Source organism: Pygocentrus nattereri, chromosome 12 (assembly GCF_015220715.1).
Source record: "Pygocentrus nattereri isolate fPygNat1 chromosome 12, fPygNat1.pri, whole genome shotgun sequence".
Lineage (NCBI taxonomy): Eukaryota > Metazoa > Chordata > Actinopteri > Characiformes > Serrasalmidae > Pygocentrus > Pygocentrus nattereri.
Genome location: NC_051222.1, coordinates 37,678,406 through 37,750,494, shown reverse-complemented (window position 1 = coordinate 37,750,494; position 72,089 = coordinate 37,678,406). Strand labels below are relative to the sequence as shown.

The following is a 72,089-nucleotide window of genomic DNA, read 5'->3' as shown; positions in this document are numbered from 1 at the left end:
ACAGAAGCATTTGCACAGACACTCGAATAGATGCACAGGGAAGCACCACACGAGTACAGGCATCAGCTATGGTGGTGATGGTGGTGGTGGGGGGGATGGGGGTTTTGGTTCCAAATTCGGCTCCAAATGGTATGAAAATGCTATGCAAAACTGCCCAGAACAGCCTGAAATGGTGCTATAGTGAAACAGTATATATTTTAAATAGGTAGGGAAGCCTTAACCTATGAGAAGTAGCCTGATATTCCCAGATAGGATATCATGGCAGAGGCTACGAAGAGCCTGAAGAAGACATTGTCAGAGGAAGCGAGGAAGAGAAAGAGAGAGAGAGAGAGAGAGAGACCAAGCAAAAGCCCGGATAACAGTACATCTCAGACTGGCTTTTACTCATTGGTGAGAGATAAAGGAATGCAGGACTTTCTCAGGCAGAATGTTTCAGGCTAGTAAAAGAAATAGAAATAAATTCATCTCACACCACAAAAGTTTGGTAGGTCTTTGCCAATCTCGCGCCAATAAAGCCTTGAAAGTTTGTGACCTCTGGTAATAAAATCCTGTACTGTGACTCTACCTTGTTAGCTGACATGGTGCTTTCTCTTCTAATGTTCTCTTTGCCGGTGTTGTGTACAAAAACATGCACCTAGCCATGCCGTCTGCCTTTACAGACATTTGTGAAAGAAAAGGTCTAAAGAGCTCACTGAATTTAAGCATGGTGCTGTAATAGGAGACCACCGACCACCAACAAGTCAGGTCATGATATGTCTTCCCTCCTAGATATTCCACAATCAACTGTGAGTGGTAGTATTGAAAAGTGGAAGTATTTAGGAACCACAGGAGTTCAGCCATGAAGTGTCAGACTACATAAAGTAACAGAGCATGTCGCTGAGTGCTGAGGAACATAGAGCATGAAATCGCCAAGGCTTTATTTCAAACTTCCTCCAGCATTAAAATTAGCACAAAAACTGTGCCGGAAGCTTCATGGCATGAGTTTCCATGGCCAAGCAGCTGAGCCCAAGCCCTACATCGCCAAGCTCAATGGCAAGCGGATACAGTGGTGTAAAGCGTCGCCACTGGACTCTGGAGCAGTGGAAACGAATTCTGTGAAGTAACAAATCAGCTTCTTCGTCTGGCAATCTGATGGACGAGTCCAGGTTTGGTGAATGGCAGGAGAACGTAACTTGCCTGACTGCACTGTTCCAGCCATAAAGTTTGGTGGAGGAGGGATAATTATATGGGGTTGTTTTTCAGGGGCTGGTCTGGAATCCTTAGTTCCAGTGAAGGGAATCTTAATGCTTCAGTAGAGCCAAGACATTTTAGACAACTGTGTGCTTTTAAAGTTTGTGGGAACAGTTTAGGGAAGAACCTTTCCTGCTCCAGCAAGACTGAGCCCCAGTGCACAAAGCAAGGTCCATAAAGGCAGCGCTGGGTGAGTTTGGTGCGGAAGAGCTATATATACTTAACCCATGAGTGTCTGTTAATTAGATTAGGACATCGGTTTAAATAAATCTCTTTTTGTGATAAGCACTGAACCTCTGTATTATCTCTCACATCTGGAAGCAAACAGCTCCAGTGCTTCTGTTACTGACTAAAGGGTCTGGGAAGAGTTAGTGATAGTTACACAGATTCAGTTCAGTTCAGGTTCAGTAAATCTAATCAGTCAGTCAGTCAGACTTGAACGAGGTTACAACGTGAAAATTACAATTATTCCTTATCCAAGTGAAACCCAAACCTGGTCCAGTTGGATCCCCAGCCCTGCACACTTTCGCTTTCCTGTCAAAACACTGACATTAATAATTCGTTACAGTTCTAATATTAACTGAGTGCTAGTTTTGGTCTCCATCAGTAATTTTGATTAGGATTTGTATTTGTCATTGTTGTGTCTATGGGAATATGTGTTGCACACAAGTCCTGCATTTTCCATCTTTCCATTGTGTCTCTCCAGGTTCTTCTAACACCATCACTGTGTGTGCCTGTGTGGCTCTGCTGCTGCTGCTGATCGGAGGATTAGCACTGATCTTTCTCAGATGCATCCAGGCAAAAGGTTCAGTTCATTTGCACACACATTCTGGGTTAACTGCATCGATTCACCTTGATATGAATGAAGTTCATGTATATTTTAAAAGACCTATCAATGTTAAAAAAAACCCGATAACATAAACCCCATTACATGACATAAAAACTACATCTAATCTATCCTGATAGTCTGACCTTCATCATTCATGTAAAACAAATGTCATTAGTAAATAATAAGACTATAAGTCATATTTTGAAACTAATTTGACACACCGGCGGCATCAACCGGAATCAGGCTTCAACTTTTCAGCTTTAGGGCCGAAATGTCTCTTTACACGGTGCTCCAGGTCAAATGCGGCCTCATTATAAAGAGAGCTAAGGCTAGCTGTTCTCAATATTCTGATACATAATATGTGGGTGTCCCACATATTGTATGGGTACCCTTAAGGATGGGTACCCTTGGTTCTTCTCTTGGTTCCTCTTAGGGGCTCTTCACTCTTAGGGAAATCTTCCTTGCCACTGTCACCACTGGGGGCTTGGACCCATATTTTTCTGTGCAGCTGCTTTGTGGCGACACCTGTTGTAAAAAGCACTATGTAAATCAGCTTTGACATGATTTTGTCTTTCCATAGGCTCTTCATCAAACAGCAGAGAGGAAGGAATCAATTCAGAAGTGAGTACCTGAATGTGTGTGCTGTAGTGTCTCTGGGCTAAAGAATGAATTAAGCTCTATTTCACCTCCTCTTGCCAGATTCATGTTGCGCACTCCAGTTTTGAATTCTGTTGTTTTATATTACTTTAAATCAGGACTGTCCACAGTGTGGGTCATGGGCCTAACTTAGCCAGTGAAGACGTCTGATTGGGCCCTTTACCTGTCTTCTTTATTTGTTCTGTTTTGTCTTTTTTGCCCTGGACTCACCACAAATATTGCAGTTTGGACCTCCAAAGATAAAAACTTTGGGCACCCCTGATCTAATTCCAGTGCTATATTACATCTGATCGATAATTTGTCTTGCATCATTGAATATTTGAGTAGAAAACAGTGTTACAAACTCTTCCTTTCCATTCCAAATCAGACCAGTGTATGTATTTCCATAACAGATGTCTCCTGCTGTGTGTGTCTATGAAGAGATTCAAGACTTCAGACCACAATCAGACTCTGAAGATACACCACTTTACGCTATTATTCAACCACCTATACATCCCTCTGATCCTCTAAACTCTGTATACACCACTGCCCAACTAACCAAAATGCCCTCTCATCCCCCTGAGACTGTATATGTAACTGCACAGTTACCCACAATCCCCTCTGATCATCCCAACGAAGTGTATGCTACTGCCCAACTACCCACAACGTCCTCTGATTGTTTGGATACAGTACATGCTACTTGAAATACTTCAGGTAGTCTTACTAGCTCTCCAGTTACCCCCTCTGATCTACCCAATACAGTTCATGCTACTACACAGGTACCCAGAATCTCTTCTGATCCTACCCACGATCTCAGTGAGGTCAATATACAGCCTCTGAATGTGTGAATGTTGTTCCATTGATTAATATGCTAGGGGTAGAGGCATCACCAAGTGCAGTATATATGTAATGGATTTAATTTAGTTCATTTATTTTTCACACAAAATCTTCATATTTTATGTGTTGGAAATGATCCTGAGTTGTGTTGGGCAGAAAATGTGTTTAAAATTTATATATTTTTGAATTTTTATAATGATTATTTCATTTTATTTTTCTCCGTTTTCCCCTTGTGGGCGGAGCTACTGCTGTATCGGTTGCATCTGCCACCCTCTCCTCAGTTGGCTGAGAGCACTGCAGGAGAGAGGTCGGTGAAACTTTGGTTTCCAGTAAAATACTTAAAATAATGTTCGACACAGTGTTAAAAATGTTAAAAAACAGTACAATATGAAGCGAAATGCCTTTGTTTTATGAGATGGATGTATTAGAGGTGTATTTAGGCGGAATTCTCCAGTATAAAGGTGAGAATTATTAGCAAGCTACAGCTGCTGGTGCCATGTGTAATGCTACCCCCCCCCCCCCACCTTTCTGTGATTCTGGGGTCACGCAGAGGTTTGGGCAGGCAGACACGAGGCTGGAGGCTATTTCTCCATGACTTTTGTCTTTTACATCCAGGTATGGTTTTAAACTCGCTTCATTAGCTCAGAGGTTTTATTCTTTTTGGTTGTTCTCATGTTTTTAAAAAGGGTTTCATATAAAATACTATAAAAAGCAGGTATTAAAAAGGGTATACATTAAAAACATTAAAAATGAGGTAAAGTTCATGTGTTAAATAAGTAATATTGCACATATCCCAGGGGGTTTTGTCGTTTCTTTGAAGTCAGTCTTATAAAGATGCATTATATGAAGTAGTATATATAATACACATAATATATATATGGTTATATATTGAATATAATTGTTTTTTTATATATATTTTTGTACTGGTTATGTCTTTGCTTTTTATTTTATTGCTTTATGTGTTATGTGTAAGAGCAATATCCTAGTGGAAATGTAGCTACAGTATGACTGCTAGTTTCTTTCATGTTAGAGACTCTAGATTGAGTTGGCTGAGAGAGGTTTGTGCAGGCAGACACGAGGCTGGATGCTATTTCTCAATGACTTTTGTCTTTTACATCCAGACAATAATGGATTCCCAGTTGGTACCGGCATTGGAGGCCACGAGTTCTCCTTTTCCTTACAACACAACGCAGAGTAGTCGTGGCCGGGTTCCCTTTGCATGTTCGCTCTGTGTGAAGGTTTGGACCCGCTACATACAGAGCTTCGTCTTTGCTTGCTCCATGTAACTTTAGTAATGTTACCTTGAAATCTATCACATGCTTACTTGCTAAGAAAATTTCAGAGCTTGCCAGGTATCTGGCCGTTTGCTTGGTCATCGGCTTAAGACTGTGATAGGATCAAAACAAACTGCTCTTTTGAAAAATGTGTTTTTACTTTGTGCCAGTATAAAATGTTGATTTCACAGATGGATGTGTCAAAACTATGATAGTAACATTTTAAATATTATTTTACGGTTATTTTACACTCAGTTGCTTATTTTAGATTGTACTGTAGATCTGAGGAGCAATTTAAGTCATGGTACACTTGATGCTTTCAATATTGAGACGTTGATGAGACCAAATAATCTCCTTTTTTCTCTTGATTTAGTGTTTATAGGTGCATATTAAACTTTAAACTTGAGGCTTTTCTGTGAAGTTTCAGTCCTTGTCTGAATTTTTTATGCCACTAAAACGTGACCTGCTTCAAATAAATATATACAAAAAATACCACACTGTTTGTTCTTATGCATTGTCTGAAAGATCAGTGACAGGAGTCATAACCACAGCTGAGTCAATCACAGTTAATGCTCTTATTGTTTATACAAGAAGAGTTAGGTTTGATCCCTAACAAACAGTGGTGAGGTACATGAGGGTGAGGTGTTCAGGGCTCCGGGTATATCTTCAGGCAAAAAAACATCTGACATTTCTCAGTCTTAATATACAGTCTGTCTCATAACTCACTGCTTTCATTTGGCAGATATGCTCCTTCAGAATTACTGAATAGATCAACTATTTTGACAAAAGTTTTGGGACACAGCTCTTTGTCATTGATCAATCATTACAAAGCAGATGCCAGGCACTGAATGGAGTGGAGTAAAGTGCTGTTACTGAAATCTGGAGCAGTGGAAACATATTTTGTGGAGTGAGGAATCACACTGCTATATCTGTCAGTCTGATAGTCGAGTCTGGGTTTGGTGACCACCAGGAGAACGTTACCCACCTGACTGCACTGTGCCAGCTGTAAAGTTTGGTGGAGGGGGGTGATGATATAGGGTTGTTTTTCTGGGGTTGATCTAGAACCCTTAGTTCCAGTGAAGGGAAATCTTAATGCTTCAGCACCAAGACATTTTGGACAATTCTATGCTCCCAACTTTGTGAGAACAGTTTGGGGAAGAACCTTTCCTGTTCCAGCATGACTGAGTCCCAGTGAGCAAAGCAGCCCCATAAATGCCTGACTGGGTGTTTGGTGTGGAAGAACTTGACTGGCCCTCAACCCCATCCAACACCTTTGGGATAAGCAAGAACAGAGATTGTGAGCCAGGCCTTCTCATCCAACAGATGTGTCTGACCTCACAAATGCTCTTCAGGATGAATGGACAAAAATTCCCACAGACACTCTCCAACATCTTGCATGGAAGCTTCCCAGAAGAGTGGGACTCCATATTAATACCTATGGATTTAGAATGGGATGTCATGAAAATGTTATGTATAGTGTCCCAATACTTTTGTCCACATAGTGAATAAATTTCAATGAAACATATTACAGAGGGCCTTGTTTACAGTACGGCATTGGGCAATGATACAATGAGGCACTTGTGATGTCAAAGTGACTGAGAAAGATTCACTTATCTCCATCTCAGTACTGAATAAGGTTGAATGCAAGTCTAATTTGATGTAGGGTAAACGCCCCTATTAAGCTCACTTACCCATTAAGCACACTTGCAACTTTGAACACAAATTATGCTACTACAAAAAAGTTATTATCCTGCTTGATAACTAAATCAAGACGTGTAGTTGTTTTTTAAAATATTCCATGCAATTTAAAGCCACTCATACTGCTGCATATTCTGACAACATCCTGTCAATGTTCCCTCTTCCCGGCACCCATTTTGAAAGCCACATCAAAACTGTGATCTGGAGAGACCCCTCAGATTTAGAAAATTTTAATATACAGCAACTTTTAATTTGGGTAAGTATGACAAATTTTTACAAATTTAAGAGATTAATGGTTTTAACACAACCTAGCACAAGTTGGAACTTGGATGTAAGAGAAAGTTACAGTGAATTCAAAAGACAGTTTTATAGGGTTTTAGCAAATGCCGCAATTCCTTGTTAGCATGCTAGTCATATGAGATTGCTGCAGACACCAATATATTAAATCACACATGATCATTTCTTGTGTTTAACTATTAAGCACATCATTTATTTCCAAATGGATGAGAAATAATATTTGTAGATTGCAGGATTTTTTAAAGATTTTGTATCATTTTTACATGAGCTTAAAGGCTACAGCAGCATAAAAACTGGAGTGCATTAATGTGAGCACATTGGAAAAAAGCTCAAGTATAAACATATAATCCGTATTTCTAGCTTCACTACAAACAGTATATGATTATATACATGGTAAAGAACATTTTTGTGACAAAATACTGATGTTAAAATAAAGTCCATTATATTTTAAATGCGAAAGTATTGCTGTCCCCATTAAGCTCGGGGTGCTCCCTTTAAACTCACTTACATAGACTGCCTATCTGAATAGTTCATTAATGGTCTAAAAACAATCATTGTCAGTTTTCTGTGTAAATTAAGGTAAAATAATTAGCAATATCTTATTTTTACAAAGTTAAGATGACAAAACCAAGACAGAATTACAGCTCCTGCCCAAAGATGAAGGAGGCATGTCACCTATATAAAGAGGGTATGATCCGGAACATAACTCCAAACAAAAAGCAGACCATCAAAAAACAGAGAATAAGCACATTAAAGTATGGAGAATCCTTAACCTCTCCAGAAGTCATGGCCAGGCTAGAGGAGAATGAAAAGCGGAAGGAAATGGAACAATCCAAAGATGGAAAGAAGGAAAACAAGAAAAGGAAAGGAAGTTGACAAACACAGAAAATGTTCCACCTGAGCCATCCTTAGTTATAGAGCCAGATGTGTACTATGCCATTATGTTCACCTCTCCACCAGCCCATTACATTGGGCGGCCCATGAATGTCTCTGCACCTCCTGATGAAGAACAGTATCTTGTGAAATTTCTGAGCAGGGGCCCAAACAATACATACGTGCTGCCAGTTAGAGACAGAATTGAAAATGTTGAGAAGAGATTCTTCATGTGCAGGGCACAATTAGATGGGGCTGGGCCCTTCAACTTAAGGAACTTTGAGGAAATTGAAAAAAATGTTCAAGGCACAGTTAAAGGCAAAGGGAGTGTGAGTGGTCATTTTAGTGAGTGTACTAAGGGTACTAACGTTTTCGTGTGTTGGCTTATATCTTTTAGGGCATCTGGTTATGTTTACATGAATTTTAATAAATATTTCATTCACAATCACTTTCCTCTCATATTATTATTGTTGTGGTTTTCCAGAATATAATCAAGTCAATTTTGCATATGTTTTCAGTGAGATCAAACAACTTTCCATGTCTAAATTCAATTTAAAATAAAAAATAATTGAAATTATTTACATTAACAATAATTTTAAATGTACAATATTCTTGTGAGCTTAATTGGAACAGGGGTGTTCTTAAAGGGTACAGAATGTACCCATTAAGCACACCTCAGACTTTTGACTTTTAAACTTTAATAACTTTATTATAAATGATAAAACTAATAACATTAAAATAAACATTGCTACATGAGAGATTAATATTTCATTTTAACTTAACATCTCCTGCTAAACAGAATGACTTTTGCTTTAAATATGTCAAATTTTAGATTTGGGTGAGCTTAATAGGGGCGTTTACCCTAGATACTGTTGCTGCCAACTCGTCAACAGAACTCTTGAAATGTCATGGTAGCATCATGCACAGAGTTAGATGAGCAGGGTCTATTTTTGCACAAGACTAGGGCATTTCCATTCAGTGCTCAAAAGAGGAGAGGTGGCTGCACAGTCTCTTACTAATCCAGATGGCTTGAAGCAAGTCAAAATCTCTGCAGCTTGCAAAACACCTGAGCAGATGCTACTTGGAACAATAGTGTGTTTAAAATCCCATAGCAAAATGAATCACATATGAGGACCAGCTTGCTGAATTCTGTCTGGTATGTGTAAAATATCAAGTGGGGTCATTACGATCTGTGTGGGGTGGATTCTCCGTAGTGGAAGGGTTCATCACCATATTGCTATCTGGCTTTGCTGCAGACATGCATCAAAATGTGACACTAGAAGTAAAAGCTCAACAGAGGCACTGATGTGATACGTTTGGTTGGTTTTTGTGTGTTTTTTCACCATTTAATGACCACAGAGGTTAGTGGGAGGAGATATGAGGTTATGAGGTTGACCTTCTCTGCCTCTAAAAGGAAACGATAAAATCAGACTAAACTACAGGCAGTGAAAGATATAACTTTGTCCATTACCTGATCTCAGGTCAGTGGCTGTACTGACAAACAGTGTTATAGTGTCAGTTGCAAAGCCTAAACTTCAGTTCTCACTGTGGAGTGGACGTGAACTTTCTATTAATCAAATGAATCAAGGTGAAAACAATTAGACTCTCAAGCAACAGAGACTGTGGGATCTGTTGCTTGAGAGTCTACTGATTTACAGCAAATGCCAACAAAAGGGATAGTAGCAGTATGAGAAAGATAGAACCTAGTGTCCCCTCACATGTGGTCTGTGCTGAATTTGAATGGTGGTGGGAGGAGCTGTGAAGCAATGTGTCACATGGCAAAGAAACAGGAAACAAACACAAACTACAGGACCAGCGATCACAGAACTGTTTATGTCAACAGGCCTCATTTACTTTTACCTCTCTAAAAGACGGGATAGTGCAAATTGATGAATGTCTTGAATGACTGTCAGTAGATCAGCATTGTCCTAGAGGATGCAATGGGAACATGGTGCCTTCCCTGCCTCTTGAACTGCTTGTTAAGTGGGTGCAATGGGTGCAGGGTTCTCAGTTTATGCTGAGAAATGAGTAACCCACTCTCCTAGGAAGCCCAAACCACCTAATCTGGTTAACTTGACACAGGGCCATAGACCACCATGACTGTTCCTAGCAGGAGTCAGGAACTACAATATACCACGGCTGCCGGGTGGGGGAAGGGCAAGTTCTGTGTTCTGTGAAGTTATTTCAGCACACGGCTCCACCCCTCATTTGTGGGGACTGTAAAGCTGAGATCCACTATCTTGACTTAATCGTTTTGTGCACTGTGCATGTATGTTCTTGAAAAAATGTTAATATGATGCTACTATGACTTGTTTTTGCACTTAAAGTTCATGTTTACAAAGAAACTGAAACACAACTAACATAATTTCTAATAAGATTATCTGAAAAAAAGCAGCATACAATAGCAGAGAGCTTAGGCATTTCATAATCCATGTCCATAATTGTTTTAAAAGATTCAGGGAATCTGGAAAAATCGCTGTATGCAAAGGACAAGGCCAAAAACCAAAACTGGCTAGTTGTAATCCTCATGGAGCACCGAATTAAACCCAGACATGATTCTGTAGTGGAAATCATTGCGTCCGAAAACTACTTTCTGTGAAACACAGTTTGTCGCTGCATCCACAAATGCAAGTTAAACTCTACCATTCACAGAAGAAATCATACATAAACAGTATCCAGAAACACTGCCGGCTTCTCTGGGCCCAGGCTCATTTCACATGGACTTAGGTGAAGAGGGTGGGCCATCCTACCTACCCAGGGTGAAGCCAAGAGAAAATATTTCACAAGAAAATATTTCTTAATAAGATTTTTCCTTATTTTTCTGCTGGATTTTTGTCCGCTTACTCATCCCACAATTTCAAGATATCAACAACATTCCAACTCTATAATGTTCAGTCCGATTGGGAATGGTGTGCTTGTATCCAGCTTTTTGATCTAACATACAGCTTTTGTACAGTTGTTGTTAAATAAGAAAAGAAACAAATGGGGTGTCGAAGTGGCATCTACTGTACTTCTGTCCAACCAAAAGACACTTTTTGCCTTCTATACTATCACAGGGCAAAACCCAGAACACTAATTCAATGTTGTTCTGACCTACACTCATCTATTCGTCATTTTTGTCATCCTTTCTTCTTTCCTTAGGGTGCCATTTATTTTTGCCCTCACCCAAATCCTGTTATTTCCTTTGCCCAAAACCACTAAACTGCATGTTTGTTCTGCCCATAGACTCCCATTTATTTTTTTTAAATATCTAGCAACTGCTTGGTAGCTCCTTAAAAACCACTTAGTAAACACCTATCACATTACTGCAACATCCTAGAAACACCTTAGCAACCAAAACATAAACCTTAGCAGCCGTTGAGCCAAACCTTAGCAACCACATAGCAAACAGCTTAAACTGCGCAACTGCCCTGTACGCCACATCATCCAGGCTAAAGAGGAGAGGGACCACCCGGTTTGTGATCTGCGTAGAGTTCGAAAGGCAGCATCTGTGTTGGTAAGGGGGTGCATTGATGCATATGTCATGGGTGATTTGCACATCTGTGAAGGCATCATTAACGCTGCATGATATATACAAGCTTTAGAGCTATACTTGCTGCCATCCAGATGACATCTTTTTCAGGACTCTAGAGCGGTGGAGACTTGTCTCTCTGGAGTGACCCATCACGCTTCTCCACCTTGCAATCCGATGTACGATTCTGGGCTTGGCGGTTGTCAGGAGACGATACTTGTCTGACTGCATTGTGCCAAGTGTAAAGTTTGGTGGAGGGGGGATCATGGTGTGGGATTTTTTTCAGGAGTTGGTCTCGGCCCCTTAGTTCCAGTGAAAGGAACTCTTTAAGCTTCAGCACCAAGAGATTTTGGACAATTTCACACTCCCAACTTTGTGGGAACAGTTTGTGGACATCCCCATCCTGTTTCAACATGACTGCGCACCAGTGCACAAAGCAGGTCCATAAACACACGGATGAGCCAGTTTGGTGTGGAAGAACTCAACTGGCCTGCACAGAGTCCTGACCTCAACCCCATAGAACACCTTTGGGATGAATGAGTGGAGACTGTGAGCCAGGCCTTCTCGTCCAACATCAGTGTCTGACCTCATAAATGCGCTTCTGGAAGAACGGTCAGAAACTCCCATAAACACACTCCTAACCCTTGTGAAAAGCCTTCCCAGAAGACTTGAAGCTGTTATAGCTGCAAAGGGTGGGCCGACAGCATATTAAACTGTATGGATTAAGAATGGGATATCACTCAATTTCATATGTGTGTGAAGCCAGGCGAGCGAATACTTTTGGCAATATAGTGTATGTTTATATTATGTTATGTATTATGTTATACACCTTGGTGGCATGGTGATGCAGTGGGTAGCGCCTCACAGCAAGAAGGGCCTGGGGATTTGATTCCCTGGCTGGGTGACCTCGGTCCTTTCTGTGTGGAGTTTGCATGTTTCTCCCCGTGTTTGCGTGGGTTTCTTCTCACAGTCCAAAGACATGCAGTCAGGCCAACTGGACATTGGCTAAATTGTCTGTCGGCCCTGCGATGGACTGGTGACCTGTCCAGGGTGTATCCTGCCTTACGACCAATTACTGCTGGGATAGGCTCCAGGTCCTCCTGCAAAAGAGAAAGATAAGCATCTTAGAGTGTGTGGGGTGTGTGTGTGTGTGGGTGTGGCATGTGTGTGTGTGTGTACACCTACCTTGTTTCTACATTCATTAAATCTAATGAGCTCCACTGACCTTACAGGGGCACTTTGTAGTTCTACAGTTACAAACTGTAGTCCATCTGTTTTCTTGCATACTTCGTCACCATGATCTTCAGTGGTCTGGACCCCCACATAGTAGGTATTACTTGGGTGGTGGGTCATTCTCAGCACTGCAATGACACTGACACGCTGGTGGTGTGCTGCACTGGTGTGAGAGGACCAGTTACAGCAGTGCTGCTGGAGATTTTAGATGCCTCACTGTTGCTGCTGGACTGAGAATCACTGTCCTCTGACCACCTATGAAGGATAGTCCACAATCATCTCCTTTGTATTGTTAACAGCTCTGGGGACCCTGTGCTCATAACCCATGTTCAGGAGATGTAGTTTCCACTCCTGACAGACTGGGGTCTGCCCATCAGGAAATCTAAAACCCAGTTGCACAAGGAGGGTGTCAGTCCTAGCTTGTGTCCCAGCTTGTGTCCAGTCCATGCTGGTGTGTTGTGGTGTTGAACGCAAAGCTGTAGTCAAGCTGTGTGGATGGCATTGCAAATAGTACCTTTTACAGATCCACAAACTGGAGGGGGTCCAGTGTATCCAGTACACTGTTCTGTTTATGAGCCAAGATGAGTCTTTCAAAGATTTGCATTACAATTAGAGTCTCTGCAACTGGCTTGTAGTTGTTAAGACAAGACTGCTTTACTTTGCTGCACAATGGTTGTTGTCTCAAAGCAGGTGTGAATTAGAGCATGTGCTAAAAAAGGTCCAATATGTCTGAACTAAAGACATCAGCCAGCTCTGCTGCACATAACCTGAGTGCACCACCACCTGTTGCTTTTTGTGGTTTTACTCTGCTTAGCCTCTTCTTCAGTGCTGCAGCTGGCCCCTGCGTCTGCTTGCCCACCGGAAAGCTCCTCTGTGGTTTTGTCTTGAGGGTTTTAAAGTGAGCATAGAGGTCATTCAGCTCATCCAGCAGAGCAGAGTGGAAGTTGATTTGTGGCCACTCCTCTATGTTTATTTTGAGAATCTGTGAGCAGTTTCAGGCCTTTCTACATGCGCCTGGTCTCTGGTGTTGTAGTGATGCTCCAGTGTAAGTCTGTTTATCTCTTGACTGAATCTACGTAGGTCATACCAGGCCTTTTTGTAGACATAACTGCTGCCTGAGAAAATGCAGTGGGTCAGGCACACAGCATGGACTGAACCTCATAGCCTATCCTGGGTTATTGATTGGGGTTTTGTCTCGCATTGGGATGACTCACGGAAGGAACGGACTTCATTTCCCAGACTCTCCTGGGAGATCACTTGACCGAGCAACTTCCTTCAGACTCGAAGTGCATGACGGACTCCATTGTCTACAATACTTCAGGAAATCACATGACTTCAGACAACTGCTCGTGCACCTATCAGCGCTCACAATCTCCCCATATATTCAACACAAGGGCTAGAGGAGACATTCCTCCAGCACCATCCTCTTGTACAGCAGCATCTTTGATGACCTCCCAGCTGGAGCTACCAAACCACACTAATCTGCTTCTTCAGCCCACGCTTTAACAGTCTTACTCACTGGGGGAGCTTAGCTGAGGACTTGTCTATATTCTGGGTAGAGAAATAACAAGGTCACTCTTAAGAAAGATTAGTTTTTTCAAGGGTTCTTTTGTGAAAGCAAGGGTTCTAAATCAGAATTAGAATCAAGCTTTATTGGCCAGGTGTATATATAGAATATTATATATAATATATTATAGAATACTGGTCACATCTTCAGCTGTAGCTGGCCATACTGTCTATATACACTTTACTGCATGATTGTCACTCCATACTACGGTTTAACATCCTTTATATTACCCACAGACTGTTTATGCACTGTCTGTTTCCACATTAAATACCAGGTAGATAAAGATTCTGGCTGTGATTCTGACCATTCATTTTTTATTTCATCAGATATTCAAAGTCTACCTCTGCCTTTGAATAATTACACTTTCATGGTGCACAAGGACGATGTGATTAACTTTGTGATTTCTCTCATTCTACAGCCTCGGTCATCACCAGACCACCAACAAACAACACAGTGAGTAAAGAAAGTGGAATACACCTTTAAACTATTGTGGATTTGTTAATGCATTGTTTTTGAAAAAAGAATGTTTAGGAATGCTCTTTTTAGCACTTAGAGCTGCTCAGTCCTTTGTCAGTAAATGTATCGTTGTAACTATAAATTGTGTTTTTTGAGGTTTGTGATCAGGCCATGGATTATATATTTGATGATTATTGAACAGAAACTTTATTAATTCATTGTCATTTTATGCATAATGGTCTTGTTTTAACCATAGTCAGTTTACTCAATGGGAAGCAGTGCCCACATGTTATTATGATGTCAGACTGATAATGATTATCAGGACATCAACATGGGTCCAGTCCTCCAGATCCCACAACCAACCAATCAGATTCAGTCTAGAAACATTTAAAATCCAACACCAGCCAATCAGATTCAGTCTACCAGAGTCAAAACTCCAACTTCAGCCAGTCACACTTAGGCTACTAGAGTCTAAACCCAAAATAATTAATAAGGGATTCTCTAACAAAGCCTAAACCCAAACACCAACCAATCAGTTTCAGACTACCAGAGCCTGGAGCCCAACACCAACCAATCAGATTCAGACTACCAGACCCTAAACCCTGACATCAACCAATCAGATTCCGTCTACCAGAGTCTAGACCCCAACACCAACCAATCAGATTCAGTCTACCAGAGCTTGGACCCCAACACCAACCAATCAGATTCCGTCTACCAGAGCCTGGACCCCAACACCAACCTATCAGATTCAGTCTACCAGAGTCTAAACCCCAACACCAACCAATCAGATTCAGTCTATCAGAGTCTAAACCCCAACACCAACCAATCAGATTCAGTCTACCATACCTTAAATCCCAAAACCAGCCAATCAAATGCAGCCAACTAGACCGTAAACCCCAAAACCAGCCAATCAGATTCAGCCAATCAGAGTCTAAACCCCAAAACCAACCAAACAGGTTCAGTGTACCAGACCCTAAACCCTGACATCAACCAATGGGTTTCAGCCTACTAGAGTGTAACCCCAACACCAACCAATCAGATTCAGTCTACCAGTTTCTAAACCCCAATATAAATAAACCAGAATTAATCTACTAGAATTAGACCCTATTACCAAATACTGAGTCAATTTTAAACAATAAACCAGGGTATTCTGCTTTACCCACAACAGGCTGGTGTGGCTGTATGTGTTCATTCCAAATAAACAGGAGTTCACCTGATTCCACCTGTTAAATCATTTGGTCTTCAAAAGACTCTCACACAGAGCTGCCAGACTGACCCTACCAGAGCTGACACTCCAGCACTTACTGAGCTCCTCCAGATTCCACTGTCTAACCTGTTCAATCCCAAATCACCGCAGCAATAGACTGCAGTTCTGTTCTGTGTTGATCATGAAAAAAACATGACACACCTTCCAGCTCTGGCTTTCCACTCAGATCCACGTGTGGAAATCAGAGGAAACCTGTTAAACTCAACTGTAGATCTGTAAACACAGTGTATTACATTTAATAAGTTAGAGATTTTTAATGATTTATTTTATTATAAATATTTTCCAGCTAGAACGTGAATTACATTTCCACCCTCCTATGATGTCATGCTGTGCTCTTATTCACTGTGCCGTGTTTTCTCTGACTGTATTAGAAGTGTCTGTTTGAAATGAACGTCAGTCAGATGCTGTCATTTTAGTAAGTTCTGACTTTGTGGTGAATAATGAGCTTTCCTATATCTCAGGGTCTTTTATATGGTCACGTTTCTATGAGCTGTTTGTTTCTAATTTTGCTGTCTTTTCATTTCTTACTTTCAGTTTAATAAATAAAACTGAAGCTGAAACTTTTGTTCCGTTTCAAATTTTCTGAGTAAGAATTTATTTTTAGAAAAAGGTTCTTTGTGGACGTTTAGATCAAACCGCTGTTTAATGGAACTTCCATGACACAAACAGCTAAAAAAGAAGAAGTAAATAAGTAATGAATACATACATTTTCTAAAGCGCTTATCCTACTGGGTCGTTGGAAGGTGCTGGAGCCCATCCCAGCAGCCACCGGGCAGAAGGAAGGACACAACCTGGACAGGTCGCCAGTCCATCACAGATCTAAGTAAAGAATGAATGAACTATAAAGAAAAGCGCTGAAACAGAATTTGAAAGAACTGAAACTGACGACCACAACTCTGCTTGCAGGTCACCTTCATAGCCGTCCAGACTGAAATGTTGGCTGCATGTGTTTTTATTGGACGCTCTGTTTCGTACTGCCTGTAAACAGTTTGATATCTCTTGGTAAACAGACGGCAGTCAACGCTCCTCGATTTCACGTTCTTTTAAATGTTGCACTCAGACAGAAAAGAAAAGGTCAGTTGTTTTCATGAATAGGGCACAACTATGAAGGACAAGCTCAAAACTAATTCCACTGTAGTGCTGTCCAGTACCTGCACGCTGGAGCCCCGCCTTTCACTACTACGATTTCATTTGTTTTAATTAAAAACTCCAGCAGCACTGCTGTGTCTGATCCACTCATACCAGCACAACACACACTAACACACCACCACCACGTCAGTGTTACTGCAGTGCTGAGAATGAACCACCACCCAAATAGTACCTGCTCTGTGAGGGTCCATGGGGGTCCTGACCACTGAAGAACAGGGAAACAGAGTATCAGAGAAACAGATGGACTACAGTCTGTAACTGTAGAACTACAGAGTGGAACTATACGGTCAGTGGAGCTGATAAAGTGGACAGTGAGCGTAGAAACGAGGACGTGTACCTCTATTCAGATTGAACAGCAGGTTTATTTTGGGTTGGTTGTTCTTTAAGTTTCTCTCTGAGTTCATTCTGTGAGGAATCTTTATGTGAAGACGGGCTAGTCGCTTTGTTCTGTGTGTAGGCCAGTAGAACGGGAAGTACCGGTCAGCTGTCTGAAGCCTTGCTGATTTGTGCAGCGTGGCTTTTGTAGATACAGCATTTAATTAAGCAGAAGTGGCCGAGGCAGAACTGCGAGCACTATTGCCGACTAGTAGACTAGCTCTAACACTGAGGGGGAAGTCAAGAAGAACAGCAGCAGCAGTGAGCAAACAGGGACTGTGGTGGGGCAAACATCCTCATCAGACTTCAACTGTGCAGAGATGAGCTGCAGTGCAGTAAGGAGCTCCATGCGCTGGTGTACATGAGGGCATCAGTCATATTCTGACGTCATGTTCAAAGGAAATCTGTCATTCTGCTGCTGAACTTTGCCCAAATCGAGGAGCAGACCAGCACAGTGACACCTGGAGCAACGGGAGGGCGACACAACCAGGTAGTGAGATTTAAACCCGCAAACCTTCCGGCTGAAGCCTCAGCTCTCCTACCGCTAGGCTTGTTTATTATTCTTAATAAATTTGCAAAATATTCAAACTAACTTTTTTCACTTTGACATTTTGGGGTATTGTGTGTAGAATTTTGAGGGAAGAAATGAATTTAATCCGTTTTGGAATAAGGCTGTAACATAAAATGTGGGAAAAGTGAAGGACACTCTAGCAGAACATGCAGCGTCAGAGATGGTTGTAGGATCTCCAGGGCACAGCAGCACCCCATCCAGCATCAGTGAAGCTGAAGGTGAACGGTGGGCCGTGAGGAGCACCACTGCTGCCACTGGTACTGCTAAGGTTCAGACGAGCCTCTGCAGCAGTCACAGGTCCCACTTCAGACTCTCTGCACCAGGGCATTGATGGAGACGATGCCACAGTAGCTGGTGTTCAGCTGTCGCCATCAGCCTAAATGCCCCCCCCCCACCCCAGCATGGCCCAGGAGAAGAGGGCAGCTCCCAGGTCTGTCCAAAGACTCTGTGGTCCTCGGGGGCGAGGACTATTGTAAGGCAGGTGTAGTCTGACATATTCATCTCCACATTTAACCCATCCGGGAAGTGAAACACCACATACACACTAGTGAGCACACACACACTAGGGGGCAGTGAGCACACTTGCCCGAGCGGTGGGCAGCCCAATCCACAGCGCCCGGGGGAGCAGTTAGGGGTTAGGTGTCTTGCTCAAGGATACCTCAGTCATGTGCTTTCAGCTCTGGGGATCGAACCTGCAACCTTCCGGTCACGAGGCTGGTTCCCTAACCTCCAGTCCATGACTGCCCCATAAACCTGTTCATTAGAGAAATGAAGTGTAAATATGTGAATTGGACATATGACCACTTACTGAAGGGGCAGAAGGGCAAGAAAAGCTAATATAATAACTACTGTAGTTTTTACATACAGTGTCTAATCACTGTACTGAATTCATCGTGGATATATACAGTAGACCTGCAGTGGACTGACCACAACCAATATTATATGTGCTTTTAAATCATTACCCAAGTGTGACAGGTTTTTGTTGTGGGAATGTCTTATAGTCTGGTTACACTGGTGAGGTCAGTGAGGCTGGACTGTACCTATGTAGACCAGGGAGCAGTGAAAAGGGACATTAGGTTCATTCTCCTTACAGCATAAGACTATATATCACTATATACTATACACCAACATTCAGCCCTCCTTATCTCTTACTCTTGGTGTTTGGCCAGTGATGTTGGTGGGAGGAGCTGTGAAGCTGGTTAGTGGTGTTGGTGGGAGGAGCTGTGAAGCTGGTTAGTGGTGTTGGTGGGAGGAGCTGTGAAGCTGTTAGTGGTGTTGGTGGGAAGGAGCTATGAAGCCGAATACATATGACTCATTTATAGAAACAGGAAACGACCAACACCAGCCAGAGACGCAACAGTGTTTGGTGTAACACTGAAAGAAGCCGTTTCCCTCTGAACGGTACAGGACTGACCTTGGAAAACGGTGGACTGGAGTTTATATGAACATCACTGAGACTGAAGTTTAGACCAGAATGAAGATTCTCCTCATCTTCACCCTCCACCTGATCTCAGGTCAGATTCACTGCTTCAGAATAAAGTAGAAACCACAGACGGTTAAACTACAGAACAGAGATATTTCCAGGTCATATTGACCAGAGTTAGATTCAGGATTTACATGATGGAGGAGGAGCTGTTCTTAATAAGATCAGAGAGATCAGTGAAATGCTGAATGTCATTGCAGGTGCAGCAGCTGGTATTGATGTCATCGGCTTCCTGGGAGGAAGAGTCACAATCAACTGCAAACACAGTGACTACGAATGGAGCGAGACGTCTTTTTGCAAAATGAAAACACAAGCTGAGTGTGACTTATATTATAGTTGCTGAGTATGAACAGCATAACACGTGGATTCAGAAGACAGATTTGAGCTCTTTGATGACTCTTATAAAACCATTATAGTTTCCATCAGACAGCTGAGCTCAGAGGATGCTGGAACATATCAGTGTGGACAGGCTGGGAGCTGGAGTCATCAGATTAACCTCCGAGTGATCAGAGGTGAGAACCTTCAGACTCTGTTGTTTAAATGTGTCTACCATTTAAAATAACACATTAAATAAAAATTAAAGGTACATTTTTCATGATTCCAGACTGAGCAGAGTCAGTAAATTCCAATAGACATACTGAGCCACAGCCATTTTTTGAAGCAAATTTACAGTGAAATCCAGTTATTTTGCCAATCCTTCACATATTGTGCATAATTCCTTCCTGCAGTCAAGATTTGACAAAACAAATCAGTAAATATATTAAATATTAATTCAGTTTGTGTGATGAACAGATCCGTGTTATTTGGGGTCAAATATGTGGCTGGTTATGTGGGAGAGACGGTCACCATCAGCTGTTCATATCCAGAGGAGTTTGAGAGTCACAACAAGTACTTCTACAAACTTGATGCTCATCATATTCCTACAATGATGGACACCACAGAGACTCAGAGAGGCAGATTCTCCATCTCTGATGACAGAAGATCTAAAGTTGTCAGTGTGAGGATCAGTGATGTGAGAGAAGCTGATGGAGGAGTTTATTACTGTGGATTGTGGAGAGAAGGAGAGTCAGTCAGTTATCAGTCCTTCTACACAGAGATTCAGCTGCAGGTCACTGGTGAGATTCATTATTTTATTACTACTGTTCTCAACAGCTGTACTGACCACAGCTTTACCATGCAGAAATGGGCCATCAGACCTATAGCCAGTTCAAGCTTTCGCTCAGGCCGAGGCTGAGAGACTCTCTGGCTACTTCCTCATTCCTTGTATCCGAGCCACTGACTCAGCTCACACCGTTGTACCAGATACATTCCCACAGGACTGAATAGCCCCGCCTTCAGAATTAGAGATCTTAGCAGAGCAACCTCTAGAATAAACACTGAAGAACACATGACTTGAAATAAACATCAACACATTTTCTGAAACTCCATAATCTGAAAATGATTAATAACATATTTCATTTTCATTGTCATTCACTTTTGTGATGAAGTAGATAATGTGATAGCTTTGCTCTGCCGTCGTCTCCTAACATCATGAGCAGATTTTCCTGGTATGAGATTTGCTCATAATGTCACTTGGTCATATTCTGACATCTGTTACTGGCCAAGCTGGGCGGGAAACGTGGCCATACAGAGTGGCTATACAGAGTGGCTCTCGGGAGGTGCTTCACTCGCTGTAGGAGAGACTTTAATATTCACTGTTTTAGCTGCTGTTTCTAGCTGAATGTGTGTAAATGTCGGTTTCTTTGTTCAGGTTTGGCTTGTGGGTAGTTTGTGTGGGTCTAGTGTCTAATCGTATGGCTAAAAGTGACCTGTCTGCTATCCCAGACGCTTAGTCAGCACTGGGAAGCGGTTCTCCTTTGCTGTTATTCAATAAAAGAGCATTTACCTTTATTGCGTCCCCGTCTTCACCAGTGCCACAGTATCAATATTAATTTACTTTTTATTTTATTTTAAAACATGCTCTGCATGACGTGAGCAATGTGAAGCATTTTGCTTTTCATTTTGGGGCTTATGTCAAGAGGTCAAAGCTGATTTTTCTGCATTCCGCATATTATGCAGCAAAATACAGTGAGTTTAGTCATCAGAACAAATGAAAATGAAACAGAAAACCTAACAAACCATTTGAACATGTGAATCATTCCTGAACGTTATCAAATGAAATACTTACAGTGAATGAAAAGAATGGAATGTGTATACAGAATTCCCAGGTGGTCTGTCAGGCTTGAAATGGTCTAAACGATATTTCTGAGGTTTGGGTTAAACTATTCTGTGAGATGTAGAGATGTTGCCTTTCTGGACATCTCTGATTATCACAGGGCAGAGGGGAACCATCAGGAATACGACGGGTTAAATTAAAGAAGTCTCTTTGTCTCCTTTTATCAGAATTGTGCCGTATCTGCTGTTGCTGGAAAGAATGCTGGTGATTGGTGGTCCAGCTATAAATTTACAGAAGGCCAAGCGTTATTAATTCAATGAGAGACCAGTTTTAAATGACAGTACAATTGATCAATCATATCTTCCTCTGAAGAGGTGGGCTTTGTTATCGCTAACTTTATGCCAAGTTCTGCCCAATGTGGAGACATGCTGGCTTTGTAGATGAAGCTGGCAAAAAAGCTAGCTAGCTTGTTGGATGATGGTGGAACTTTAATGCCAGTGAGGAAGATGTCACTGTGAATTTATTGTCTTTGCCAACTTTAAGCGAAAAGTTGGAGTTAATCGGGAAAGGACGACTTACACTATAGCTTAATTTGGTACAAAGGAGGCTTTTGAGAGCCATTAGAACTCCAGCAATTACACCACGATACCCCTGAACGACAGGGTGCGAGTGCTTGCTGTGTGGTGCGGCGAGTGGGTCTTGGGCCAGAGAGGGATTGTGTGATTTAGGAAGTTTTTCCAAGTCGGCCCATTGTCATCAGAATGGTTGGGAAGCAATTGTTGATTAATTTAAAAGCAAGGAATCAGTTGTGTGAGCCTTCCATCAACCACTCCAACCAAAAGGACAGGGGGATGGACTTTGTTATGACTCCGCCGTGCCAGCTGATTTTATTCTGCCCGTTACAGACACTGTTTGTGTAATGTGGAGGGTCATTTGAGAAAGCAGTCATCTCTGACTCTCTGACTCTCATGGCTGTTTTGCTGTGAGCGCCGTTGTGATGTGAAGGCTTGTATGAAACGCTGCTGGTTCTGCGTGGTAGGAAGCCGTGACTGTCTTGCATTTTCAGAACAGAACTTGTACAAGGATTTGATTATTTGTAAGGAGGATTTTCATTTTGCCCAAGAAATTAGCAGTTTTGTTTAGTTGATAACCCTCTTTGGGCTATTTGTTCATTGGGTTTCTAGAGCTGAACTATCATGTTCATTTTACTTTCTTCACTTCTGCAGTACTTTAGGAGCGGAGGGGGGTCAGAGGGCCATGGTTTAACTGTCACAGTTCACTACTGTCACAGTCAAAATAAAAGTCATATGAAAAACAATATAAAGTATTTGATTAACTTCACACATGTTGCTGCCGCCATACTGTTGACATGTTCTGGGAGCCACTGTTTGTACACTGTTAGTCCATAAAGCACCCCGACAGGCAAATTCCATCCATGGTGTGCTGTGTGGTTCATGGTTGTTGTAAAAACAGCAACAAAAAATCCTGAATGGTGTGAACTTTTATAGCATCCTGGCTCTCTGGCATCGTGAGTCTGAAGAGCTGAGCCAGCTGAGGAGAAATCTTTGGAAAGCCAGAATAAACAGGAAAAACTTTCAGCAATCTCTCTATAACATTCCCTCAGTCTGTCGCAGGGAGATGGTTAGAATGAATTCCATCATGATTGGTGTAGATGTTATTACAACATCTCTGACAGCATCATAAAGTAATTATAATGACGTGTGACATAACGTGTCTGTAGGCCGCTGCACCAACAGGGATTTTAAGATGTCACAGTCTATAATTCATATATGTATCTGTCACAAAATATATACTACTAGATAAATAAATAATATATACTACTGAATAATAAATATATACTACTGAATGCAATGATATGCAAATCACCAAATAAAATTGGGGTACTGTGCTATATCGGTTCTTCTTTTAACAACACTCAGGGAACCGAGGAGACCACAGTAGTTTTCAAAGTGAAATGTTTTCCCATTGTTGCTAGGTGTAGGATTTTAAGTAGCAAATGATTTCAGTGGTGACAGGTTTGGATTGCAGGCAGAGCAGTTTAGTACCCAGACTCTTTTACTACGGGGCCATGCTGTTGCGCAAAAGTGGTTTGACATTCTCTGTTGAAAAAGACGTCGTCTGAATGGCAGGACATGTGGCTCCAAAACAGATGTACATGTCACCCATGCCATGTGCACTAATGCACCCTCATACCATCACGGGTGCTAGCTTTTGAACTTTGCATGGGTAACGAGCTGGATGGTTCCTCTCTTCTTTAACCTGGAGGACACAGCGTCCAAACAGAATTTCAACAGTCCATATTAAATTACCTCAGACCCAGAGAAGGCGGCAGTATTTCTGAATCCTGTATATGTGTGGTTTCTTCTTTGCATGGTAGAGTGTTAACTTGCATTTGTGGCTGCAGCGATGAATTATGTTCACAATGGGTTTCTGAAGTGTTCTTGTGCCCAACAAAACATTTATGTAGTTTTTCTACTATTTCAAACACTGGGTTTCAATGATTTGAGTATCATTGCATTCTGATTTATTTCCATTTTGCAGAGCATCTGGAAATGGGATTATACACTGAGCAAAGCTTAGCATGTGAAAAAAATCTATTCATGGCATTCAACATGATAGCGCCTGTCATAACAATTACTGGTAATGACTGTGATATTACTTGACATAATCTGTCATGAAAAACCCTGACAGCATGAAGCACATGGCATGGCTATGTCAGTGTTATGTGGAGGGTTTTAAGTTCAATGTTCACCAAGTTTATCCACAAAAGGTGTGGATGCAGACCTCCATTCCAAAAAGAAAGAGCACACCTTATTCCGCTGTTTAATCAATTGGCCTCATTCTTCAATCAACTGACCAGGGATGTAATCGGACCTGATAAAAGATAGTAAAACATTTATTTAAATGGAAATGGTGGAGCGATGAACGCTGTGTTGTGTTACTCAAGTGTTACAACTAGGCCAGCTGAGAAGGCCATGCTTGGCGTCCTTCTAGTGTAAAATAAACTTAACGATAAAACACTCTGTACAAACATTCAGTCGTCTAATGTCCTCAGTTGTTGCATACACCAAGCTGCAGCAGCCACATATATAGAGGACTATTAGAATCCGTTGTGTGCTGCCTTTTTAATGCCATGCCCGAATGTCTTCACAAATATATGAAAACACTAAAATTCTGACATTCTTTGCTGCTTAAGCTTATAGTGGACATTAACATGGATTATGCTGTTTTTTCTCTTTGCATATTTGTCAACATACAAACACCACTGGACACTACGGACTGCACCACAGCAAAGTCAGGAAGCACAACACACACAAATCCATCTGGTGAGACTTTTCCATTAATTCATTTAATGTGAGCGTCTGTATATTTTATTCATATCCGTTGATGTTTAGCTCTTTGCATGGAAAAATACAGTAGAAAACATTGGTCGTTTTGGGGACTGATGTACAGAAGCATTTGCACAGACACTCGAATAGATGCACAGGGAAGCACCACACGAGTACTGGCATCAGCTATGGTGGTGATGGTGGTGGTGGGGGGGATGGGGGTTTTGGTTCCAAATTCGGCTCCAAATGGTATGAAAATGCTATGCAAAACTGCCCAGAACAGCCTGAAATGGTGCTATAGTGAAACAGTATATATTTTAAATAGGTAGGGAAGCCTTAACCTATGAGAAGTAGCCTGATATTCCCAGATAGGATATCATGGCAGAGGCTACGAAGAGCCTGAAGAAGACATTGTCAGAGGAAGCGAGGAAGAGAAGAGAGAGAGAGAGAGAGAGAGAGAGAGACCAAGCAAAAGCCCGGATAACAGTACATCTCAGACTGGCTTTTACTCATTGGTGAGAGATAAAGGAATGCAGGACTTTCTCAGGCAGAATGTTTCAGGCTAGTAAAAGAAATAGAAATAAATTCATCTCACACCACAAAAGTTTGGTAGGTCTTTGCCAATCTCGCGCCAATAAAGCCTTGAAAGTTTGTGACCTCTGGTAATAAAATCCTGTACTGTGACTCTACCTTGTTAGCTGACATGGTGCTTTCTCTTCTAATGTTCTCTTTGCCGGTGTTGTGTACAAAAACATGCACCTAGCCATGCCGTCTGCCTTTACAGACATTTGTGAAAGAAAAGGTCTAAAGAGCTCACTGAATTTAAGCATGGTGCTGTAATAGGAGGCCACCGACCACCAACAAGTCAGGTCATGATATGTCTTCCCTCCTAGATATTCCACAATCAACTGTGAGTGGTAGTATTGAAAAGTGGAAGTATTTAGGAACCACAGGAGTTCAGCCATGAAGTGTCAGACTACATAAAGTAACAGAGCATGTCGCTGAGTGCTGAGGAACATAGAGCATGAAGTCGCCAAGGCTTTATTTCAAACTTCCTCCAGCATTAAAATTAGCACAAAAACTGTGCCGGAAGCTTCATGGCATGAGTTTCCATGGCCAAGCAGCTGAGCCCAAGCCCTACATCGCCAAGCTCAATGGCAAGCGGATACAGTGGTGTAAAGCGTCGCCACTGGACTCTGGAGCAGTGGAAACGAATTCTGTGAAGTAACAAATCAGCTTCTTCGTCTGGCAATCTGATGGACGAGTCCAGGTTTGGTGAATGGCAGGAGAACGTAACTTGCCTGACTGCACTGTTCCAGCCATAAAGTTTGGTGGAGGAGGGATAATTATATGGGGTTGTTTTTCAGGGGCTGGTCTGGAATCCTTAGTTCCAGTGAAGGGAATCTTAATGCTTCAGCAGAGCCAAGACATTTTAGACAACTGTGTGCTTTTAAAGTTTGTGGGAACAGTTTAGGGAAGAACCTTTCCTGCTCCAGCAAGACTGAGCCCCAGTGCACAAAGCAAGGTCCATAAAGGCAGCGCTGGGTGAGTTTGGTGTGGAAGAGCTATTTATACTTAACCCATGAGTGTCTGTTAATTAGATTAGGACATCAGTTTAAATAAATCTCTTTTTGTCATAAGCACTGAACCTCTGTATTATCTCTCACACCTGGAAGCAAACAGCTCCAGTGCTTCTGTTACTGACTAAAGGGTCTGGGAAGAGTTAGTGATAGTTACACAGATTCAGTTCAGTTCAGGTTCAGTAAATCTAATCAGTCAGTCAGTCAGACTTGAACGAGGTTACAACGTGAAAATTACAATTATTCCTTATCCAAGTGAAACCCAAACCTGGTCCAGTTGGATCCCCAGCCCTGCACACTTTCGCTTTCCTGTCAAAACACTGACATTAATAATTCGTTACAGTTCTAATATTAACTGAGTGCTAGTTTTGGTCTCCATCAGTAATTTTGATTAGGATTTGTATTTGTCATTGTTGTGTCTATGGAAATATGTGTTGCGCTCAAGTCCAGCATTTTCCATCTTTCCATTGTGTCTCTCCAGGTTCTTCTAACACCATCACTGTGTGTGCCTGTGTGGCTCTGCTGCTGCTGCTGATCGGAGGATTAGCACTGATATTTCTCAGATGCATCCAGGCAAAAGGTTCAGTTCATTTGCACACACATTCTGGTTAACTGCATCGATTCACCTTGATATGAATGAAGTTCATGTATATTTTAAAAGACCTATCAATGTTAAAAAAACCGATAACATAAACCCCATTACATGACATAAAAACTACATCTAATCTATCCTGATAGTCTGACCTTCATCATTCATGTAAAACAAATGTCATTAGTAAATAATAAGACTATAAGTCATATTTTGAAACTAATTTGACACACCGGCGGCATCAACCGGAATCAGGCTTCAACTTTTCAGCTTTAGGGCCGAAATGTCTCTTTACACGGTGCTCCAGGTCAAATGCGGCCTCATTATAAAGAGAGCTAAGGCTAGCTGTTCTCAATATTCTGATACATAATATGTGGGTGTCCCACATATTGTATGGGTACCCTTAAGGATGGGTACCCTTGGTTCTTCTCTTGGTTCCTCTTAGGGGCTCTTCACTCTTAGGGAAATCTTCCTTGCCACTGTCACCACTGGGGGCTTGGACCCATATTTTTCTGTGCAGCTGCTTTGTGGCGACACCTGTTGTAAAAAGCACTATGTAAATCAGCTTTGACATGATTTTGTCTTTCCATAGGCTCTTCATCAAACAGCAGAGAGGAAGGAATCAATTCAGAAGTGAGTACCTGAATGTGTGTGCTGTAGTGTCTCTGGGCTAAAGAATGAATTAAGCTCTATTTCACCTCCTCTTGCCAGATTCATGTTGCGCACTCCAGTTTTGAATTCTGTTGTTTTATATTACTTTAAATCAGGACTGTCCACAGTGTGGGTCATGGGCCTAACTTAGCCAGTGAAGACGTCTGATTGGGCCCTTTACCTGTCTTCTTTATTTGTTCTGTTTTGTCTTTTTTGCCCTGGACTCACCACAAATATTGCAGTTTGGACCTCCAAAGATAAAAACTTTGGGCACCCCTGATCTAATTCCAGTGCTATATTACATCTGATCGATAATTTGTCTTGCATCATTGAATATTTGAGTAGAAAACAGTGTTACAAACTCTTCCTTTCCATTCCAAATCAGACCAGTGTATGTATTTCCATAACAGATGTCTCCTGCTGTGTGTGTCTATGAAGAGATTCAAGACTTCAGACCACAATCAGACTCTGAAGATACACCACTTTACGCTATTATTCAACCACCTATACATCCCTCTGATCCTCTAAACTCTGTATACACCACTGCCCAACTAACCAAAATGCCCTCTCATCCCCCTGAGACTGTATATGTAACTGCACAGTTACCCACAATCCCCTCTGATCATCCCAACGAAGTGTATGCTACTGCCCAACTACCCACAACGTCCTCTGATTGTTTGGATACAGTACATGCTACTTGAAATACTTCAGGTAGTCTTACTAGCTCTCCAGTTACCCCCTCTGATCTACCCAATACAGTTCATGCTACTACACAGGTACCCAGAATCTCTTCTGATCCTACCCACGATCTCAGTGAGGTCAATATACAGCCTCTGAATGTGTGAATGTTGTTCCATTGATTAATATGCTAGGGGTAGAGGCATCACCAAGTGCAGTATATATGTAATGGATTTAATTTAGTTCATTTATTTTTCACACAAAATCTTCATATTTTATGTGTTGGAAATGATCCTGAGTTGTGTTGGGCAGAAAATGTGTTTAAAATTTATATATTTTTGAATTTTTATAATGATTATTTCATTTTATTTTTCTCCGTTTTCCCCTTGTGGGCGGAGCTACTGCTGTATCGGTTGCATCTGCCACCCTCTCCTCAGTTGGCTGAGAGCACTGCAGGAGAGAGGTCGGTGAAACTTTGGTTTCCAGTAAAATACTTAAAATAATGTTCGACACAGTGTTAAAAATGTTAAAAAACAGTACAATATGAAGCGAAATGCCTTTGTTTTATGAGATGGATGTATTAGAGGTGTATTTAGGCGGAATTCTCCAGTATAAAGGTGAGAATTATTAGCAAGCTACAGCTGCTGGTGCCATGTGTAATGCTACCCCCCCCCCCCCACCTTTCTGTGATTCTGGGGTCACGCAGAGGTTTGGGCAGGCAGACACGAGGCTGGAGGCTATTTCTCCATGACTTTTGTCTTTTACATCCAGGTATGGTTTTAAACTCGCTTCATTAGCTCAGAGGTTTTATTCTTTTTGGTTGTTCTCATGTTTTTAAAAAGGGTTTCATATAAAATACTATAAAAAGCAGGTATTAAAAAGGGTATACATTAAAAACATTAAAAATGAGGTAAAGTTCATGTGTTAAATAAGTAATATTGCACATATCCCAGGGGGTTTTGTCGTTTCTTTGAAGTCAGTCTTATAAAGATGCATTATATGAAGTAGTATATATAATACACATAATATATATATGGTTATATATTGAATATAATTGTTTTTTTATATATATTTTTGTACTGGTTATGTCTTTGCTTTTTATTTTATTGCTTTATGTGTTATGTGTAAGAGCAATATCCTAGTGGAAATGTAGCTACAGTATGACTGCTAGTTTCTTTCATGTTAGAGACTCTAGATTGAGTTGGCTGAGAGAGGTTTGTGCAGGCAGACACGAGGCTGGATGCTATTTCTCAATGACTTTTGTCTTTTACATCCAGACAATAATGGATTCCCAGTTGGTACCGGCATTGGAGGCCACGAGTTCTCCTTTTCCTTACAACACAACGCAGAGTAGTCGTGGCCGGGTTCCCTTTGCATGTTCGCTCTGTGTGAAGGTTTGGACCCGCTACATACAGAGCTTCGTCTTTGCTTGCTCCATGTAACTTTAGTAATGTTACCTTGAAATCTATCACATGCTTACTTGCTAAGAAAATTTCAGAGCTTGCCAGGTATCTGGCCGTTTGCTTGGTCATCGGCTTAAGACTGTGATAGGATCAAAACAAACTGCTCTTTTGAAAAATGTGTTTTTACTTTGTGCCAGTATAAAATGTTGATTTCACAGATGGATGTGTCAAAACTATGATAGTAACATTTTAAATATTATTTTACGGTTATTTTACACTCAGTTGCTTATTTTAGATTGTACTGTAGATCTGAGGAGCAATTTAAGTCATGGTACACTTGATGCTTTCAATATTGAGACGTTGATGAGACCAAATAATCTCCTTTTTTCTCTTGATTTAGTGTTTATAGGTGCATATTAAACTTTAAACTTGAGGCTTTTCTGTGAAGTTTCAGTCCTTGTCTGAATTTTTTATGCCACTAAAACGTGACCTGCTTCAAATAAATATATACAAAAAATACCACACTGTTTGTTCTTATGCATTGTCTGAAAGATCAGTGACAGGAGTCATAACCACAGCTGAGTCAATCACAGTTAATGCTCTTATTGTTTATACAAGAAGAGTTAGGTTTGATCCCTAACAAACAGTGGTGAGGTACATGAGGGTGAGGTGTTCAGGGCTCCGGGTATATCTTCAGGCAAAAAAACATCTGACATTTCTCAGTCTTAATATACAGTCTGTCTCATAACTCACTGCTTTCATTTGGCAGATATGCTCCTTCAGAATTACTGAATAGATCAACTATTTTGACAAAAGTTTTGGGACACAGCTCTTTGTCATTGATCAATCATTACAAAGCAGATGCCAGGCACTGAATGGAGTGGAGTAAAGTGCTGTTACTGAAATCTGGAGCAGTGGAAACATATTTTGTGGAGTGAGGAATCACACTGCTATATCTGTCAGTCTGATAGTCGAGTCTGGGTTTGGTGACCACCAGGAGAACGTTACCCACCTGACTGCACTGTGCCAGCTGTAAAGTTTGGTGGAGGGGGGTGATGATATAGGGTTGTTTTTCTGGGGTTGATCTAGAACCCTTAGTTCCAGTGAAGGGAAATCTTAATGCTTCAGCACCAAGACATTTTGGACAATTCTATGCTCCCAACTTTGTGAGAACAGTTTGGGGAAGAACCTTTCCTGTTCCAGCATGACTGAGTCCCAGTGAGCAAAGCAGCCCCATAAATGCCTGACTGGGTGTTTGGTGTGGAAGAACTTGACTGGCCCTCAACCCCATCCAACACCTTTGGGATAAGCAAGAACAGAGATTGTGAGCCAGGCCTTCTCATCCAACAGATGTGTCTGACCTCACAAATGCTCTTCAGGATGAATGGACAAAAATTCCCACAGACACTCTCCAACATCTTGCATGGAAGCTTCCCAGAAGAGTGGGACTCCATATTAATACCTATGGATTTAGAATGGGATGTCATGAAAATGTTATGTATAGTGTCCCAATACTTTTGTCCACATAGTGAATAAATTTCAATGAAACATATTACAGAGGGCCTTGTTTACAGTACGGCATTGGGCAATGATACAATGAGGCACTTGTGATGTCAAAGTGACTGAGAAAGATTCACTTATCTCCATCTCAGTACTGAATAAGGTTGAATGCAAGTCTAATTTGATGTAGGGTAAACGCCCCTATTAAGCTCACTTACCCATTAAGCACACTTGCAACTTTGAACACAAATTATGCTACTACAAAAAAGTTATTATCCTGCTTGATAACTAAATCAAGACGTGTAGTTGTTTTTTAAAATATTCCATGCAATTTAAAGCCACTCATACTGCTGCATATTCTGACAACATCCTGTCAATGTTCCCTCTTCCCGGCACCCATTTTGAAAGCCACATCAAAACTGTGATCTGGAGAGACCCCTCAGATTTAGAAAATTTTAATATACAGCAACTTTTAATTTGGGTAAGTATGACAAATTTTTACAAATTTAAGAGATTAATGGTTTTAACACAACCTAGCACAAGTTGGAACTTGGATGTAAGAGAAAGTTACAGTGAATTCAAAAGACAGTTTTATAGGGTTTTAGCAAATGCCGCAATTCCTTGTTAGCATGCTAGTCATATGAGATTGCTGCAGACACCAATATATTAAATCACACATGATCATTTCTTGTGTTTAACTATTAAGCACATCATTTATTTCCAAATGGATGAGAAATAATATTTGTAGATTGCAGGATTTTTTAAAGATTTTGTATCATTTTTACATGAGCTTAAAGGCTACAGCAGCATAAAAACTGGAGTGCATTAATGTGAGCACATTGGAAAAAAGCTCAAGTATAAACATATAATCCGTATTTCTAGCTTCACTACAAACAGTATATGATTATATACATGGTAAAGAACATTTTTGTGACAAAATACTGATGTTAAAATAAAGTCCATTATATTTTAAATGCGAAAGTATTGCTGTCCCCATTAAGCTCGGGTGCTCCCTTTAAACTCACTTACATAGACTGCCTATCTGAATAGTTCATTAATGGTCTAAAAACAATCATTGTCAGTTTTCTGTGTAAATTAAGGTAAAATAATTAGCAATATCTTATTTTTACAAAGTTAAGATGACAAAACCAAGACAGAATTACAGCTCCTGCCCAAAGATGAAGGAGGCATGTCACCTATATAAAGAGGGTATGATCCGGAACATAACTCCAAACAAAAAGCAGACCATCAAAAAACAGAGAATAAGCACATTAAAGTATGGAGAATCCTTAACCTCTCCAGAAGTCATGGCCAGGCTAGAGGAGAATGAAAAGCGGAAGGAAATGGAACAATCCAAAGATGGAAAGAAGGAAAACAAGAAAAGGAAAGGAAGTTGGACAAACACAGAAAATGTTCCACTGAGCCATCCTTAGTTATAGAGCCAGATGTGTACTATGCCATTATGTTCACCTCTCCACCAGCCCATTACATTGGGCGGCCCATGAATGTCTCTGCACCCTCCTGATGAAGAACAGTATCTTGTGAAATTTCTGAGCAGGGGCCCAAACAATACATACGTGCTGCCAGTTAGAGACAGAATTGAAAATGTTGAGAAGAGATTCTTCATGTGCAGGGCACAATTAGATGGGGCTGGGGCCCTTCAACTTAAGGAACTTTGAGGAAATTGAAAAAAATGTTCAAGGCACAGTTAAAGGCAAAGGGAGTGTGAGTGGTCATTTTAGTGAGTGTACTAAGGGTACTAACGTTTTCGTGTGTTGGCTTATATCTTTTAGGGCATCTGGTTATGTTTACATGAATTTTAATAAATATTTCATTCACAATCACTTTCCTCTCATATTATTATTGTTGTGGTTTTCCAGAATATAATCAAGTCAATTTTGCATATGTTTTCAGTGAGATCAAACAACTTTCCATGTCTAAATTCAATTTAAAATAAAAAATAATTGAAATTATTTACATTAACAATAATTTTAAATGTACAATATTCTTGTGAGCTTAATTGGAACAGGGGTGTTCTTAAAGGGTACAGAATGTACCCATTAAGCACACCTCAGACTTTTGACTTTTAAACTTTAATAACTTTATTATAAATGATAAAACTAATAACATTAAAATAAACATTGCTACATGAGAGATTAATATTTCATTTTAACTTAACATCTCCTGCTAAACAGAATGACTTTTGCTTTAAATATGTCAAATTTTAGATTTGGGTGAGCTTAATAGGGGCGTTTACCCTAGATACTGTTGCTGCCAACTCGTCAACAGAACTCTTGAAATTGTCATGGTAGCATCATGCACAGAGTTAGATGAGCAGGGTCTATTTTTGCACAAGACTAGGGCATTTCCATTCAGTGCTCAAAGAGGAGAGGTGGCTGCACAGTCTCTTACTAATCCAGATGGCTTGAAGCAAGTCAAAATCTCTGCAGCTTGCAAAACACCTGAGCAGATGCTACTTGGAACAATAGTGTGTTTAAAATCCCATAGCAAAATGAATCACATATGAGGACCAGCTTGCTGAATTCTGTCTGGTATGTGTAAAATATCAAGTGGGGTCATTACGATCTGTGTGGGGTGGATTCTCCGTAGTGGAAGGGTTCATCACCATATTGCTATCTGGCTTTGCTGCAGACATGCATCAAAATGTGACACTAGAAGTAAAAGCTCAACAGAGGCACTGATGTGATACGTTTGGTTGGTTTTTGTGTGTTTTTTCACCATTTAATGACCACAGAGGTTAGTGGGAGGAGATATGAGGTTATGAGGTTGACCTTCTCTGCCTCTAAAAGGAAACGATAAAATCAGACTAAACTACAGGCAGTGAAAGATATAACTTTGTCCATTACCTGATCTCAGGTCAGTGGCTGTACTGACAAACAGTGTTATAGTGTCAGTTGCAAAGCCTAAACTTCAGTTCTCACTGTGGAGTGGACGTGAACTTTCTATTAATCAAATGAATCAAGGTGAAAACAATTAGACTCTCAAGCAACAGAGACTGTGGGATCTGTTGCTTGAGAGTCTACTGATTTACAGCAAATGCCAACAAAAGGGATAGTAGCAGTATGAGAAAGATAGAACCTAGTGTCCCCTCACATGTGGTCTGTGCTGAATTTGAATGGTGGTGGGAGGAGCTGTGAAGCAATGTGTCACATGGCAAAGAAACAGGAAACAAACACAAACTACAGGACCAGCGATCACAGAACTGTTTATGTCAACAGGCCTCATTTACTTTTACCTCTCTAAAAGACGGGATAGTGCAAATTGATGAATGTCTTGAATGACTGTCAGTAGATCAGCATTGTCCTAGAGGATGCAATGGGAACATGGTGCCTTCCCTGCCTCTTGAACTGCTTGTTAAGTGGGTGCAATGGGTGCAGGGTTCTCAGTTTATGCTGAGAAATGAGTAACCCACTCTCCTAGGAAGCCCAAACCACCTAATCTGGTTAACTTGACACAGGGCCATAGACCACCATGACTGTTCCTAGCAGGAGTCAGGAACTACAATATACCACGGCTGCCGGGTGGGGGAAGGGCAAGTTCTGTGTTCTGTGAAGTTATTTCAGCACACGGCTCCACCCCTCATTTGTGGGGACTGTAAAGCTGAGATCCACTATCTTGACTTAATCGTTTTGTGCACTGTGCATGTATGTTCTTGAAAAATGTTAATATGATGCTACTATGACTTGTTTTTGCACTTAAAGTTCATGTTTACAAAGAAACTGAAACACAACTAACATAATTTCTAATAAGATTATCTGAAAAAAAGCAGCATACAATAGCAGAGAGCTTAGGCATTTCATAATCCATGTCCATAATTGTTTTAAAAGATTCAGGGAATCTGGAAAAATCGCTGTATGCAAAGGACAAGGCCAAAAACCAAAACTGGCTAGTTGTAATCCTCATGGAGCACCGAATTAAACCCAGACATGATTCTGTAGTGGAAATCATTGCGTCCGAAAACTACTTTCTGTGAAACACAGTTTGTCGCTGCATCCACAAATGCAAGTTAAACTCTACCATTCACAGAAGAAATCATACATAAACAGTATCCAGAAACACTGCCGGCTTCTCTGGGCCCAGGCTCATTTCACATGGACTTAGGTGAAGAGGGTGGGCCATCCTACCTACCCAGGGTGAAGCCAAGAGAAAATATTTCACAAGAAAATATTTCTTAATAAGATTTTTCCTTATTTTTCTGCTGGATTTTGTCCGCTTACTCATCCCACAATTTCAAGATATCAACAACATTCCAACTCTATAATGTTCAGTCCGATTGGGAATGGTGTGCTTGTATCCAGCTTTTTGATCTAACATACAGCTTTTGTACAGTTGTTGTTAAATAAGAAAAGAAACAAATGGGGTGTCGAAGTGGCATCTACTGTACTTCTGTCCAACCAAAAGACACTTTTTGCCTTCTATACTATCACAGGGCAAAACCCAGAACACTAATTCAATGTTGTTCTGACCTACACTCATCTATTCGTCATTTTTGTCATCCTTTCTTCTTTCCTTAGGGTGCCATTTATTTTTGCCCTCACCCAAATCCTGTTATTTCCTTTGCCCAAAACCACTAAACTGCATGTTTGTTCTGCCCATAGACTCCCATTTATTTTTTTTAAATATCTAGCAACTGCTTGGTAGCTCCTTAAAAACCACTTAGTAAACACCTATCACATTACTGCAACATCCTAGAAACACCTTAGCAACCAAAACATAAACCTTAGCAGCCGTTGAGCCAAACCTTAGCAACCACATAGCAAACAGCTTAAACTGCGCAACTGCCCTGTACGCCACATCATCCAGGCTAAAGAGGAGAGGGACCACCCGGTTTGTGATCTGCGTAGAGTTCGAAAGGCAGCATCTGTGTTGGTAAGGGGGTGCATTGATGCATATGTCATGGGTGATTTGCACATCTGTGAAGGCATCATTAACGCTGCATGATATATACAAGCTTTAGAGCTATACTTGCTGCCATCCAGATGACATCTTTTTCAGGACTCTAGAGCGGTGGAGACTTGTCTCTCTGGAGTGACCCATCACGCTTCTCCACCTTGCAATCCGATGTACGATTCTGGGCTTGGCGGTTGTCAGGAGACGATACTTGTCTGACTGCATTGTGCCAAGTGTAAAGTTTGGTGGAGGGGGGATCATGGTGTGGGATTTTTTTCAGGAGTTGGTCTCGGCCCCTTAGTTCCAGTGAAAGGAACTCTTTAAGCTTCAGCACCAAGAGATTTTGGACAATTTCACACTCCCAACTTTGTGGGAACAGTTTTGTGGACATCCCCATCCTGTTTCAACATGACTGCGCACCAGTGCACAAAGCAGGTCCATAAACACACGGATGAGCCAGTTTGGTGTGGAAGAACTCAACTGGCCTGCACAGAGTCCTGACCTCAACCCCATAGAACACCTTTGGGATGAATGAGTGGAGACTGTGAGCCAGGCCTTCTCGTCCAACATCAGTGTCTGACCTCATAAATGCGCTTCTGGAAGAACGGTCAGAAACTCCCATAAACACACTCCTAACCCTTGTGAAAAGCCTTCCCAGAAGACTTGAAGCTGTTATAGCTGCAAAGGGTGGGCCGACAGCATATTAAACTGTATGGATTAAGAATGGGATATCACTCAATTTCATATGTGTGTGAAGCCAGGCGAGCGAATACTTTTGGCAATATAGTGTATGTTTATATTATGTTATGTATTATGTTATACACCTTGGTGGCATGGTGATGCAGTGGGTAGCGCCTCACAGCAAGAAGGGCCTGGGGATTTGATTCCCTGGCTGGGTGACCTCGGTCCTTTCTGTGTGGAGTTTGCATGTTCTCCCCGTGTTTGCGTGGGTTTCTTCTCACAGTCCAAAGACATGCAGTCAGGCCAACTGGACATTGGCTAAATTGTCTGTCGGCCCTGCGATGGACTGGTGACCTGTCCAGGGTGTATCCTGCCTTACGACCAATTACTGCTGGGATAGGCTCCAGGTCCTCCTGCAAAAGAGAAAGATAAGCATCTTAGAGTGTGTGGGGTGTGTGTGTGTGTGGGTGTGGCATGTGTGTGTGTGTGTACACCTACCTTGTTTCTACATTCATTAAATCTAATGAGCTCCACTGACCTTACAGGGGCACTTTGTAGTTCTACAGTTACAAACTGTAGTCCATCTGTTTTCTTGCATACTTCGTCACCATGATCTTCAGTGGTCTGGACCCCCACATAGTAGGTATTACTTGGGTGGTGGGTCATTCTCAGCACTGCAATGACACTGACACGCTGGTGGTGTGCTGCACTGGTGTGAGAGGACCAGTTACAGCAGTGCTGCTGGAGATTTTAGATGCCTCACTGTTGCTGCTGGACTGAGAATCACTGTCCTCTGACCACCTATGAAGGATAGTCCACAATCATCTCCTTTGTATTGTTAACAGCTCTGGGGACCCTGTGCTCATAACCCATGTTCAGGAGATGTAGTTTCCACTCCTGACAGACTGGGGTCTGCCCATCAGGAAATCTAAAACCCAGTTGCACAAGGAGGGTGTCAGTCCTAGCTTGTGTCCCAGCTTGTGTCCAGTCCATGCTGGTGTGTTGTGGTGTTGAACGCAAAGCTGTAGTCAAGCTGTGTGGATGGCATTGCAAATAGTACCTTTTACAGATCCACAAACTGGAGGGGGTCCAGTGTATCCAGTACACTGTTCTGTTTATGAGCCAAGATGAGTCTTTCAAAGATTTGCATTACAATTAGAGTCTCTGCAACTGGCTTGTAGTTGTTAAGACAAGACTGCTTTACTTTGCTGCACAATGGTTGTTGTCTCAAAGCAGGTGTGAATTAGAGCATGTGCTAAAAAAGGTCCAATATGTCTGAACTAAAGACATCAGCCAGCTCTGCTGCACATAACCTGAGTGCACCACCACCTGTTGCTTTTTGTGGTTTTACTCTGCTTAGCCTCTTCTTCAGTGCTGCAGCTGGCCCCTGCGTCTGCTTGCCCACCGGAAAGCTCCTCTGTGGTTTTGTCTTGAGGGTTTTAAAGTGAGCATAGAGGTCATTCAGCTCATCCAGCAGAGCAGAGTGGAAGTTGATTTGTGGCCACTCCTCTATGTTTATTTTGAGAATCTGTGAGCAGTTTCAGGCCTTTCTACATGCGCCTGGTCTCTGGTGTTGTAGTGATGCTCCAGTGTAAGTCTGTTTATCTCTTGACTGAATCTACGTAGGTCATACCAGGCCTTTTTGTAGACATAACTGCTGCCTGAGAAAATGCAGTGGGTCAGGCACACAGCATGGACTGAACCTCATAGCCTATCCTGGGTTATTGATTGGGGTTTTGTCTCGCATTGGGATGACTCACGGAAGGAACGGACTTCATTTCCCAGACTCTCCTGGGAGATCACTTGACCGAGCAACTTCCTTCAGACTCGAAGTGCATGACGGACTCCATTGTCTACAATACTTCAGGAAATCACATGACTTCAGACAACTGCTCGTGCACCTATCAGCGCTCACAATCTCCCCATATATTCAACACAAGGGCTAGAGGAGACATTCCTCCAGCACCATCCTCTTGTACAGCAGCATCTTTGATGACCTCCCAGCTGGAGCTACCAAACCACACTAATCTGCTTCTTCAGCCCACGCTTTAACAGTCTTACTCACTGGGGGAGCTTAGCTGAGGACTTGTCTATATTCTGGGTAGAGAAATAACAAGGTCACTCTTAAGAAAGATTAGTTTTTTCAAGGGTTCTTTTGTGAAAGCAAGGGTTCTAAATCAGAATTAGAATCAAGCTTTATTGGCCAGGTGTATATATAGAATATTATATATAATATATTATAGAATACTGGTCACATCTTCAGCTGTAGCTGGCCATACTGTCTATATACACTTTACTGCATGATTGTCACTCCATACTACGGTTTAACATCCTTTATATTACCCACAGACTGTTTATGCACTGTCTGTTTCCACATTAAATACCAGGTAGATAAAGATTCTGGCTGTGATTCTGACCATTCATTTTTTATTTCATCAGATATTCAAAGTCTACCTCTGCCTTTGAATAATTACACTTTCATGGTGCACAAGGACGATGTGATTAACTTTGTGATTTCTCTCATTCTACAGCCTCGGTCATCACCAGACCACCAACAAACAACACAGTGAGTAAAGAAAGTGGAATACACCTTTAAACTATTGTGGATTTGTTAATGCATTGTTTTTGAAAAAAGAATGTTTAGGAATGCTCTTTTTAGCACTTAGAGCTGCTCAGTCCTTTGTCAGTAAATGTATCGTTGTAACTATAAATTGTGTTTTTTGAGGTTTGTGATCAGGCCATGGATTATATATTTGATGATTATTGAACAGAAACTTTATTAATTCATTGTCATTTTATGCATAATGGTCTTGTTTTAACCATAGTCAGTTTACTCAATGGGAAGCAGTGCCCACATGTTATTATGATGTCAGACTGATAATGATTATCAGGACATCAACATGGGTCCAGTCCTCCAGATCCCACAACCAACCAATCAGATTCAGTCTAGAAACATTTAAAATCCAACACCAGCCAATCAGATTCAGTCTACCAGAGTCAAAACTCCAACTTCAGCCAGTCACACTTAGGCTACTAGAGTCTAAACCCAAAATAATTAATAAGGGATTCTCTAACAAAGCCTAAACCCAAACACCAACCAATCAGTTTCAGACTACCAGAGCCTGGAGCCCAACACCAACCAATCAGATTCAGACTACCAGACCCTAAACCCTGACATCAACCAATCAGATTCCGTCTACCAGAGTCTAGACCCCAACACCAACCAATCAGATTCAGTCTACCAGAGCTTGGACCCCAACACCAACCAATCAGATTCCGTCTACCAGAGCCTGGACCCCAACACCAACCTATCAGATTCAGTCTACCAGAGTCTAAACCCCAACACCAACCAATCAGATTCAGTCTATCAGAGTCTAAACCCCAACACCAACCAATCAGATTCAGTCTACCATACCTTAAATCCCAAAACCAGCCAATCAAATGCAGCCAACTAGACCGTAAACCCCAAAACCAGCCAATCAGATTCAGCCAATCAGAGTCTAAACCCCAAAACCAACCAAACAGGTTCAGTGTACCAGACCCTAAACCCTGACATCAACCAATGGGTTTCAGCCTACTAGAGTGTAACCCCCAACACCAACCAATCAGATTCAGTCTACCAGTTTCTAAACCCCAATATAAATAAACCAGAATTAATCTACTAGAATTAGACCCTATTACCAAATACTGAGTCAATTTTAAACAATAAACCAGGGTATTCTGCTTTACCCACAACAGGCTGGTGTGGCTGTATGTGTTCATTCCAAATAAACAGGAGTTCACCTGATTCCACCTGTTAAATCATTTGGTCTTCAAAAGACTCTCACACAGAGCTGCCAGACTGACCCTACCAGAGCTGACACTCCAGCACTTACTGAGCTCCTCCAGATTCCACTGTCTAACCTGTTCAATCCCAAATCACCGCAGCAATAGACTGCAGTTCTGTTCTGTGTTGATCATGAAAAAAACATGACACACCTTCCAGCTCTGGCTTTCCACTCAGATCCACGTGTGGAAATCAGAGGAAACCTGTTAAACTCAACTGTAGATCTGTAAACACAGTGTATTACATTTAATAAGTTAGAGATTTTTAATGATTTATTTTATTATAAATATTTTCCAGCTAGAACGTGAATTACATTTCCACCCTCCTATGATGTCATGCTGTGCTCTTATTCACTGTGCCGTGTTTTCTCTGACTGTATTAGAAGTGTCTGTTTGAAATGAACGTCAGTCAGATGCTGTCATTTTTAGTAAGTTCTGACTTTGTGGTGAATAATGAGCTTTCCTATATCTCAGGGTCTTTTATATGGTCACGTTTCTATGAGCTGTTTGTTTCTAATTTTGCTGTCTTTTCATTTCTTACTTTCAGTTTAATAAATAAAACTGAAGCTGAAACTTTTGTTCCGTTTCAAATTTTCTGAGTAAGAATTTATTTTTAGAAAAAGGTTCTTTGTGGACGTTTAGATCAAACCGCTGTTTAATGGAACTTCCATGACACAAACAGCTAAAAAAGAAGAAGTAAATAAGTAATGAATACATACATTTTCTAAAGCGCTTATCCTACTGGGTCGTTGGAAGGTGCTGGAGCCCATCCCAGCAGCCACCGGGCAGAAGGAAGGACACAACCTGGACAGGTCGCCAGTCCATCACAGATCTAAGTAAAGAATGAATGAACTATAAAGAAAAGCGCTGAAACAGAATTTGAAAGAACTGAAACTGACGACCACAACTCTGCTTGCAGGTCACCTTCATAGCCGTCCAGACTGAAATGTTGGCTGCATGTGTTTTTATTGGACGCTCTGTTTCGTACTGCCTGTAAACAGTTTGATATCTCTTGGTAAACAGACGGCAGTCAACGCTCCTCGATTTCACGTTCTTTTAAATGTTGCACTCAGACAGAAAAGAAAAGGTCAGTTGTTTTCATGAATAGGGCACAACTATGAAGGACAAGCTCAAAACTAATTCCACTGTAGTGCTGTCCAGTACCTGCACGCTGGAGCCCCGCCTTCACTACTACGATTTCATTTGTTTTAATTAAAAACTCCAGCAGCACTGCTGTGTCTGATCCACTCATACCAGCACAACACACACTAACACACCACCACCACGTCAGTGTTACTGCAGTGCTGAGAATGAACCACCACCCAAATAGTACCTGCTCTGTGAGGGTCCATGGGGGTCCTGACCACTGAAGAACAGGGAAACAGAGTATCAGAGAAACAGATGGACTACAGTCTGTAACTGTAGAACTACAGAGTGGAACTATACGGTCAGTGGAGCTGATAAAGTGGACAGTGAGCGTAGAAACGAGGACGTGTACCTCTATTCAGATTGAACAGCAGGTTTATTTTGGGTTGGTTGTTCTTTAAGTTTCTCTCTGAGTTCATTCTGTGAGGAATCTTTATGTGAAGACGGGCTAGTCGCTTTGTTCTGTGTGTAGGCCAGTAGAACGGGAAGTACCGGTCAGCTGTCTGAAGCCTTGCTGATTTGTGCAGCGTGGCTTTTGTAGATACAGCATTTAATTAAGCAGAAGTGGCCGAGGCAGAACTGCGAGCACTATTGCCGACTAGTAGACTAGCTCTAACACTGAGGGGGAAGTCAAGAAGAACAGCAGCAGCAGTGAGCAAACAGGGACTGTGGTGGGGCAAACATCCTCATCAGACTTCAACTGTGCAGAGATGAGCTGCAGTGCAGTAAGGAGCTCCATGCGCTGGTGTACATGAGGGCATCAGTCATATTCTGACGTCATGTTCAAAGGAAATCTGTCATTCTGCTGCTGAACTTTGCCCAAATCGAGGAGCAGACCAGCACAGTGACACCTGGAGCAACGGGAGGCGACACAACCAGGTAGTGAGATTTAAACCCGCAACCTTCCGGCTGAAGCCTCAGCTCTCCTACCGCTAGGCTTGTTTATTATTCTTAATAAATTTGCAAAATATTCAAACTAACTTTTTTCACTTTGACATTTTGGGGTATTGTGTGTAGAATTTTGAGGGAAGAAATGAATTTAATCCGTTTTGGAATAAGGCTGTAACATAAAATGTGGGAAAAGTGAAGGACACTCTAGCAGAACATGCAGCGTCAGAGATGGTTGTAGGATCTCCAGGGCACAGCAGCACCCCATCCAGCATCAGTGAAGCTGAAGGTGAACGGTGGCCGTGAGGAGCACCACTGCTGCCACTGGTACTGCTAAGGTTCAGACGAGCCTCTGCAGCAGTCACAGGTCCCACTTCAGACTCTCTGCACCAGGGCATTGATGGAGACGATGCCACAGAGCTGGTGTTCAGCTGTCGCCATCAGCCTAAATGCCCCCCCCCCACCCCAGCATGGCCCAGGAGAAGAGGGCAGCTCCCAGGTCTGTCCAAAGACTCTGTGGTCCTCGGGGGCGAGGACTATTGTAAGGCAGGTGTAGTCTGACATATTCATCTCCACATTTAACCCATCCGGGAAGTGAAACACCACATACACACTAGTGAGCACACACACACTAGGGGGCAGTGAGCACACTTGCCCGGAGCGGTGGGCAGCCCAATCCACAGCGCCCGGGGAGCAGTTAGGGGTTAGGTGTCTTGCTCAAGGATACCTCAGTCATGTGCTTTCAGCTCTGGGGATCGAACCTGCAACCTTCCGGTCACGAGGCTGGTTCCCTAACCTCCAGTCCATGACTGCCCCATAAACCTGTTCATTAGAGAAATGAAGTGTAAATATGTGAATTGGACATATGACCACTTACTGAAGGGGCAGAAGGGCAAGAAAAGCTAAATATAATAACTACTGTAGTTTTTACATACAGTGTCTAATCACTGTACTGAATTCATCGTGGATATATACAGTAGACCTGCAGTGGACTGACCACACCAATATTATATGTGCTTTTAAATCATTACCCAAGTGTGACAGGTTTTTGTTGTGGGAATGTCTTATAGTCTGGTTACACTGGTGAGGTCAGTGAGGCTGGACTGTACCTATGTAGACCAGGGAGCAGTGAAAAGGGACATTAGGTTCATTCTCCTTACACAGTAAGACTATATATCACTATATACTATACACCAACATTCAGCCCTCCTTATCTCTTACTCTTGGTGTTTGGCCAGTGATGTTGGTGGGAGGAGCTGTGAAGCTGGTTAGTGGTGTTGGTGGGAGGAGCTGTGAAGCTGGTTAGTGGTGTTGGTGGGAGGAGCTGTGAAGCTGGTTAGTGGTGTTGGTGGGAGGAGCTATGAAGCCGAATACATATGACTCATTTTATAGAAACAGGAAACGACCAACACCAGCCAGAGACGCAACAGTGTTTGGTGTAACACTGAAAGAAGCCGTTTCCCTCTGAACGGTACAGGACTGACCTTGGAAAACGGTGGACTGGAGTTTATATGAACATCACTGAGACTGAAGTTTAGACCAGAATGAAGATTCTCCTCATCTTCACCCTCCACCTGATCTCAGGTCAGATTCACTGCTTCAGAATAAAGTAGAAACCACAGACGGTTAAACTACAGAACAGAGATATTTCCAGGTCATATTGACCAGAGTTAGATTCAGGATTTACATGATGGAGGAGGAGCTGTTCTTAATAAGATCAGAGAGATCAGTGAAATGCTGAATGTCATTGGCAGGTGCAGCAGCTGGTATTGATGTCATCGGCTTCCTGGGAGGAAGAGTCACAATCAACTGCAAACACAGTGACTACGAATGGAGCGAGACGTCTTTTTGCAAAATGAAAACACAAGCTGAGTGTGACTATATTATAGTTGCTGAGTATGAACAGCATAACACGTGGATTCAGAAAGACAGATTTGAGCTCTTTGATGACTCTTATAAAACCATTATAGTTTCCATCAGACAGCTGAGCTCAGAGGATGCTGGAACATATCAGTGTGGACAGGCTGGGAGCTGGAGTCATCAGATTAACCTCCGAGTGATCAGAGGTGAGAACCTTCAGACTCTGTTTGTTTAAATGTGTCTACCATTTAAAATTAACACATTAAATAAAAATTAAAGGTACATTTTTCATGATTCCAGACTGAGCAGAGTCAGTAAATTCCAATAGACATACTGAGCCACAGCCATTTTTTGAAGCAAATTTACAGTGAAATCCAGTTATTTTGCCAATCCTTCACATATTGTGCATAATTCCTTCCTGCAGTCAAGATTTGACAAAACAAATCAGTAAATATATTAATATATTAATTCAGTTTGTGTGATGAACAGATCCGTGTTATTTGGGGTCAAATACTGTGGCTGGTTATGTGGGAGAGACGGTCACCATCAGCTGTTCATATCCAGAGGAGTTTGAGAGTCACAACAAGTACTTCTACAAACTTGATGCTCATCATATTCCTACAATGATGGACACCACAGAGACTCAGAGAGGCAGATTCTCCATCTCTGATGACAGAAGATCTAAAGTTGTCAGTGTGAGGATCAGTGATGTGAGAGAAGCTGATGGAGGAGTTTATTACTGTGGATTGTGGAGAGAAGGAGAGTCAGTCAGTTATCAGTCCTTCTACACAGAGATTCAGCTGCAGGTCACTGGTGAGATTCATTATTTTATTACTACTGTTCTCAACAGCTGTACTGACCACAGCTTTACCATGCAGAAATGGGCCATCAGACCTATAGCCAGTTCAAGCTTTCGCTCAGGCCGAGGCTGAGAGACTCTCTGGCTACTTCCTCATTCCTTGTATCCGAGCCACTGACTCAGCTCACACCGTTGTACCAGATACATTCCCACAGGACTGAATAGCCCCGCCTTCAGAATTAGAGATCTTAGCAGAGCAACCTCTAGAATAAACACTGAAGAACACATGACTTGAAATAAACATCAACACATTTTCTGAAACTCCATAATCTGAAAATGATTAATAACATATTTCATTTTCATTGTCATTCACTTTTGTGATGAAGTAGATAATGTGATAGCTTTGCTCTGCCGTCGTCTCCTAACATCATGAGCAGATTTTCCTGGTATGAGATTTGCTCATAATGTCACTTGGTCATATTCTGACATCTGTTACTGGCCAAGCTGGGCGGGAAACGTGGCCATACAGAGTGGCTATACAGAGTGGCTCTCGGGAGGTGCTTCACTCGCTGTAGGAGAGACTTTAATATTCACTGTTTTAGCTGCTGTTTCTAGCTGAATGTGTGTAAATGTCGGTTTCTTTGTTCAGGTTTGGCTTGTGGGTAGTTTGTGTGGGTCTAGTGTCTAATCGTATGGCTAAAAGTGACCTGTCTGCTATCCCAGACGCTTAGTCAGCACTGGGAAGCGGTTCTCCTTTGCTGTTATTCAATAAAAGAGCATTTACCTTTATTGCGTCCCCGTCTTCACCAGTGCCACAGTATCAATATTAATTTACTTTTTATTTTATTTTAAAACATGCTCTGCATGACGTGAGCAATGTGAAGCATTTTGCTTTTCATTTTGGGGCTTATGTCAAGAGGTCAAAGCTGATTTTTCTGCATTCCGCATATTATGCAGCAAAATACAGTGAGTTTAGTCATCAGAACAAATGAAAATGAAACAGAAAACCTAACAAACCATTTGAACATGTGAATCATTCCTGAACGTTATCAAATGAAATACTTACAGTGAATGAAAAGAATGGAATGTGTATACAGAATTCCCAGGTGGTCTGTCAGGCTTGAAATGGTCTAAACGATATTTCTGAGGTTTGGGTTAAACTATTCTGTGAGATGTAGAGATGTTGCCTTTCTGGACATCTCTGATTATCACAGGGCAGAGGGGAACCATCAGGAATACGACGGGTTAAATTAAAGAAGTCTCTTTGTCTCCTTTTATCAGAATTGTGCCGTATCTGCTGTTGCTGGAAAGAATGCTGGTGATTGGTGGTCCAGCTATAAATTTACAGAAGGCCAAGCGTTATTAATTCAATGAGAGACCAGTTTTAAATGACAGTACAATTGATCAATCATATCTTTCCTCTGAAGAGGTGGGCTTTGTTATCGCTAACTTTATGCCAAGTTCTGCCCAATGTGGAGACATGCTGGCTTTGTAGATGAAGCTGGCAAAAAAGCTAGCTAGCTTGTTGGATGATGGTGGAACTTTAATGCCAGTGAGGAAGATGTCACTGTGAATTTATTGTCTTTGCCAACTTTAAGCGAAAAGTTGGAGTTAATCGGGAAAGGACGACTTACACTATAGCTTAATTTGGTACAAAGGAGGCTTTTGAGAGCCATTAGAACTCCAGCAATTACACCACGATACCCCTGAACGACAGGGTGCGAGTGCTTGCTGTGTGGTGCGGCGAGTGGGTCTTGGGCCAGAGAGGGATTGTGTGATTTAGGAAGTTTTTCCAAGTCGGCCCATTGTCATCAGAATGGTTGGGAAGCAATTGTTGATTAATTTAAAAGCAAGGAATCAGTTGTGTGAGCCTTCCATCAACCACTCCAACCAAAAGGACAGGGGGATGGACTTTGTTATGACTCCGCCGTGCCAGCTGATTTTATTCTGCCCGTTACAGACACTGTTTGTGTAATGTGGAGGGTCATTTGAGAAAGCAGTCATCTCTGACTCTCTGACTCTCATGGCTGTTTTGCTGTGAGCGCCGTTGTGATGTGAAGGCTTGTATGAAACGCTGCTGGTTCTGCGTGGTAGGAAGCCGTGACTGTCTTGCATTTTCAGAACAGAACTTGTACAAGGATTTGATTATTTGTAAGGAGGATTTTCATTTTGCCCAAGAAATTAGCAGTTTTGTTTAGTTGATAACCCTCTTTGGGCTATTTGTTCATTGGGTTTCTAGAGCTGAACTATCATGTTCATTTTACTTTCTTCACTTCTGCAGTACTTTAGGAGCGGAGGGGGGTCAGAGGGCCATGGTTTAACTGTCACAGTTCACTACTGTCACAGTCAAAATAAAAGTCATATGAAAAACAATATAAAGTATTTGATTAACTTCACACATGTTGCTGCCGCCATACTGTTGACATGTTCTGGGAGCCACTGTTTGTACACTGTTAGTCCATAAAGCACCCCGACAGGCAAATTCCATCCATGGTGTGCTGTGTGGTTCATGGTTGTTGTAAAAACAGCAACAAAAAATCCTGAATGGTGTGAACTTTTATAGCATCCTGGCTCTCTGGCATCGTGAGTCTGAAGAGCTGAGCCAGCTGAGGAGAAATCTTTGGAAAGCCAGAATAAACAGGAAAAACTTTCAGCAATCTCTCTATAACATTCCCTCAGTCTGTCGCAGGGAGATGGTTAGAATGAATTCCATCATGATTGGTGTAGATGTTATTACAACATCTCTGACAGCATCATAAAGTAATTATAATGACGTGTGACATAACGTGTCTGTAGGCCGCTGCACCAACAGGGATTTTAAGATGTCACAGTCTATAATTCATATATGTATCTGTCACAAAATATATACTACTAGATAAATAAATAATATATACTACTGAATAATAAATATATACTACTGAATGCAATGATATGCAAATCACCAAATAAAATTGGGGTACTGTGCTATATCGGTTCTTCTTTTAACAACACTCAGGGAACCGAGGAGACCACAGTAGTTTTCAAAGTGAAATGTTTTCCCATTGTTGCTAGGTGTAGGATTTTAAGTAGCAAATGATTTCAGTGGTGACAGGTTTGGATTGCAGGCAGAGCAGTTTAGTACCCAGACTCTTTTACTACGGGGCCATGCTGTTGCGCAAAAGTGGTTTGACATTCTCTTGTTGAAAAAGACGTCGTCTGAATGGCAGGACATGTGGCTCCAAAACAGATGTACATGTCACCCATGCCATGTGCACTAATGCACCCTCATACCATCACGGGTGCTAGCTTTTGAACTTTGCATGGGTAACGAGCTGGATGGTTCCTCTCTTCTTTAACCTGGAGGACACAGCGTCCAAACAGAATTTCAACAGTCCATATTAAATTACCTCAGACCCAGAGAAGGCGGCAGTATTTCTGAATCCTGTATATGTGTGGTTTCTTCTTTGCATGGTAGAGTGTTAACTTGCATTTGTGGCTGCAGCGATGAATTATGTTCACAATGGGTTTCTGAAGTGTTCTTGTGCCCAACAAAACATTTATGTAGTTTTTCTACTATTTCAAACACTGGGTTTCAATGATTTGAGTATCATTGCATTCTGATTTTATTTCCATTTTGCAGAGCATCTGGAAATGGGATTATACACTGAGCAAAGCTTAGCATGTGAAAAAAATCTATTCATGGCATTCAACATGATAGCGCCTGTCATAACAATTACTGGTAATGACTGTGATATTACTTGACATAATCTGTCATGAAAAACCCTGACAGCATGAAGCACATGGCATGGCTATGTCAGTGTTATGTGGAGGGTTTTAAGTTCAATGTTCACCAAGTTTATCCACAAAAGGTGTGGATGCAGACCTCCATTCCAAAAAGAAAGAGCACACCTTATTCCGCTGTTTAATCAATTGGCCTCATTCTTCAATCAACTGACCAGGGATGTAATCGGACCTGATAAAAGATAGTAAAACATTTATTTAAATGGAAATGGTGGAGCGATGAACGCTGTGTTGTGTTACTCAAGTGTTACAACTAGGCCAGCTGAGAAGGCCATGCTTGGCGTCCTTCTAGTGTAAAATAAACTTAACGATAAAACACTCTGTACAAACATTCAGTCGTCTAATGTCCTCAGTTGTTGCATACACCAAGCTGCAGCAGCCACATATATAGAGGACTATTAGAATCCGTTGTGTGCTGCCTTTTTAATGCCATGCCCGAATGTCTTCACAAATATATGAAAACACTAAAATTCTGACATTCTTTGCTGCTTAAGCTTATAGTGGACATTAACATGGATTATGCTGTTTTTTCTCTTTGCATATTTGTCAACATACAAACACCACTGGACACTACGGACTGCACCACAGCAAAGTCAGGAAGCACAACACACACAAATCCATCTGGTGAGACTTTTCCATTAATTCATTTAATGTGAGCGTCTGTATATTTTATTCATATCCGTTGATGTTTAGCTCTTTGCATGGAAAAATACAGTAGAAAACATTGGTCGTTTTGGGGACTGATGTACAGAAGCATTTGCACAGACACTCGAATAGATGCACAGGGAAGCACCACACGAGTACTGGCATCAGCTATGGTGGTGATGGTGGTGGTGGGGGGGATGGGGGTTTTGGTTCCAAATTCGGCTCCAAATGGTATGAAAATGCTATGCAAAACTGCCCAGAACAGCCTGAAATGGTGCTATAGTGAAACAGTATATATTTTAAATAGGTAGGGAAGCCTTAACCTATGAGAAGTAGCCTGATATTCCCAGATAGGATATCATGGCAGAGGCTACGAAGAGCCTGAAGAAGACATTGTCAGAGGAAGCGAGGAAGAGAAAGAGAGAGAGAGAGAGAGAGAGAGAGACCAAGCAAAAGCCCGGATAACAGTACATCTCAGACTGGCTTTTACTCATTGGTGAGAGATAAAGGAATGCAGGACTTTCTCAGGCAGAATGTTTCAGGCTAGTAAAAGAAATAGAAATAAATTCATCTCACACCACAAAAGTTTGGTAGGTCTTTGCCAATCTCGCGCCAATAAAGCCTTGAAAGTTTGTGACCTCTGGTAATAAAATCCTGTACTGTGACTCTACCTTGTTAGCTGACATGGTGCTTTCTCTTCTAATGTTCTCTTTGCCGGTGTTGTGTACAAAAACATGCACCTAGCCATGCCGTCTGCCTTTACAGACATTTGTGAAAGAAAAGGTCTAAAGAGCTCACTGAATTTAAGCATGGTGCTGTAATAGGAGGCCACCGACCACCAACAAGTCAGGTCATGATATGTCTTCCCTCCTAGATATTCCACAATCAACTGTGAGTGGTAGTATTGAAAAGTGGAAGTATTTAGGAACCACAGGAGTTCAGCCATGAAGTGTCAGACTACATAAAGTAACAGAGCATGTCGCTGAGTGCTGAGGAACATAGAGCATGAAGTCGCCAAGGCTTTATTTCAAACTTCCTCCAGCATTAAAATTAGCACAAAAACTGTGCCGGAAGCTTCATGGCATGAGTTTCCATGGCCAAGCAGCTGAGCCCAAGCCCTACATCGCCAAGCTCAATGGCAAGCGGATACAGTGGTGTAAAGCGTCGCCACTGGACTCTGGAGCAGTGGAAACGAATTCTGTGAAGTAACAAATCAGCTTCTTCGTCTGGCAATCTGATGGACGAGTCCAGGTTTGGTGAATGGCAGGAGAACGTAACTTGCCTGACTGCACTGTTCCAGCCATAAAGTTTGGTGGAGGAGGGATAATTATATGGGGTTGTTTTTCAGGGGCTGGTCTGGAATCCTTAGTTCCAGTGAAGGGAATCTTAATGCTTCAGCAGAGCCAAGACATTTTAGACAACTGTGTGCTTTTAAAGTTTGTGGGAACAGTTTAGGGAAGAACCTTTCCTGCTCCAGCAAGACTGAGCCCCAGTGCACAAAGCAAGGTCCATAAAGGCAGCGCTGGGTGAGTTTGGTGTGGAAGAGCTATTTATACTTAACCCATGAGTGTCTGTTAATTAGATTAGGACATCAGTTTAAATAAATCTCTTTTTGTCATAAGCACTGAACCTCTGTATTATCTCTCACACCTGGAAGCAAACAGCTCCAGTGCTTCTGTTACTGACTAAAGGGTCTGGGAAGAGTTAGTGATAGTTACACAGATTCAGTTCAGTTCAGGTTCAGTAAATCTAATCAGTCAGTCAGTCAGACTTGAACGAGGTTACAACGTGAAAATTACAATTATTCCTTATCCAAGTGAAACCCAAACCTGGTCCAGTTGGATCCCCAGCCCTGCACACTTTCGCTTTCCTGTCAAAACACTGACATTAATAATTCGTTACAGTTCTAATATTAACTGAGTGCTAGTTTTGGTCTCCATCAGTAATTTTGATTAGGATTTGTATTTGTCATTGTTGTGTCTATGGAAATATGTGTTGCGCTCAAGTCCAGCATTTTCCATCTTTCCATTGTGTCTCTCCAGGTTCTTCTAACACCATCACTGTGTGTGCCTGTGTGGCTCTGCTGCTGCTGCTGATCGGAGGATTAGCACTGATATTTCTCAGATGCATCCAGGCAAAAGGTTCAGTTCATTTGCACACACATTCTGGGTTAACTGCATCGATTCACCTTGATATGAATGAAGTTCATGTATATTTTAAAAGACCTATCAATGTTAAAAAAAACCCGATAACATAAACCCCATTACATGACATAAAAACTACATCTAATCTATCCTGATAGTCTGACCTTCATCATTCATGTAAAACAAATGTCATTAGTAAATAATAAGACTATAAGTCATATTTTGAAACTAATTTGACACACCGGCGGCATCAACCGGAATCAGGCTTCAACTTTTCAGCTTTAGGGCCGAAATGTCTCTTTACACGGTGCTCCAGGTCAAATGCGGCCTCATTATAAAGACAGCTAAGGCTAGCTGTTCTCAATATTCTGATACATAATATGTGGGTGTCCCACATATTGTATGGGTACCCTTAAGGATGGGTACCCTTGGTTCTTCTCTTGGTTCCTCTTAGGGGCTCTTCCCTCTTAGGGAAATCTTCCTTGCCACTGTCACCACTGGGGGCTTGGACCCATATTTTTCTGTGCAGCTGCTTTGTGGCGACACCTGTTGTAAAAAGCACTATGTAAATTAGCTTTGACATGATTTTGTCTTTCCATAGGCTCTTCATCAAACAGCAGCGAGGAAGGAATCAATTCAGAAGTGAGTACCTGAATGTGTGTGCTGTAGTGTCTCTGGGCTAAAGAATGAATTAAGCTCTATTTCACCTCCTCTTGCCAGATTCATGTTGCGCACTCCAGTTTTGAATTCTGTTGTTTTATATTACTTTAAATCAGGACTGTCCACAGTGTGGGTCATGGGCCTAACTTAGCCAGTGAAGACGTCTGATTGGGCCCTTTACCTGTCTTCTTTATTTGTTCTGTTTTGTCTTTTTTGCCCTGGACTCACCACAAATATTGCAGTTTGGACCTCCAAAGATAAAAACTTTGGGCACCCCTGATCTAATTCCAGTGCTATATTACATCTGATCGATAATTTGTCTTGCATCATTGAATATTTGAGTAGAAAACAGTGTTACAAACTCTTCCTTTCCATTCCAAATCAGACCAGTGTATGTATTTCCTTAACAGATGTCTCCTGCTGCGTGTGTCTATGAAGAGATTCAAGACTTCAGACCACAATCAGACTCTGAAGATACACCACTTTACGCTATTATTCAACCACCTATACATCCCTCTGATCCTCTAAACTCTGTATACACCACTGCCCAACTACCCAAAATGCCCTCCCATCCCCCTGAGACTGTATATGTAAATGCACAGTTACCCACAATCCCCTCTGATCATCCCAATGAAGTGTATGCTACCGTCCAACTACCCACAATCCCCTCTGATCCTCCCAACGAAGTGTATGCTACTGCCCAACTACCCACAACGTCCTCTCATCCCCCTAAGACTTATATGTAACTGCCCAACTACCCCCAATGCCCTCTGATTGTTTGGATACAGTACATGCTACTTGAAATACTTCAGGTAGTCTTACTAGCTCTCCAGTTACCCCCTCTGATCTACCCAATACAGTTCATGCTACTACACAGGTACCCAGAATCTCTTCTGATCCTACCGACGATCTCAGTGAGGTCAATATACAGCCTCTCAATGTGTGAATGTTGCTCCATTGATTAATATGCTAGGGGTAGAGGCATCACCAAGTGCAGTATATAGAGCTTTGTCTTTGCTTGCTCCATGTAACTTTAGCAATGTTACCTTGAATTCTATCACATGCTTACTTGCTAAGAAAATTTCAGAGCTTGCCAGGTATCTGGCCGTTTGCGTGGTCATCGGCTTAAGACTGTGATAGGATCAAAACAAACTGTGTTTTTTGTGCCAGTATAAAATGTTGATTTCACAGATGGATGTGTCAAAACTATGTTACTAACGTTTTAAATATTATTTTACGGTTATTTTACACTCAGTTGCTTATTTTAGATTGTACTGTAGATCTGAGGAGCAATTTAAGTCATGGTACACTTGATGCTTTCAATATTGAGACGTTGATGAGACCAAATAATCTCCTTTTTTCTCTTGATTTAGTGTTTATAGGTGCATATTAAACTTTAAACTTGAGGCTTTCCTGTGAAGTTTCAGTCCTTGTCTGAATTTTTTATGCCACTAAAACGTGATCTGCTTCAAATAAATATATACAAAAAATACCACACTGTTTGTTCTTATGCATTGTCTGAAAGATCAGTGACAGGAGTCATAACCACAGCTGAGTCAATCACAGTGAATGCTCTTATTGTTTATACAAGAAGAGTTAGGTTTGATCACTAACAAACAGTGGTGAGGTACATGAGGGTGAGGTGTTCAGGGCTCCGGGTGTATCTTCAGGCAAAAAAACATCTGACATTTCTGTCTTAATATACAGTCTGTCTCATAACTCACTGCTTTCATTTGGCAGATATGCTCCTTCAGAATTACTGAATAGATAAACTATTTTGACAAAAGTTTTTGGGAGTAAAGTGCTGCTACTGATATCTGGAGCAGTGGAAATTTTAGCAGTGGAATATTTTGTGGAGTGAGGAATCACACTGCTATATCTGTCAGTCTAATAGTCGAGTCTGGGTTTGGTGAACGCCAGGAGAACGTTACCCACCTCACTACACTGTGCCAGCTGTAAAGTTTGGTGGAGGGGGGATGATGATATAGGGTTGTTTTTCAGGGGTTGGTCTAGAACCCTTCCAGTTCCAGTGAAGGGAAATCTTAATGCTTCAGCACCAAGACATTTTGGACAATTCTATGCTCCCAACTTTGTGAGAACAGTTTGGGGAAGAACCTTTCCTGTTCCAGCATGACTGAGTCCCAGTGAGCAAAGCAGCTCCATAAATGCCTGACTGGGTGTTTGGTGTGGAAGAACTTGACTGGCCCTCACAGAGTCCTGACCTCAACCCCATCCAACACCTTTGGGATAAGCAAGAACAGAGATTGTGAGCCAGGCCTTCTCATCCAACAGCTGTCTGACCTCACAAATGCTCTTCAGGATGAATGGACAAAAATTCCCCCAGACACTCTCCAACATCTTGCATGGAAGCTTCCCAGAAGAGTGGGACTCCATATTAATACCTATGGATTTAGAATGGGATGTCATGAAAATGTTATGTATAGTGTCCCAATACTTTTGTCCACATAGTGAATAAATTTCAATGAAACATGTTACAGAGGGCCTTGTTTACAGTACGGCATTGGGCAATGATACAATGAGGCACTTGTGATGTCAAAGTGACTGAGAAAGATTCACTTATCTCCATCTCAGTACTGAATAAGGTTGAATGCAAGTCTAATTTGATGTAGATACTGCTGCTGCCAACTCCTCAACAGAACTCTTGAAATGTCATGGTAGCATCATGCACAGGGTTAGATGAGCAGGGTCTATTTTTGCACAAGACTAGGGCATTTCCATTCAGTGCTCAAAAGAGGAGAGGTGGCTGCACAGTCTCTTACTAATCCAGATGGCTTGAAACAAGTCAAAATCTCTGCAGCTTGCAAAACACCTGAGCAGATGCTACTTGGAACAATAGTATGTTTAAAATCCCATAGCAAAATGAATCACATATGAGGACCAGCTTGCTGAATTCTGTCTGGTATGTGTAAAATATCAAGCGGGGTCATTACAATCTGTGTGGGGTGGATTCTCCGTAGTGGAAGGGTTCATCACCATATTGCTATCTGGCTTTGCTGCAGACATGCATCAAAATGTGACACTAGAAGTAAAAGCTCAACAGAGGCACTCATGTTATACGTTTGGTTGGTTTTTGTGTGCGTTTTTTCACCATTTAATGACCACAGAGGTTAGTGGGAGGAGATATGAGGTTATGAGGTTGACCTTCTCTGCCTCTAAAAGGAAACGATGAAATCAGACTAAACTACAGGCAGTGAAAGATATAACTTTGTCCATTACCTGATCTCAGGTCAGTGACTGTACTGACAAACAGTGTTATAGTGTCAGTTGCAAAGCCTAAACTTCAGTTCTCACTGTGGAGTTGACGTGAACTTTCTATTAATCAAATGAATCAAGGTGAAAACAATTAGACTCTCAAGCAACAGGGACTGTGGGATCTGTTGCTTGAGAGTCTACTGATTTACAGCAAATGCCAACAAAAGGGATAGTAGCAGTATGAGAAAGATAGAACCTAGTGTCCCGTCACATGTGGTCTGTGCTGAATTTGAATGGTGGTGGGAGGAGCTGTGAAGCAATGTGTCACATGGCAAAGAAAAAGGAAACAAACACAAAGTACAGGACCAGCGATCACAGAACTGTTTATGTCAACAGGCCTCATTTACTTTTACCTCTCTAAAAGACGGGATAGTGCAAATTGATGAATGTCTTGAATGACTGTCAGTAGATCAGCATTGTCCTAGAGGATGCAATGGGAACATGGTGCCTTCCCTGCCTCTTGAACTGCTTGTTAAGTGGGTGCAATGGGTGCAGGGTTCTCAGTTTATGCTGAGAAATGAGTAACCCACTCTCCTAGGAAGCCCAAACCACCTAATCTGGTTAACTTGACACAGGGCCATAGACCACCATGACTGCTCCTAGCAGGAGTCAGGAACTACAATATACCACGGCTGCCGGGTGGGGGAAGGGCAAGTTCTGTGTTCTGTGAAGTTATTTCAGCACACGGCTCCACCCCTCATTTGTGGGGACTGTAAAGCTGAGATCCACTATCTTGACTTAATCGTTTTGTGCACTGTGCATGTATGTTCTTGAGAAAATGTTAATATGATGCTACTATGACTTGTTTTTGCACTTAAAGTTCATGTTTACAAAGAAACTGAAACACAACTAACATAATTTCTATTAAGATTATCTAAAACAACAGCATACAATAGCAGAGAACTTAGGCATTTCATAATCCATGTCCATAATTGTTTTAAAAGATTCAGGGAATCTGGAAAAATCTCTGTATGTAAAGGACAAGGTCAAAAACCAAAACTGGCTAGTTGTAATCCTCATGGAGCACCGAATTAAAACCAGACATGATTCTGTAGTGGAAATCATTGCATCCGAAAACTACTTTCTGTGAAACACAGTTTGTCGCTGCATCCACAAATGCAAGTTAAACTCTACTTATCTACCCAGGGTGAAGCCAAGAGAAAATATTTCACAAGAAAATGTTTCTAATTTTACCTGTCCAGGGTGTATCCTGCCTTCCGCCCGATGACTGCTGGGATAGGCTCCAGCATCCCCTCCGTGACCCTGACGGAGAAGCAGCTTAGAAAATGGATGGATGGATGTTTCTAATTTTTATCCGCTTACTCATCCCACAACGTTCAAGATATCAACAACATTCCAACCATAGTATGTTCATTCCGATTGGGACTGGTGTGCTTGTATCCAGCAAACTGCAACATTTTTTCCCCAAAGAAATAAATGGGGTGCAGAAGTGGCACACCCATCTACTGTACTTCTGTCCAACCGATAGACACATTTATGCCTTCTATAGTATCACAGGGCAAAACCCCGAGCACTAATTCAATGTTTTTCTGACCTACACTCATCTATTCGCCATTTTTGTCATCCTTTCTTCTTTCCTTAGGGTGCCATTTGTTTTTGCCCTCACCCAAATCCTGTTATTGCAAAGCATGTTTCTTCTGCCTGTAGACTCCCATTCATTTTAAACATTGTCTAGCAACTACTTGGCAACCCCCTAAAATCACTCAGTAAACACCTTTTACATTACGGCAACCTCCTAGAAACACCTTAGCAACCAAAACTTAAACCTTAGCAGCAGTCGAACCACACCTTAGCAACTACCTGGTAAGAAGCTTAAACTGCGCAATTGCTCTGTATGCCACATCATCCAGGCTAAAGAGGAGAGGAACCACCCGGTTTGTGATCTGCGTAGAGTTCAAAAGGCAGCATCTGCGTTGGTATGGGGGTGCACGTCATGACTGATTTGCACATCTGTGAAGTCATCATTAATGATAAATGATATATACAAGCTTTAGAGCTGTACTTGCTGCCATCCAGATGACGTCTTTTTCAGGCAAGGCCTTGCCTATTTCAGTAAGAACCACATTTTGCACGTATTACAACAACAGCATAGGCTCTGTAGAAAAGAGTCCAAATGCTAAACTGGCCTGTCTGCAGTCCAGTCCTGTCACTCATTGAAAACATTTGTCACATTATGAAGTGAAAAATATGACAAATGAAACCCCGAAATGTTGACCAGCTGAAATGCTTACAGAGTTAACAGTTAACTGTTTTGGAATGAAATGTAGAGTTTAAATGATTTGCATATCACTGCACTACATTTTGCACAGCATCCCATTCTTTTTGGAAATGGGTTTTAATATAAACCAATTTAGTTTGTTTATGATACTTTTTGCAAGAGCATAATGAAGACAGTAGCTGGTCATCTAGGGGAGAATGTCACCATCAGTTGTGACTCTCTATGGAGACATTTAGAAAGCATTTCAATGAACTAGGCTGTGGCAGTTTCCTAGAAGCATCAACAACATTGGTTCATATGAACCGGATGAGAGATTTCGCACCTTTGATGACCTCCAGTACGCACATCAGGCACATGTGAGATGATGACAAGTCTTCAGTGTAACAGTCAAAGAGATCCACCTACGTGTTGCCACCTTAAATCACACAATCAGGCCGGACAATCTGGAGTTGTAACGGCGTCGATATCTCGAAAACTGCGGGACTAGTTACGCGGCAAAGAAACGGCAGAAGAATAAACAAAATAATAATAATAGTAATAAGAAGAAGAAGAATATAAATCGGATAACAGTATAGTTGCGCATTGCTTAAGCAATTCCAACAAGCAATTCCAAAACGTTCCAACTCCAGATTGTCCGGCCCGGTTGTGTGACGCCTGCTTGTATACAGCTTTTTGATGGGATGCACGGATTCCGAACAGCGGCCCAAAACGTGGGAATTTTTGTCCCATTGAAAATGAATGGGGAGGCTGTTGGCAGACTGCCAGACATGATGTCACAATGGCCCCCTCTCTCACACAACACCTACAATCCACGCACGGAGCTCAATGTCTCACCTGCTCCCAGCCTGATTCTCAGCAGCTCTGTTAAGGGTTAACTGCTTTTAAGGTGGAACTGCACCAAGACAGCACTGAATTTTAAGGTGGAACCTCAATTTAAGGTGGAACTAGCATAACACTAAATTTAAGGTGTAACTTCAATTAACATAGCACTATATTTAAGGTGGAACGGCTATTAACATAGTACTAAATATGGCACAGTGTTTAAGGTGGAACCTTTTTAAGGAGGCACACAATTTAAGGTGGAACTTTAACATAGCAATGAAATTAAAGTGGCACAGACCTTATGGTGGAACTCGAAATGACATAGCGCTAAATTTCAGGTGGCGCATTGTTTAAGGTGGAACCTTTTTAAGTTGGCACTAAATTTAAGGTGGAACTTCAGTTAACCTAGCACAAAATTAGAGGAGGCAGATTAATGTACATGTACTCATTCAGCGCAGGTCCACAAGATCCACCGCGTTATTGACCCGCACTCTTCCATATGAATGTTTTTCATCCCTCGTTCCTTGTATCGACTTCCATAGTATCTGCTGTGCAACTATCCTGCGTTTCCTTCAGGAAAGGCACATTTCTAGTTAACATTAAAATCTTTGGGCTGCTAACGGATTCAATAAGCTACAATACAAACAAAACCTGTAGGGCAGAGACTCACTAGGGGAGGCAGACCACCTGCAGCAATACCAAAAATCTCAACAAAAGAACAGGAGACAACGGCTGCAATGCCGCTCCGCTAGTAGGTTACTGGGCTTAATCTTAGGCACCGCCAAAAAAATGGCTTGAACTACACAAAGCTGTTACACTGAATGCACCAAGTGCACAAAAAAAGCGCACTATTATTTAAAAAGGGGATAACACAAGGCGATGGCAACCCACAGCAAATTAACACGATATCTGCAGCTAGGCTGTGATAGGCCAACATACAGCTGCTCTGACGTTCAGTTAGTTCTTAAAACGGTAACTAGGGGGCGCCCCAGTCCCCCCAAACACATTAATCACACAGAACAGCCAAAAGAACAAACATTAAAACACCAGCCGCCCGCTCAATAATGCGAGTGCCCGACGGCCTAATGACCACTAAACGATCAATGACGCTTTAAACGCATTCGCCAGGAGTTTCAAGGCTCCGTGAGGCGAAACGGCGGCTTATCCCCAGATACAGGCCGCTTATAGCGTTTATGCAGCGGGCACGTCGGCCGGCACCATATTCACTGGTCCCACTGATGCCTATAAACAAACAGGAGCTTAAGCGCACACACACACACACACACACACACACACACACACACACACACACACACCTCAGAGCAGAGCAGTGACCTGGAAGGGGAGGGGGGAACCAAAGGCAGAGACCATGGAGCATCACCCCAAAACCCTGTTATAGGGGCACTGCGTCACACAATCAAAATCCCCAGCACATTAAGAAGCGGCAATATTAAACCACCACTACTACTATTACCACCATTACTAACAATAATAATTAAAATAATAATGATAATAATAATAATAATATGCCATATATATATATATATTTCCAAAAGTATTCAGTCATCCATCCAAATAATTGAATTCAGGTGTTCTAATCACTTCAATGGCCACAGGTGTATAAAGCCGAGCCCCTAGGCCTGCAGACTGCTTCTACAGACATTAGTGAAAGAATGGGTCGCTCTCATTTGCGCAATGCAAAGCGTGGAATGCAGGGGTGTAAAGCGTCACCACTGGACACTAGAGCAGTGGAGACGTGTTCTCTGGAGCCTCAACCTGATAGAACACCTTTGGGATGAATTAGAGTGGAGACTATGGGCCAGGCCTTCTCGTTCAACATCAGCATCTGACCTCATAAATGTGCTTCTGGAAGAACGGTCAGAAATTTCCATAAACACACTCCTAACCCTTGTGGAAAGCCTTCCCTGAAGAGTTGAAGCTGTGGCTGCTGGACTGAGATTCACTGTCCTCTGACCACCTATGAAGGATAGTCCACAATCATCTCCTTTGTATTGTTAACATTTAAGGTAAGATTGTTGACCTACCACCATGCCACCATGTTTGCCATCTCTGTCCTATCACCCCTAGTGGTCAGTTTTCTGACAGTGGCACAGTCAGCAATTTGATGATGGTGGTGTTACTGTGGGAGGCAACACAGTCATGTGTGAAGAGGGTGTACAACACAGGCCTCAGCACACAGCCCTGGGAACCCTGTGCTCATAATCCATGTGCAGGAGGTGTAGTTTCCACTCCTGACAGACTGGGGTCTGCCCATCAGGAAATCTAAAACCCAGGTGCACAAGGAGGGTGTCAGTCCAAGCTTGTGCCCCAGCTTGTGTCCAGTCCATGCTGGAGTGTTGTAGTGTTGAACGCTAAGCTGTAGTCAAGCTGTGTGGATGGCATTGCAAATAGTACCTTCTACAGATCCACGAACTGGAGGGGGTCCAGTGTATCCAGTACACTGTTCTGTTTATTAAGTTAAGTTATTAAGTTAAGTTAAGTGATACTTTTTTTTGATCCCACAACCGGGGAAATTCCACCTCCACATTTAACCCATCCGTGAAGTGAAACACCACATACACACCAGTGAACACACACACTTGGGGGCAGTGAGCACACTTGCCCAGAGCGGTGGGCAGCCCTATCCACGGCGCCCGGGGGAGCAGTTGGGGGTTAGGTGTCTTGCTCAAGGACACCTCAGTCATGGACTGTCGGCCCTGGGGGTTGAACCGGCGACCTTCCAGTCACAGGGCCAGATCCCTAACCTCCAGCCCACGACTGCCCCTGAGCCAAGATGAGTCTTTCAAAGATTTGCATTACAACTGGAGTATCTGCAACTGGCTTGTAGTTGTTTTCATAGACTCCTAGATATTCCTAATATCAATATTACTGCTGATAATATTAGTAGTATAATCACTTGTAGGTAGTTTGACCAGAGGAGGATGTTTCCCCCCTGGTGAGCCTGGTTCCTCCCAAGGTTTCGTCCTCAGTTCTGAGGGAGTTTTTCCTTGCCACTGTTGCCCCGGCTTGCCCACTGGGGGGTTTCTGTACATTCTGTACATTCTTACAGTCCTGTTGAAACTTTGTCTTTTCTGAAATTCTGTAAAGCTGCTTTGTGACAATCCGTTGTAAAAAGCGCTACAAATAAATTTGATTTGGTTTGATTTGATTAAGACAAGACGGCTTTACTTTGCTGCACAATGGTTGTTGTCTCAAAGCAGGTGTGAATTAGATCATGTGCTAAAAAAGGTCCAATATGTCTGAACTAAAGACATCAGCCAGCTCTGCTGCACATAACCTGAGTGCACCACCACCTGTTGCTTTTCGTGGGTTTACTCTGCTGAGACTCTTCTTCAGTGCTGCAGCTGGCCCCTGCGTCTGCTTGCCCACCGGAAACCTCCTCTGTGGTTTTGTCTTGAGGGTTTTAAAGTGAGCATAGAGGTCATTCAGCTCATCCAGCAGAGCAGAGAGGAAGTTGATTTGTGGCCACTCTTCTATGTTTATTTTGAGAATCTGTGAGCAGTTTCAGGCCTTTCTACATGCGTGTTGTAGTGATGCTCCAGTGTAAGTCTGTTTATCTCTTGACTGAATCTACGTAGGTCATACCAGGCCTTTTTGTAGACATAACAGCTGCCTGAGAAAATGCAGTGGGTCAGGCACACAGCATGGACTGAACCTCATAGCCTATCCTGGGTTATTGATTGGGGTTTTGTCTCGCATTGGGATGACTCACGGAAGGAAACGGACTTCATTTCCCAGACTCTCCTGGGAGATCACGTGACCGAGCGACTTCCTTCAGTCTCGGAGTACATGACGGACTCCATTATCTACAATACTTCAGGAAATCACATGACTTCAGACAACTGCTCGTGCACCTATCAGCGCTCACACTCTCCCCATATATTCAACACAAGGACTAGAGGAGACATTCCTCCAGCACCATCCTCTTGTACAGCAGCATCTTTGAGCACCTCATCCTGTTAGAGCTACCAAACCACACTGAAGCATCTAATCTGCTTCTTCAGCCCACGCTTTAACAGTCATACTCACTGGGGGAGCTTAGCTGAGGACTTGTCTATATCCTGGGTAGAGAAATAACAAGGTCACTCTTAAGAAAGATTAGTTTTTTCAAGGGTTCTTTTGTGAAGGCAAGGGTTCTATATAGAACTTTGAACACTGTAAACCGTTTGCATGCTTAAATGGTTCTTCAGATTGATGGAGAATGTGTTGTATTTGTATTTGAAAGTGGTTCTATATTTCAGGGGTTATGCTGTTCTTGCCTGTAACAGTAGAAGAACCCTTTTTGGTGCTACATAGAATCATTTTCAAAACAGTTCTATAGAAAAACTAAGCAAAATACAGATTCATCTTCATCAGTGGGCTTCTACACTGCTGTGAACATTTCTGCTGGTCATTTGCTTGACCATAGAGAAATCCTTGCTGTCAGATGTTTCAGTAATTATTAGTAGTTTTTATTAATTATTAAGCTTTAGAGAACACCCTGTGCTGCAGATTGTCACAGTAATCCTCAACTGGACATGAAAGCTCCATTGGCCCCCTCTGCTGGAGAATGAAAATTGTTACACTAAAACGATCATTGCTTTGAACGTACTTTGTTCAAATGTAAACACTGGTGTCGCATGACCAAAAGATTATACAGTGACGGAAATGTTACTTCTGACAAGAATTGTTGCTGTAATGTATTTTATTCATGTGCAGCCGATTTATGTCAGAATTATGTCAGTTCAAAGCAGCAAAGGCCCTCAGAATCCCTTCAATGATAATGTCCAGGGAAGTGCCCATGTCCCATGCACATCGCTTGTAAATGATGTTCTAGAAAACTGGTCACATCTTCAGCTGTAGCTGGCCATACTGTCTATATTCACTTTACTGCATGATTGTAACTCCATACTACGGTTTAACATCCTTTATATTACCCACAGACTGTTTATGCACTGTCTGTTTCCACATTAAATACCAGGTAGATAAAGATTCTGGCTGTGATTCTGACCATTCATTTTTTATTTCATCAGATATTCAAAGTCTACCTCTGCCTTTGAATAATTACACTTTCATGGTGCACAAGAACGATGTGATTAACTTTGTGATTTCTCTCATTCTACAGCCTCGGTCATCACCAGACCACCAACAAACAAAACAGTGAGTAAAGAAAGTGAAATACACCTTTAAACTATTGTGGATTTGTTAATGCATTGTTTTTGAAAAAAAATGATCAGGAATGCTCTTTTTAGCACTTAGAGCTACTTTATTAATTAATTGTCATTTTATGCTTAATGGTCTCATTTTAACCATAGTCAGTGTACTCAATGGGAAGCAGTGCCCACATGTTATTATGATGTCAGACTGATAATGATTATCAGGACATCAACATGGGTCCAGTCCTCCAGAGCCAAGATCCCACAACCAACCATGAGATTCAGTGTAGAAGCATCTAAAATCCAACACCAGCCAATCAGATTCAGTCTACCAGAATCTAAACCCCAACACCAGCCAGTCAGTGCTGTTTTGTGAATCTTGTACTATGAAAGTAATATGTTATGTATTTGATAATGTAACTTATAAGACTAATACATGCTTTAACTTAACCTTGAATCTAAGAAGGAACGCATTCTTATTTACAGCGGCAGCCTTGCAGGCACCAGAAAGATGGCATAATAATAATAATAACAATAACAATAATCGTAATAATAATAATTACAATAACAATAAAACAGTTAATAATGATAAAATGAAGATATAACAACAAAAGATAAAAATGAACAACATAAGAACATACAGTTGAAAAATGGCATCAGAATAGTACACATCCATGTAGTGAAAGCTGGATATCTTATTCCAGGAAAGAGCTATTAGAGAGATCCTCAGATCAGTCCTGATAGACCCCCAAGGTCCCTGAATGGTCTGAAGAAAGCTGAGGTCAAATCAAGCTCCATTTTAGCTGGTAGCCTCTTCTTCAGTTCGTAAAAAAAAAAAAAAAGAAAAAGGAAAAAATGCCATTTTCTATTACCTGTTATTGCTATTATATTACTGTGATGTCGCTTTGAGCAGAACTGCTAGTACTGAATGAGTTCAGCAAGTTAGAAGGGAATTCACTCTGAATTGTTTTCTTAGCAGACTTAGCAGACAAAAACAACAGACATAGCAGATTCGTCCTGGAAGATATGGATCTTGTGAATAATCACTCATATTGCAACACCTTCCCAGATAAAACTAATCCAGCTCCAATAGGGCTTAAATTGATGATCTGGAGACTTGAATAAATTATGTTATTATTGACTCTCAAGTCAATATGAATGCTTTTGTTCTTGCTCAAAATATATGAATGACCTTAACCCTCTGACATCCACAAACTCGCTTGCACATCAAATTCAATGTATCTGTAACTGTATCTTTGTGAAGACACAGCTCAGAAATCCAGTTCGAACACTTCCTGAATCTGTAGAGCTGCCCTTTCCATTCCATCTCATCACGAGATCCAACAAGACTCACATGCGGAGTTATGAGCCTATGAAGAGGGGCTGAGATACACGTCATCTGCCTCTTACCGTGTGGACCTGTTGGATTTGTGTGTCCATCCACATTCTGTGTGAAACTGACCCACGGACACTCAGGAAATCATTAAGGACTGACCGTCACACCAGAAACCCTTCATTCTTCATTCAGTCCACATCAGAGACTCATGTGAAATGGTGTCAGAGGATTTACAGCTGTTGCAGCAGGTTTAGAAAGTAGTGATGAAGATAACAGAGCGTTCAGATATGAAACTTATGAGGATCATGTTCTATAAAGAGCCTTTAAAGGAGAGTTTAGGAAGATATGAACAAATCAAGAGAATGACCTCAGACCCCAGAAGATTCAACTGATCAACTGTCCATATTTTCCATGCTTACAATTTCTAGAAAGAACTTTTCCAAGCCAGCAATAATAGGTAAATCAATGTGAGATGCTACATCAAGATGTTCCTTACACATTCCTTCACTCCACCTTTTGGTATTTTTAATCATTTTGATTATTAAAACAGCTAAATCACAGTTTCTGAAATGCGTTTTTTTTCCTCTCTTTTTCACTCGTTTCTCATCAACATGCCAAATATGAAACTAACTATGACCAAAAGGATTGTATAAACAGTGCCTTTAGTTTTCTTTTCTTCAAACGGTAATATTTGCTCCACAGTCAATGGTACGTCGGCAGGAGCAACACGCAAAGGAGCAAAGCGCTCACCTGGGATCAGAAATGGAAACAGCGCCACCTCAGGGGGCACTACAGTGAAAGCAATCATGGATCCATCATCAGCATCTAGAAAGCCTAATGTCCTACTCCGACTCCAAATATTCTTCTTCAAACAGTCCAGACAGTACTGCCATGCCAGCTGTACCCGCACCATTCTGAGCTTCTTTTTTAGCCGAAAACAATTTGACTTTGAGGAAAGTAACTTATAGGAATCCCCGTTATGGCACGTTAGAGACCAAAAACCATTCTCAGGGCTCAATGGATGGACCAAATGGTATGAGCGTTGACACACCCCAATGGTCCAGTGCTTGCTCCCTCCAACCTCGATGTCCCAGCAGTGGATGCCATCTGTGTACCCTTCAGATCCCAGCACTATTCGGTTCCCTCGATGGGGTACAGGGATGGGGCGGTCACGGCTTGTCTTTCTGACGCATACCAGGTCATCTGAAATGGAGAAGTCTGCAGGAGCAGTGTTTGGGTCCAGCACTACAGGATCTGGATAAAGAAACAGAGTAGGCAGATTTGGAAGTTATTAGCAAAGTCCTGAACCATTAGTCTGAGTCATTAATCATTAGAGCACTCAGAATGCGCCTTGTCTGATTCATAACCTCCCGATGTTCACCCATGTACCTCATCTGCTAAGAACATACATTCACCGGCCACTTTATTAGGTACACCTGATCAGCTGCTTGTTAACACAAACAGCTAATCAGCCAATCATACGGCCACAACTCAATGCATTTAGGCATGTAGAGGTGGTCAAGACAACTTGCTGAAGTGCAGACCGAGCATCAGAACGGGGAAGAAAGGGGATTTAAGGGACTTTGAACGTGGCGTGGTTGTTGGTGCCAGACGGGCTGGTCTGAGTATTTCAGAAACTGCTGATCTGCTGGGATTTTCATGCACAACCATCTCTAGAGTTTACAGAGAACGGTCCGAAAAAGAGGAAATATCCAGTGAGCGGTCAGTTGTGTGGACGAAAATGCCTTGTTGATGTGAGAGGTCAGAGGAGAACGGGCAGACTGGTTCCAGACGATAGAAAGGCAACAGTAATTCAAATAACCAACCAAAATCTCTGTGGAACGTTTCCAACACCTTGTTGAAAGTCTGCCATGAAGAACTAAAGGCAGTTCTGAAGGCAAAAGGGGGTCCAGCCTTTTACTAGCACCTTTTTACTAGTACCTAATAAAGTGGCCGGTGAGTGTATGTATGTATGATAATCAGAAATTAAGTTCTGGTTCTCACATTGTAGACTCTATTTGTTCCTTGTTTAGCTCTCTAGCCCTTTTAGGTTATCATTGTTTCCTTGTTAGTTGTACATTGACTTCATGCCTTTTATTGCACATTTGTTTGGGATTTCTTTTTTTTTGTCTGCTAGGAATTATTTGTGTTAATACACCACCTCCTGGTGTGGTGTTTTGGTCAGGATGGTATAGTGCAGCTGTAACTGGGTTACTATATGCACATTTTTTAAAAAATGGGAAAAAATAAGTTGCACTCAATTTAGTTTTAGCATAAACAAGAATCTTTCTCTCTGTTCTGTTTGGTGCAACATACACAGTAAACACAGAAAAGAAACAATAAATAAAATACAGCTGTTGATGTTATGCTTCATTTTAGAGGGACTAGTTTTAACATCTTTACAAGCCTTGACCAAATTTTTACTACACACTTCTGTAATCTAACAATAGCTCTGTTAGTTTGCACTGAAATCCCTGTAGTTACTGAATAATAAGCCTTTGTATGAAATAAACCTGGAATGTTAAGGAGTTACTTAGTGCCTTATAACACTCTTACAGTGCCTTGAAAAAGTATTCATACCCCTTGAACTTTTCAAATTTTTTTCATGTTACACCCACAAACTTAAATGTATTTTATTGGGATTTTATGTGATAGAACAACACAAAGTAGCAAGTAATTGTGAAGTGAAAAGAAAATTATACATGGTTTTCAAAAAGTTTCACAAATAAAAATATGAAAAGTGTGGCATGCATATGTATTCTGCCCCCCGAGTCAATACTTTATAGGACCACCTTTTGCTGTATTTACAGCTGCAAGTCTTTTGGGGTATGTCTCTACCAGCTTTGCACATCAAGAGGCTGAATTCTTTTTGCCCATTTCTTTGCAACATAGCTCAAGCTCAGTCAGATTGGATGGAGAGTGTCTAAGGAACAGTAATTTTCAAGTCTTGCCACGGATTCTCAATGGGATTTAGGTCTGGACTTTGACTGGGCCATTCTAACACATGAATATGCTTTGATCTAAACCATTCCATTGTAGCTCTGGCTGTATGTTTAGGGTCATTGTGAAGCTGGAAGTTGAAGCTTTGTCCCAGTCTCAAGTCTTTTGCAGATTCTTACTGGTTTTCCTCCAGGATTGCCCTGTATTTATCTCCGTCTGTTTCACATCAACTCTGACCAGCTTCCCTGTTCCTGCTGAAAAGAAGCATCCCCACAGCATGATGCTGCCACCACCATGTTTCACATTGGGGATGATGTGTTCAGGGTGATATGTGTTGTTAGTTTTCCGCCACACATAGCATTTTACATTTAGGCCAAACAGTTAAACTTTGGTCTCATCTGACCTGAGCATCCTTCTTCCACATGTTTGCTGTGATACATGGCTTGTGGCAAACTGCAAACTTCTTATGGGACTTCTTATGGCTTGCTTTCAAAAATGGCTTTCTTCTTGCCACTCTTCCACAAAGGGCAGATTTATGGAGAACATGACTAATAGCTGTCCTGTGGACAGATTCTCCCACCTGAGCTGTGGATCTCTGCAGCTCCTCCAGAGTGACCTTGGGCTTCTTGGCAGCTTCTCAAATTAGTGTTCTCCTTGCCTGGACTGTCAGTTTAGGTGGACGGCCATGTCTTGGTAGGTTTGCAGCCATACTCCTTCCATTTTCAGATGGTGGGTTGAACAGTCCTCCATGAGATGGTCATAGTTTGGGATATTTTTATATAACCTAACCCTGCTTTACACTTCTCCACAACTTCATTTCCTTTAACAGTCCTCTGAGGCCTTCACAGAGCAGCTCTAGTTATACTGAGAATAAATTACACACAGGTGGATTAATTAGGTGACTTCTGAAGGTAATTGGTCACACTGGGTTTTATTAAGGGGTATCAGAGTACAGGGGGCTGAATACAAATGCTCACCAGACTTTTCAGATTTTTATTTACCAAAATGATTGAAAACCATGTATCATTTTCTTTTCACTTCACAATGATGTGCTACCTTTTGTTGGTCTATCACATAAAATCCCAATAAAATACATTTAAGTTGAAAAAATGTGCAAAGGTTCAAGGGGTATGAATACTTTGTCAAGGCAGTGTATATAAGTTTGTAATACATTAATATAACGCATTGCTTATTCCAGTAGAAATGGTTATTGCTGATGGCGACATACTGTACTAACAAGAGTCTACGTATTATTATTACAATAGGCCTGATACCTTCACATTCAGTCCAGATTGTGTAAAGGACATATTACACAGCCCAGACTATGTGAATGCAGTATTGCAATATGTGTAATTTCTGCATATGTAACATGCTGCAATAGTTTAGAGTCAATGGGAACTGGAGTGCTAGAATGAGCTTTGGTGGTAAAAACTGTTATTTATTTAAACGATCAATGATCTCAGTTGTTGTAAGTAGAAGTAAAACACATGCATGCACAGCTGAGTTTGCAAAAAGTATGATTTTCCTTAATACCAAGACAAAAAAGTGTGCTATTTTTGTGCTCAGGGTGCCCTCTTGTGGAGAATCTTCAGGCTGCCAAACATGAGTGAGTGAGAAGCTTTGTAGCTAAAAACCGGCTTGGATTTGCTGTGTTCCCATCACTGCATCTATTATACTTAAACAGACTCTTACTCACAGTAACGAAATATGTCCTTCATCTTCTTCCACACTCTGTAGCCGAGATTCCCCACATGTTCAGGCATGTTGATGAGAATTTCTGAACCAAACTTTGAATCCGGCTCTGTGTATTCAGCTCTAAAACATCCACACATACATGCAGGTAAACTCAGCAAAACATGTGCACTCATTCAGTGTATATGTGTAAATATAAGCACGCTGTAGATAAAAAAATATATATATACCTCTGCAACATGGAGTCAAAATTCTGAAAGACATGGAAAGCAATTATTGTAAATCATTTATTTTTATTCAATTACTAGAAAGGCTTCCACATTTAATCTGCACAAAGGTAAACTTTTTCACTGTATTGTGACTACAGGTTAGACTAGGTGTGTGTAGCTCAAGGCTTCAGACTGGGAATGGGAGTGTGTTATAATTCATCACTCCTTATTAATAGACTGCATTGTAGTATTTATAACTAAGTGGGCAATAGCGTATTGTCGACAGCCCTTCTAATGAGCGAATTTGGTTAGTTTAAGCTGCATTCATTGCACACACAGCTGTTTGGTGGCATATACACACTTTGTATGAAGTTAAGGGGCTTACTTAAAAATGTATTTCAGCACAGGTTACTGTCTGTTTTAAAAATGGAATACTTAGCCTAATCCAAAGGATAACTACTCTAATCAGTCTGATTACTTTGTTACTTTTGGATTATTTTCCTTTTTAAAGTGATATATTTTTTAAAAATGACGAGTAAAACTATTCCCCAGTGTCTCTAATAACTGTGTAGTTACATGTGAACAACATATGCAACAAGACAACTACAGATGGATGATAGAAGTACATCTTATGTAATTACAAAAGTGTATCTTGATAGTTATAACAGCCTATACTCTCTCATGTAACTACACAAGGGCAACAACATAAGTGTAATTACGTTTGTAATCAGACTAGAACAGCAGTTCTTCCAGCAGTAAAATGAAGTGTGTAATAACTGACATTAAGACATTATTTACACTGTATCTGCCAGCTTTCTTACCATTTAGCCAGCAATTATGTTGTAAAGCTGTAACCAGTTTCAGCTTTAAATCAGTCTGTAATGTGACAGAACAGCAGACGTCCCTTATATTAACATACTTTTATGACACTTATTAATATGTTGCATTAGAACCAACATCCATATTACCACTCTGATATTACACAACACCTACATGGCAACTACACAGGACCTGCCCACTTAGTTCAAATTGAAACTTTAACACGGCATTATAGGAAAGTTCCTGTGTAGATGTTATATAGGTACAGTGTAATTACAGAAGGGTTAATCAATGTGATTAAGTTATCTTGTTATAACAGTTATTCCACAGTAATTATGTAAAACATAAATGTAACTATGTAAAACATACTTCCTTCAACTGCTGGAAAAGACTGCTGATCTGTAGTGTATCAAACGGATAACTACATGAGGCAAAACTGAAGTTGATACACATGTAATTACATGGGCTGTACTTCTGTAATCGATCTGTAACAGTAATTATATCATCAGTAGTTAAATTGTTGTTGCATATGTTATTCATGTGTAATTACACAGTTGCTAAAGTGTGAAAATGTGTATTATTTCATATTATGTATGAAAATGGTTGTAATTCCTACACTGTTCACAGATTTTTAAATATTCTCAGATTAATACTGATAACCGTTTAGCTAATGAGCCATTTGGACATTTCAATCAACATGGGTAATAAATGCATATCAGATGCAGCTGCTACTACTTTTCACAGTTTGGTTTATTTTCTGTGATGTATGAAAAGCTTTTTTCGATTTTTAGTGTTTTGACACGCGTGTGGACTTACATCACTCAAAATGAACACTAGCAAACTCAGGAGCAAAAGGCATATTTACCACATAAGAAACAGCTTAGATCTTGGATATCTGGATTATAAGGTAACACCATTGTAAACGTGTTTGTCGTGATTTTATTTACAGCCTTTACAACAGACATAGGAAGGAAAAATGCTGCAAGCGATTAAAGTGGTTTCGGTGTAATCCTTTATTTGTATAATGCACCTGTAATATGATAACTCTCTTTTTTCCGGTAACAGAAGACTC

The 72,089-nt window shown here is 41.5% G+C and overlaps 3 protein-coding genes across 3 annotated transcripts in view; 2 read left to right on the top strand and 1 right to left on the bottom strand.

Moving 5' to 3' along the window:
* The first annotated feature begins 20,070 nt into the window (after positions 1-20,070).
* Positions 20,071-28,590, top strand: LOC119264703 (protein CD300H-like). Its single transcript, XM_037543345.1, has 5 exons — positions 20,071-20,401; positions 24,753-24,788; positions 26,853-26,951; positions 27,553-27,593; positions 28,022-28,590. Exons 1-5 carry the CDS (start codon positions 20,071-20,073, stop codon positions 28,310-28,312), a joined length of 798 nt encoding a protein of 265 aa, XP_037399242.1. The 3' UTR covers positions 28,313-28,590.
* Positions 28,591-44,033: 15,443 nt separating this feature from the next.
* On the top strand, positions 44,034-54,023 carry LOC108411416 (CMRF35-like molecule 8). The gene is made up of 7 exons (XM_037543184.1): positions 44,034-44,227; positions 44,398-44,709; positions 44,993-45,316; positions 49,671-49,706; positions 51,770-51,868; positions 52,473-52,513; positions 52,942-54,023. Exons 1-7 carry the CDS (start codon positions 44,188-44,190, stop codon positions 53,275-53,277), a joined length of 1,188 nt encoding a protein of 395 aa, XP_037399081.1. The 5' UTR covers positions 44,034-44,187; the 3' UTR covers positions 53,278-54,023.
* Positions 54,024-65,460: 11,437 nt separating this feature from the next.
* The window catches only part of trim35-1 (tripartite motif containing 35-1), a 12,255-nt gene continuing 5,626 nt past the window's right edge, over positions 65,461-72,089 (bottom strand). The window contains exons 4-6 of the mRNA XM_017682975.2: positions 70,220-70,242; positions 69,994-70,112; positions 65,461-66,611 (exon numbers count right to left, since the gene is read on the bottom strand). Of these exons, the coding sequence (XP_017538464.1) occupies positions 65,950-66,611; positions 69,994-70,112; positions 70,220-70,242 (804 nt within the window). The 3' untranslated portion in view covers positions 65,461-65,949. The remainder of the gene's footprint in view (positions 66,612-69,993; positions 70,113-70,219; positions 70,243-72,089) is intronic.

Bases quoted from the DNA above. Each gene is read 5' to 3' on its own strand.
- LOC119264703 (XM_037543345.1), top strand. From the start codon at position 20,071: ATGAACAGATCCGTGTTATTTGGGGTCAAATATGTGGCTGGTTATGTG. The intron at 20,402-24,752 runs GTGAGATTCATT...ACTGCACCACAG, and splicing joins GATTCAGCTGCAGGTCACTG to CAAAGTCAGGAAGCACAACA. The intron at 27,594-28,021 runs GTGAGTACCTGA...TTTCCATAACAG, and splicing joins AGGAAGGAATCAATTCAGAA to ATGTCTCCTGCTGTGTGTGT.
- LOC108411416 (XM_037543184.1), top strand. From the start codon at position 44,188: ATGAAGATTCTCCTCATCTTCACCCTCCACCTGATCTCAG. The intron at 49,707-51,769 runs GTGAGACTTTTC...GTGTCTCTCCAG, and splicing joins AACACACACAAATCCATCTG to GTTCTTCTAACACCATCACT. The intron at 51,869-52,472 runs GTTCAGTTCATT...GTCTTTCCATAG, and splicing joins CAGATGCATCCAGGCAAAAG to GCTCTTCATCAAACAGCAGC.